At 39.2% G+C, this 72089-nt stretch overlaps 2 protein-coding genes, 3 long non-coding RNA genes and 1 pseudogene across 9 annotated transcripts; 3 read left to right on the top strand and 3 right to left on the bottom strand.

Annotated features, from left to right (window-relative positions):
- The first annotated feature begins 27859 nt into the window (after nucleotides 1-27859).
- Nucleotides 27860-34186, top strand: LOC149098841 (uncharacterized). Its single transcript, XM_089276732.1, has 3 exons — nucleotides 27860-27967; nucleotides 32676-32990; nucleotides 33713-34186. Exons 1-3 carry the CDS (start codon nucleotides 27860-27862, stop codon nucleotides 34166-34168), a joined length of 879 nt encoding a protein of 292 aa, XP_089132858.1. The 3' UTR covers nucleotides 34169-34186.
- A 473-nt stretch (nucleotides 34187-34659) lies between these two features.
- Nucleotides 34660-43181, bottom strand: LOC149098840 (uncharacterized). Of its 5 annotated transcripts, XR_016203486.1 has the most exons (6): nucleotides 42624-43139; nucleotides 38457-39755; nucleotides 36553-36669; nucleotides 36182-36215; nucleotides 35862-35988; nucleotides 34660-35038 (listed from the first exon to the last, which is right to left on the bottom strand). It is a non-coding gene; the product is annotated as an uncharacterized LOC149098840 (long non-coding RNA). The 5 variants fall into 5 exon arrangements; XR_016203488.1 differs by having other exon boundaries at nucleotides 36553-39755; nucleotides 42276-43181; XR_016203490.1 differs by having other exon boundaries at nucleotides 35865-35988; nucleotides 36553-39755; nucleotides 42276-43181.
- A 1497-nt stretch (nucleotides 43182-44678) lies between these two features.
- On the bottom strand, nucleotides 44679-59922 carry LOC149098837 (uncharacterized). The gene is made up of 4 exons (XR_016203485.1): nucleotides 59908-59922; nucleotides 57033-57154; nucleotides 45458-45643; nucleotides 44679-45172 (listed from the first exon to the last, which is right to left on the bottom strand). It is a non-coding gene; the product is annotated as an uncharacterized LOC149098837 (long non-coding RNA).
- LOC149098839 (uncharacterized) lies at nucleotides 49363-49722 on the top strand. The gene is made up of 2 exons (XR_016203502.1): nucleotides 49363-49590; nucleotides 49684-49722. It is a non-coding gene; the product is annotated as an uncharacterized LOC149098839 (long non-coding RNA).
- Nucleotides 49761-52864, top strand: LOC149098838 (uncharacterized; annotated as a pseudogene).
- A 9934-nt stretch (nucleotides 59923-69856) lies between the features above and the next one.
- Nucleotides 69857-71202, bottom strand: LOC149098836 (uncharacterized). Its single transcript, XM_089276731.1, has 2 exons — nucleotides 70779-71202; nucleotides 69857-70236 (listed from the first exon to the last, which is right to left on the bottom strand). The coding sequence occupies exons 1-2, from the start codon at nucleotides 71200-71202 to the stop codon at nucleotides 69857-69859; spliced, it is 804 nt and encodes a 267-aa protein (XP_089132857.1).
- Between the last annotated feature and the right edge of the window lie 887 nt (nucleotides 71203-72089).

The following is a 72089-nucleotide window of genomic DNA, read 5'->3' as shown; positions in this document are numbered from 1 at the left end:
GCATTAGTCACCTCGAAAGGCTGATACAGACCAGTTTTCAAAACAACAAACTTTGTTGTTTTTTCGGCCCGCCCGTCTCCGAGTACCGAATGCCTTTGTTCAACCAGCTGATTCAACTCCTGCTTGCCTTCGCATATTCCTTAGGTGGAGGCCCGGCAAAAAACTTTAGCTCGAAATTTGGTAGCTCACAGCAATAATATTGCTCATCTCCGGAAGAATTATTAGATTTTGTCATATTTTAGGAGAAGAAAACTAGGAATTATGTTTTACAGTGTCAATCAACATCGATTAAAAAAAATGTTAAAAAAAAGTACAAATAAACAAACTGTCGTCAGCGTGCAACTCACGGGCAAATGGATCGAGCGTATTAGCTAATCAGAAGGCGCACTTCGCAAAGGCTATGTTATAAAGATCAGTAACAGCAAATACAGATTTGCAAAATTTGCAATCAACGACCAATCGATGCAATCAATAACTAATCGATGACTGAAAATTTAGTGGCCTATTGATTACTCATCGATTACTCATTGCTCGTTGGCAATAATCAATAACTAATCAACTGATTACCCATCGATTATAATTACCTATCGATTACTCATTGATATCATTGATGTCATCGATTAGATAACCCTGGAAACCTATGCAATTATCTTTCGAGAATCAAGAACATCAGCGTTTTACCATGCTGTATCACAAGTCAAGCTTTGACATAGTCAAGATACACCCAGTACACGGTATAAAACGATGCAACCAGCGCGACATCTCATCGCATCCTTTCATATTCTGCAGACCGGACGTTTGCCTGCTAAGTGGCTCGAGCAAAAATAAAAACAAACGAGTTGAAAACCGGCAGCAGTAGCACTGGGGCAATGACAGTAAACTAATTCATCTAATAACTACTGTTCCCTGACCATTTCCAAACACCCTCCAATGAGTCGTCAGTTTGCACTTCTTTTTATGCTTCTTTGTAGAGTCATCTACAACCTTAGACTCGATTACCAGCCGCTGTTCGGGAAAGGAGCCCGCGCTCCTCCCCCGACTCGAGAAAGCGGCGGAAATCGAGTCTACTACAACCTTATCCCACTAAGTTTTGTTCTCCATAACATAACCTCCGATAACTCGAGTTGACCACAATGCTAGACGACTCGACTCGCATTGGGTATAATGGACAACGCTCGCCATTTTGACCAGAGGAAAGTCAGTCCCTCTTGCACTTTTTCCTAACAGTTTCCATCTTGATAGTTTTGGTGTTCATAGATCCACTCAGCCCTGCTAATTCGTCATGAAATCGAGCAAGGACGCATAAAAAGCTGGCCTGAGTTTCTTGAATAGAAGTATAAGTACAGCTTTTAGTGCGCGCTTTCTTACAGAGTATATTTAAAAAGGAATTACCATGGTGTTTTTTTGTTGTTGTTGTCGTTGCTTATTTATTTTATGGTTTTAAGCTCAGCAAAAGTGAATTTTCTTTAAAGTCTGGTCTCCCATTAATTGTTAGTCTGTCCACAAACTCTCTATTTTGTCTTGAGTTCGTCTAGATCCCAAGCAAAAGTATTAACCGCTCTGGATTTGAAAAAGCTCGAACACTAAACTCGGTCCTGAGAATGACGAAATTGCTTTGCGCCTGCTTCTTGGCTGCTATCGCGCGCTGTAAAAAATATAACTAGTAGGCAAAAAAAAGAAAAAAGAAAAAAAGAAAAAGAAAAAACTTCTGTTGACAGAAAAATTAATTGTAAGTCAGCTGCAGGCTATAAACCTTTGCATATCAATGTTATTTTTCCCAGTGTTGCTCTGATCTAAACAAAATGAACTAAAATCGGGCAAACGTAATATAATTAACAAGCAAACTCCCACCCCACTCCCACCCCACTCCCGCCCCCCTTCCCCCAAGACTGGTCAAGAGGATGGTGGTTGGAGGATGCTTAGGACATTAGGTACGGCTTCTGATTGGCAGATTGCTATTCTGGGTGCAGTAGATCATCAAATCGAAGACAGAAGAGTAAAAAACGGCCTGAATTTATTGAATATAATAAAAGTACGGCGATTATTTGCACACTTTCTTTCAGGGACAGAAATTATTACGCTTTTGCTCTTTGTTTATTTTACCGTTTTAAGGTGATTCCTCAGGAATAAAAGTTGTCAAACGATTTTTTTTAATCTTTCTCTGAATATTCCCTACCAAGAACTCTTTCAAGAAATGCAATTATAAAGAAGGTCAATAATCTCTGAAAAGATATATGATGGGCCAATCTTACCCCTTTTATGCCGAATCACGTGTGCCATTTTATCGATTCACGTTACATTTTGCGGTCGATAGTAGCGAAGTTTTTAATAATAATAATTTGCATCCTAGAGTAACGGTTTTGTACACTTGCTATATCTTTCTTCCTTCCGAACATATTTTTTTAAAATCTTTTAGTTATAGAGAATATATTACATACCAAACGCGGGTAGTAAAAAAAATATACCCCACGTGCTCGTTTAAGGGAAAACTGACTTGAAGGGCATCTCTTCATGCTGTGTATGTACACGCGCTCGTGAAGTGCGCGCAAATGACAGGAAAATCGTGCGCAGTAGACCCTTGCCTTCGTCTCTTTTTCACAGATGTTCCACTCGCAAAAGTGAATCTCTAGTGAGCCTGTTATGCTTGTAAAGTGAATCGATCAACATTTAAAATATAAAAGCGCCAATTGTGACATCTTAAAATTCTAACTTAGCTCTTAGGTTTAGGGGAATAAAACAAAACATATTGTCTGCTCATCCTTCAACTTCGACTTGATTTCTATTTTTTTCTCCTAAGCCGAGTTTGAATTTTAATATATTTATAAACCAATCGTGTTTTTTAACCAATTGAACCTACATTTTCACTTTGTTATTTTGTTTTCTTGGCGCACCTATAAACTAGCTGATGCGTAATGTAGACTCGGCTGCTAATCAAGTCAATGCGACGCACCATAACCATAGCTAAGTGTGTTGTCCGAGTAAAATAAACTGTCTATGTCTATGTCTAATATACAGAATACACTTGACAAAACGTTTTACAAGAAAAAAAATAAAACAAGCGAAGTGACGCAAATATTTTTTTTGATTTCAAGTTCAACTTTCTTTTAATATTATAATATTTTAACAATTTAATAATTTAATAATGTAAAAATCCTACACCTTTTCAGTTGTAAAACGTCGATCCACAACAATTTTGTTCAGCGTACTATCGAAATTGCAACATTGCCTAATTCTACTTAAATCGGTTTAACACCAAACCCTGATTTTTTTTTTTTAATTCGAAAAGGAACACGAAGCATTTGCCATAACAGGCCAAACCGTGGGTGGGAAATGAAATTTGTTTTTACTATTATTATTATATATTTATTCGTTCGTTTTGTTTTCTTTTGCTTGTTTGTTTGTTTGTTTTTTCGAAAAATAAGCCAGTTTGTGTGCTATGACTATCATGAGGAAAAAGACTTTTGAAAGAATACAACACGGCTCATAGTTATTTTAAAATATGAGTTTGAGATTTCTATCGCTTAAGGGGACAGTCTGAGTCAACTAGATCACGCATAGAGATCAAGAGAGAATAATCTAATTGTTTTAGCATATTACTTGTTCAAAATGTAATCTGAATCCTCTTTACACACACGTGGAGACGCAAAGAAGCGGCTGCTATTTTGTTAACAGACGCACACTTTTTAGCCTGCAGTACAGACGGATTACAGGGCTCTAGCGCGATACACACGAGGCGCGAGGCGAGAAAAATCCGCCTGTAGTCACACCATTGTTCATGCTCTACCGCCACCTTGAAATGATTGGCATGAAAGAATGAGAGAGAACAAAGCATGTCTCATGTAACCAATTTACAAATGTATACATGACGCAAAACAGTCAACGGACGTGAACATCTAAATTTAGCTAAATTTAAATCATGTTGTGCCAAAACGAACAAAGGAGGTATAAACCTAAACATCGAGCTCAAGAGACGAAAAGCTCGAACAAATTCAGGATGGAAGGAACATAACTTTGACGGCACAGAACGGCACTCTCTGGCGACGCCGGACAAAGCTAAATATGATCCGTGGTGAAAAGCCATATAGCTTAACACAGTTTTAATCTAACAACCGGGCACGGCATCACAATATAGAATGCAAGTAATCAACACTGATGCTCACCGACTTTGTCCCTTCAGAGCGAATAATTAAAGAGATACATTTCTGCAATAAACATACATTTCTGCAATAGAAATAAGGCAAGACAAACCACACTACGTGGCACATGGCAAATTACAGAGGTGTCAAACTCTACAAAGTCATAGATAACAGCTGAAACTATATGCAGAGCTCTGACCTCTAACAATCTATGGGCTCCACTCTACTTAAGAAAAAAAAAATCATCCTGATAACACAAGATACGGCAAATGTAGAAATGTCACGAGCCGTAGGAGTCTGTGTACGCCTGTCACCCGAGTTAAACACATTTTGTTTTTTCTCGCGTCTGACGTCACGTGGCTTAAAGCAACCAATCAACAAAAACCGTTCGCCAGGCGAACGGTTGGACGAGGATAAACAATGGTGTGACTACTGGCGAATTTTTCTCGCCTCGCGCTTCGCGCGCGCTCGTGCATCGCGCTAGAGCCCGCTGATCCGCCTGTACTGCAGACTACACACTTTTAGGCTCGCAATGTTCACTATCTACAACAGAATAGATAACGACTAGCGTAACCAGCTAGAGAACGGCATTTATGATAGACGTTAGTAGAACTATGCGAAAACTAGATAGAAACACTGAGAAAATGCTTTGATCATTTTTTTACTAAACTCTGCGGAAAAAAAAAAAAAAACAGGTTCACTTGCACTCCTACCTAGGATTTTCGTGTCTTTATACACAGCTACTTTGACAATGTTATGACGCAGTTTATCATCAAATCGAGGACAGACGCATACAAAGTTGGCCTTAGTTATTTAAGTAGAAGTTGGCTTTTAGCGTGCTTTCTTACAGGCTAGGGTGTTTTTCTAAAAGGAATTACCAAGGTCTTGTTCTTCGTTGGCCTGTGTTTATTTAATTGATTTAAGGATTGCGAATGTCTGGCAGCCCATTTGGGAGCTGATCAAGACGACACCGAAAAGTCAAAACGTTGTTACAAACCGCGTGGTGTGCAGCAAAAAGTGTTAATAGTAAAAAAAAACTAAAGGGAAACACATTGTTGCGCTGAGTTGACAAGACTCAAGGCTAACTAAACTCAAGGCTTTTGACTCAATATTTTGAGTAACCGTACTCAAAATATAAATACCATTTTCAACTCAAAATAAAGAGTATAAGGTACACATAATTTTGAGTGCGACTCATGTTGAGTAAAGTTTACTCCGATGTTAAGTAGTTGTTACTCAGATATGTGTCATTATTTCACTCGGTAAGTTGAGAACATTTATTGGTAAAACGTTAGCAATATGATGAGGAGTTTTGCTGGATCCGGGAGAAAAACAGAATAGTTTTCAAAACCAAGACCGTCTATAATCCCAAGCCAATTGTCTAAGAGTATATTTCATGTCTATTTCTGAATTGATATTAATTATTCACTGCCTTTCGAATTCTTTTACAAATATTTGTTATTTCTTGATTACTCCTCTTCAACGTAAGATTTTTAACAGCGAGTTTTCGCTAAGCACGGCAAAGACAATTTGGGCTTCAAGGACTTATGACATCCGGCCATAGCATTCATGATCAGCCTGAGCTAGCATGGAAATCTAGAGGCAGCAGTTTGACTCATCAAGTCTCTTGGTTTCTTGGGCAAATTTGTTTGAATAATGCCTGTGTGACTTGCCTGTGTGCAGGAATAGCACTAATACTACCATATGCATTGCCAGGCTTGATGGCGCTGTATTACTTTCAACTGAGAATGCCTTCGTGGTCTGACTGCCTGGCAAATATGTTGGACTGATAATGACTGGTAGTCTTATCTTCGTAGCGATACATACTGCCATCGAGGAACGCCAGTGTGAGGAATTTTTAAGTACCACGGTACGCTCTTCTCATACTTTTAATGCGGCTTTCTTCTGTGGTAAATTTGTCCTGATAATGTCTGTGGCGGCCGATCTTCAGCTAGGTGCTTTTCTTGCAACAAGTTTGGGCACTAACAAAGCTTTTGCCTTTATCGGCAATCCAGGAGACCGGAAAAAAAGAAAGATAGAGGCTTAGCAGCCTTAACTGCAGGGTTGCAGCAGCAACCTAAAGATGTGAAGTGGGGAAATGGAACGTACCAGGACGGTCGAACGATCAATGGGCCCTCTTTGTGCATCAGTAAGTAGTCACGGTGGGCTTAATTTTCGTCTTTAGTCCCAATTTTAGTTTTATATTTCCCGGGATTTACTAAGGAATTTGAATTTCAGTTGTTCTCGATCGGGTTGAGTGACTCCTTCTGGTATAAATCATATCCCGGTAGCCACCAGAAGTCCTGTGCTCACTTGTATTTGAGTTGACCTTTCCTGGTCGAAAAGCTTGGTACTAACAGACTTAATTGGTTTTGCTGTCATTTAGTTAGACTATAGGTAAAGCCACTATAGCTATATTCGAATCTCTTTACTATTCACATCGAAAAGTAAGGTAGTGATTACCTGATTAACACCGAAGAAATATGGCACGCTAGGAAATGACACCGTTAAGTGTACGAAAGTACATTGGATGTGGAATTCTTTTTTCTGGGTTATTTGCGCCCGAAATACGATCCAAAGAAAGAATTGTCTTTTCTTTTCTGACTTGTTTTCGTTTCGTCGCGTGGGTTACTTTAGAACTTTCTCCTGCGTCGTTGTCAGTAGTTGTCCAGAAAGTCAACCTCGTCGTATCGCGTATCCCGTGGTCCCCCTTCTCGTCAGGTGGTCTCTATATACCCCTTTAACTTCCTTTTTACTTCTATTCCTACAAGTCAGCTTTGTTTTTGTCGCCAGTCAGATTTCCAGCTACTGCCGTCGTATCGAGCCGTTCAACCCACATATTCATCACCTTGTGGTCGTTTCTAAGTCAACTGACCTGCTGTGCTCAGTTTAACTCCTTTTTTTTTTTTTAGAGTTCGAAACACTGTCTCGCATTTGCTCAAACTTCCAACAAAATTGTTCGCTGACGGTCTTGCTTTGTTTCCGGCGGGATTATTTTTCATGCATTTTAAGCCCTCATTCTTCATTTTAGCGTGTTAATGTGCTGTAAACCTCCTCGAAATTTAATCAGAGCATTTGTTTTTGCCTTGTTATTTCAAACATATAAGCAACGCTTTTGGAACTTTTTGAAACATTGGCACCATTTGGACAACTTTAATAAATAAAATGACCACTTTTAAAGTTGTTTTGGACAACTTTTGAGAAATCATGGGACAACTTGTGGCTGAGCCAAATCACAGGACCTTCAACACTGAGCGTCTGACCCAGACGACTAATGAAACTGCCATATTATAAATCTTAGACATATTAATGGTCTAAGTAGTAAAACCGACGAATTAAACTAAACTGTAGAAATCCCACGGTTCTACACGTTTTTAGAGGAATTCGTCTCTCTTTTTTGCTTGTTTAGCTGTAGATATATTTGGGTTGGCTTATCTACCGAAATGTTTTATACAACGGATTTAAGAAGAATCATAATGTCCAACTTCCTTTATCAGTTGTCAGTAAAGCCGACCTACAAAGGTCCCTGTCAGGTTTTGTAGGTTATTTGTTAGTTTTCAGGTAAAACTTTCGCATGTTGTCAATTCTCTTATTTTTAGCCAATTTTTATCTGAGCTTGTTATAACCAGCATAGGCTATAATCGGACAATATTTTCTCAGACCATAATATGTCAGGCAACTTGTGTGTTAGCCGGTTGTCACAACCGACTGGCTTGTTGAAGCCGTCCTTTTTTGTAGTTTTCTGGTTGGTGATGTATGAATAGTCTAGTTAGCAGTATTTAGTTCGCAGTATTTCTTCATTGAGTCTGTGGCTTCGTATGGATCAATTTTGCAATATATAGTTTCAAATTACTCAAACAATGAACTTTATCACCTTCTCAATTAGTGATCCATGGAATAATGGGCGGTTTGGATATTTCACAAAACTCACCAGAACTCTAAGCGCGAATGAACTTCTCTAATTAACGGGAAAGGAAATGTGATTGGGGTGGGGAGGGCGTGGGGTGGAGAGGGTAAAATTGTCGTCGTCGGGCCTTCAAAATTCGACACCTGTCGACTCAGAAGTCGAGACTAGTACTGTTACGCTCAATGCATGTGCAGAGAAAATAAAACTACACCTTATGCAAACAAATAAGGTGCCCATGCAATGTATACCTCCTTCTATGAAAGTGTATTGAAAAGTGAAACAAGTGTAGTGATTCAAGAATATCGCAACTGAAATTTACGAAAGTTTAGGAATGTCATGAGAATAAACCCGAGGCTAAGATGTTGAAAATATAATTTTGTGTTGAAAATTTGTAAGGTATATGTCTTATTAACCAAGCGCGAGTTCTGCACTGGGAGAATATCGCCCCGAGGTCTTGAAGATACAGACCGAGCGCAGCAAGGTCAGACCGAGGGCCAATATCCTCCAAGTACGGCCTGAGCAAGTAGGGTTAATACGATACTTATTACACGAGCGAAACAAAAAAAAAAACTGTTACGAACACGTACCGATCAAGGGCGCAACTGTGATTGGGAGGTGAGCAGAAGAACTTATTTCTTATGCAAAACAAAGCAAAAGGGAAAGCTGGAAAGAATGAAAAAGGGGATATCGAGAGGATATTGGACCGGCAATGGAGGAATATCTGATTGGTTGATTTTTGTTATTTGATCTTTGAACTAATTCAGTCGTGTAATAAAATACAAAATTATGTTTAAATTAAACCGAATAAAATTCAGGCCTTCCGCTAAACGCCAAAACTACCCAAAAAAGCCGACAAAAACAGCACTAGCCGTAATTTCGTGGCTAACAACATTTCAACACATTTACGTGTGTCATATCAATCTCTATTACCTGCAGTTTTGCTCCAAAACTACTCAACGACATGAAAGTCATGATAAGATAGATAATCTGACGTTGTTTCACCATATTCCATTTTATATCTAAGAATATATATAAAACAATAGAAGTAAAGAGCTAGATTAGTTGGTCCAAGAAATTTACTTGCCACTCAGAGTTTCATGCTTTTTCCGATGCAATCATCAGGCAACTTTGAGTAGCAAGTAAATGCCTTAGACCAACTAATCCAGCTCTTTACTTCTACTGTTATATATTGTTGTAGTCTAACTATTGAGCTCTCTAATAGCCGATGAGGACCTTTCTCTTTCTAAGAATATTCACAATAATATTTTCGGCATAAAATCGGCAGAAAAGTAAAAGTATTCAGCCTCGCTGTAAAAACAACATTTTTATATCAATAAAACTACGCACGCATGCCAAACACAAACATGCGAGTAAACCTCTAAAGTGTTAGCCAAGCCGGGAGAGAACCCGTGCTACATGCATCTTTAGCTGGCGCATACAAACGAAATCCATGCTATATACAGCTCCTTCTAGCAGCGTGTGCCTAAATTTAAAGAGATATACGCGTTTTTTAGGGAAATGCATATGCTAGCTATCTGTAGCAGAAGACAAGAAAACTCGACGTGCATGCTTGTGTATACCTTGTTCTAGAAATGATCTTTAGTATGGAATATGTCTATAGCAACAATCCTCCCGGGGGTGGCGGGTGGGGTCTGACTAGCATGTGAAAAAGGCGCGCGCGGCTTGTGCTTTATGCAGTGACCCCTAAACGACACAACTTACGACAGCGGTTTTTAATCATCATTTTGAGGTTGTGATTCTTTCAAACCAGCTGTCGATGTGCTTTAGAATGTTATTCGAAGTAAAAATAATTTCGTCGTAGTTAAAGCGAGTTGCGCAATAAAATAAAATGTTCCTCGCCGATTTTGATCACTAAATTCCCCCCCCCCCCCCCGAAAAAAAAAAGTGTCCTCAATTTTCGGCCTGTGGCCGTAGTCAATGCCTCCGGCAAGTTTTACTTGATACGGTCAAATTACTCTTTTAGTCTTATTATTTTATTCGTTTATGAAATAGGAAACAGTTCCTATTTTCTATCGTGTTGTAGACACACGAGTGGAACTGTGGGAGAACGAGAAATTGTTACACTTGCATCATGTCAGCGGTTCAAAATGCGACCAGGCAGAGAATACGAAAGGGCACGACACTGAAGGAAATTACATGGAAGCTGCTTTAATTCGGCTACCAAAATAAATGATCAGATTATTTTCTACTGTCCTATGCTTGGGTATAACCTTTTTATAACGTTTCTAATTTTTTAAGCAAACGGAACCAAGCCTTGTTGCCTGATCTAAAATATATATGAAAGCAATTTTGCGACATGCTATTGGTCACAGAAATTAATGTTGAACTTGATATTTTGACACGCTTGTTTCCATGTTAGCGCTTCATTAGGCTGTTTTAATTTACCAATCTTTTGAATTTAGCAGTTTTTGTATGTTACCATTCCAAGAGATTATTTACAGGGTTGAGACCATTTCGTTGTACAAAAAGAAAATAACTGAAATTGAATGTTTCCACGTTGCTAAATTTTCGTTAAAATTCGACGTCGGCGTTGATACTTGGCCACTACTGAGCTAACAAGCGAACAAACAACACTTGGTTTTCCTTTTTTTACATAACATACAATCTTCACCAGAGCACGCATGTTTGAAGTGGAAAGGAACGGAGGAGTTGACAAACACTGTCATCTTCTCTCTCCCTTTTCCAAACACAGGTCACAGCTATAAAATAGCACTGATAGGCTTGTAATTTACAAGGTCAGAATACCAAAGCAAGATCCAAGAAAATCGCATAAGCAGACCGGGGCGTAGCATAAACACGAACTCGACAGGAATCGCTGACAGTAACTTAACGTGAACAGAGTTTACTGGCGAGTGATATAGTTTGTAGTACAATGTTCCAAACTCAATTTGTCTCAAGACAGACAATTCACGTATTGAATGTCGCGTAAATCGGCTCGAACTGCAATACGATAATGAAAAAACAGAAATCTAAATTAACTAAAAGATATAAGATATAAGATACAAAACTACTAAACGATTACAAGCAATAATACGCGATATAAAGATATGTCTACTCGTGCTAAAAGCATAAAAATAACAAAGGCAATAAGGTATCTGGACACGCCCAACCTTCGAATAGTCGAATGGCCCTTAGTAGCAGTTAAAAAGAGAAAATAGAGGTAACTTGACAGGGTAAAAGTTACACGTTACGATCGACGTTCCAAGCATAAATCAAGTCCGTAACGTTACCTGCATTAGAATAGGAACTTTAAGATACGCTACGGTGAGCTACTACTACGGCTTCTTTAGCCGTGGGGGTCTAGACGGACATCGCCGTTTTCTCCCCAAAACTCAACCAGACTAACATTTAATTTCACTTTACGTGTACGGCAACTTCGGGTGCAGCCTTTACGTGTTCAGGGACTTTATTCTACTTTCATGCGACATAAGCTTGATAAATGGTGATGATATTTAACTTCCTCTGTATCCGTCTCACATCTCCCATGATCTTTTGAGGTCTCAGTTTTGCCCCTCAGAACCACCTGTAATTCCACACACAAAACAAAATAAGAATTATAAAAAGCTCGATTTCAGTACGAACAGGGTGTGCCTACAACGTGATAAGCCTGGAAATACAGAACTTTTGATTGTAATAAACACGTTTTGAACAGCAATGAACAGTTATAGCTCAGCTCAGTACAAACATGTACGAAGCTTTCTTATCCGTGGCTGTTGGACCCGCTACAAATATGACTGTTGCTTACGGTAGGTGTTTAAATCGTTCACATTCTCTGTACAAATGACAAAGAAACCATTATCTTAGAATGGATTTTAATGATTGAGTACTTTATCTTCGAACTGGGGTGTTCAAAGAGTGAAAAAAGCGTTAACATGAGAAGTAAACAGGAAGCTTATACTCACATAATGTAGAGTAAGTGAAACCAGGCGGGAAAGCCGTAATGGAACGCGCGTCATGACGTCACCGAAAGTGATGTTCACTATATCTGCGCCGTACTACGGTCTAGCCCTGTCATATCTGAAAGTCCCTAATATCTCGGTGTTGACCGTAAATACTTACTGAATTAAAAGAAAACGAAAGCGAAATAAAAGAAATAGATATGTTACTCACTTTGGTTGGCACACGTACGAAACGTAGATAAACAAAGGCTGAAGAGCCGAACATCTGTTTTCACGGTAGCGGCTACACTTGAACTGAACCTATTTGGATAACTCATGATCACTTTTATACCTTTCAAAAACGTGTTCGATAAAAGTAGCGGCTCCTTTACGTTAATTGTTAAAGAAAATACCAGCTTAGGACAAGCTTGACAACCATAAAGATCATCACCACACGATAATTTCGTGGCATAACATCGAACCTTAGAAAATTTTAGCAGTAATGACACGTCACGTAAAGGATATCACGCTTCAAAATAAACAAAGCGGCTTTACCAATGTATACTTCTTTTGTGGTCATCACAGCGTAATCTTACAAGCACACTTTGACACGGACCGCCATAGTTATAACCGTCAAGAAAGATGAAGGATAGGGGATTTAATCCCCCTTATAGGCCCTTGGCTTTCTTTTTTTTACTATTCCGCAAGTCCAGTCTTGTCAACTCGTTTAGACTCATCGGAGTCATCACTTTCACGTTTTATGCTACGCTTAACTTTTGACAACGCGTAACTTTTTATGTTACGTGCAACTTTTTTAAGGAAGTAAGATGGGGTGAGCATTTTATTGACAAGCTGATAAAATTTTTACTTGGTAATTACAGTGATGGTAAATATTCCCATACAATCTCTCGCATGTATATTGTCGCCATGACCCCTAGTACGTAAGATGATCATCTCACCGCTGGAGCTATTGTACTGTGAGAGGTGGCATTTTGGGGGGCTAACGAGAATGACTTTTGGTAAAGTACATCATCGTTACAGCTTACCCAGAGGGTTGGTCAAAAAAATTGGTTTTCATTTCTTTGCGCCCTGCTTATACTTACTTTGGGAGATGGTTCAAACCATTCCAGTAGGAGAAAACTTCACATAAAAGGTAAGAGCACTAATTGCATCTTCAAGTTGGATACAGTCTAACTCTCCAACTTTACACAAGGATATGCTATTAACTTTTGATAATTTTTGGGGAAGATATGGTAGAGATTTAGGGACTGAATATATTTAACTGCTGTATACTCATGCCCAACAACAAATGTGCTGAATTCTTCCATGTGGGAGTCCCAATGTTAACTAATAAAGGATAAAATGGTTTATTAAAATGCCGTCTTTCTGATCAAGGAGGTAGCAGAGAATAAGAATGTTTGTAAAAAGCACAGAAGACAGTTCTGTTACATATTAAAAATTTCCGTGATTTGCATTGAAAATGCATGCTCTAGAGGTGAATACAGAAAATTCAGAAAGTGGGAGCCGATTTTATTTATTTATTTTTTTTAGCAAGAAAACAACCTGTCCCATTTCATATGAATATCCTAATTAAAATGAGTGATGCTTAAGAATGTCTGAAATATTAACTACCCTGAAAATTGAAAAAGAAACAGATTAAAATGGAATGAAGTAAATGCTGCAGCTTGAAGTAGAAACAGCCCTATCCATTTAGAGCTTGCTTGGCAAGAGGAGAGGAGTGATACAGGAGTGAGCAAAATCTTTTACGTCATAATTTCTGGTTGTGACTCATGCAAGTCAAAACTTCACTGAAACAGAAATGCCAAAAATTAAACAGCTTACTGGTTAGGGGTTCAAGCAAAATTTCCAACTAATTTATTCTTAAAACACACGAAACAATATTTTGCAAAGGAATACCCAATTAAGGCTTATCAATAACTACATAGGTACCGTGCACTTCAATTGCACAATCTCATAGGCTTAGTGATTGGCCTTTTTGGGATTAAACATAATTGTACATTGTCCAAACACGAATAGTACAAAAAAGTCTAGAAAGTAAATTTAACAGAGCGTGCAATGATTTCAGACTGATTGAGGGTTTTTATTGTTTTATTCAATCAGCACATACTTACTATAGGCTTTTGCTAACAAAGATAGCACAAATCTGGAACGATATTCCCACAACTCCGGTTACCTTTGTACTATCTAGTGAAACCACAGCCTGCATGCCTCTTGTAAGATTTGTATCAAATAAAAACAATACATTGTAACTACTTTAGCATTCTGCAAGCAGTGTAGAATTATAAATAAATTAATTATAATTATTCAAAACTATTATCAGTTAAGGATAGTTCAAATTTAATCAGTCGAAGTTATCATAAGAGACCACCTTGGAAATTCGAAAAATTGGTCGTAAAGTTCTAGAGCTGGTCGCTTACAGGAATAAGCTTTCCTAAGCAACCGAATGGTAAAACAATAGCGGGTGGTCGTTCAAGAGAACTTCAGAAATTCATCAATAATTCATAAAGAGAAACAAAAGAAATTAATGTTTAATGAGTGTCTTTATGATTATCTGATATAGACACGGTTAAACTTAACGTTCAATTTTAACACGAAAATAAACCCGAATCTAAATACAAATACAATACTGCACTGTACAAGATCTTTATCACGAACCATTAGATTTGGTCGCTTAAAAGAGCATAAAAACAAAGGAAAAGTCATTTGGGTTATCTCAAAAGTGATCACAGTCGCTTACTGGAGTGGTCACTTACGAGATCTTTTTTTCATTACAACGTTTAAAGGTCAAATGAACCAAAATTCAGACTTTTTTTTTTCATTCGAGTTCACTGTTCATTAAGTATGAAATAAACATATTCTGAAAGTTACTGTTTCTTATCCTTCATAATCGTAGATCGGTAGGGAAAATTGTGGGATAATTGTCGGTGAGCTCATGAAATGCGGGAAATTTGAAAGTGTTTTAGTTTCAAGTTCACAGTGAACTTCAGAGGAAAACCACTCAAAATCAAAAATTGGCAAACTGCAATCGCATTTAATACAAATCTACTGAAATATTTACATCTTTCTTCAAAATTCGGCTATTACTACTAGCGTGGTCGAGTGGACTCGAACAAAGAAATAGATAAACTCGATAATGAAATTTCTGTGTGTGTCGTCTAGGCCTCCAGACTAGGTGAATTGTTAGATATCGGAAAGAGCGTGTTATCAAGGTAATGATTTGTCGTGACTGCCTTGCAAACTCCTTATGAAAGCTTCGTTTGACTCTCATCAGGCGAATTATACTTCAGAGGCTGAACACTAAAGTGCAACAGACAATATAGTTTAACTAGCAAGCCAAGTTACCTGATGTGAGTTTTGAGGATATTCCTAGTTTGCTTCACCTCGTTACTTATGTTCACACTTTTAATTGAAAATAAGTTTTCTTTTTTTTTTTTTTAGAGCTGATGGACTCCTTGACTTTTGTCAAGTGTTCCTTTTATTTTTAACAAAATTTAGTCAAATCATTAGGTCAGTCTTTTCTCCAGCATCATGTAGAACAAGCAAAAGCCCACTCTCCCTCCCTCACGCCTCCTTCCCAAAATAATAAGTTTCCAATAGATGGCCGGGAGGTTGGAGGGTGGTTCAGCTGATAAAATATAACTTGGGTTTTTCTTCTAAAAAAGACATACTAAAACTAATTGCCATCGAGAAAATAACCCTCAACTTGCCTCAAAGGACAAGACGGCTGGAACAGATTTGAATAATGGCGGAATGGATACAGTGAAAAATCTCGTAACGCGGAACCCTCGGTACGCAATAAAGGTGTCCGTAACTGAAGCTGGTCGCTTATGACAATGGTTCTCGTCAGCGGCCATTTGAGGTATAAGGGATAGATGGCGACTTGGCCTACAGGAGCTTGCCCAGTTAGCAATAATAAAAAAAAAAAAATGGAATGCACAGAGAGGGAGAAAAAAAAAAATGTACCATTATATTGATAGCCCTATGCAATGCCGCCATAATGGCGATAATTTCTATACAGCAGTGTATACTAAAGTATCAGGACTGGCCCTCTGGGATTTAGTGGAACTAATCATAATTGCTCTCAGCATTAACATTAACATACAGTTTTGATGGGATTAACTGACAACTGACAAACGGCCAAAAAAATATATATATATAAATAACTGGCAACTTACAAATAGCTGAAAAGTCAACTGACAACCGACATTTGTAGTCAGATTTACTGAAAACTGAAAAAAAAGGCTTTAGCCATTGTTATTCTTTAAAATTCAGAAAAAAATAACCTTTTTTGGCGAAAATACTATTACTTTAACCTTTGTTGCTTGATTGTAAAGTTACGTTGTTTAGACTGCCTTTAGATGGAAAACATCAGTTTTCTTTTAAGACAGTTTTCTTGTAAGTCTGTTACTATTAATCATTTCCAGTTTCACCGTCATACTATCTGGTGCATGTTCCTCAATTGAAGGCCACGCCCTTCAGGAGTCAGGGAAAATCAAAAAATTCCTTCTGTTAGGAAATTATGAACTAAAGCTCCACAGCATGTAAAACGGAACTGGGGATAATAAGAAAACCCTTTCATCCTGGTGTTGCTGAAAATGTCGTTGGTTAGGTTTTGTGTTTTGGTTTGTGTATTCTTTATTAACTTTGGAATCTTTTGTTTCTTTTGTTTCAAGTAATTGGTGATCACACCATCCACGACCATCCACAACCCCAATAAAGTAAATTTTCATAGTCTGTTTTTTCAGATCAACACGGACCGAATCAAAACAGAGGTTATAGAGAAGTGTAACTCAGTTGTACTTCTCACAGGATGGTCGAGCACACGTGCGAAACAAAAAGCGCTGGATATTGAATTAGTGCAAATGTGACGGGGTAGGGGTGGGAAAAAGAGAAAATCATTTAGGATTTTGCATTTAATTATATGCATGGCATACAGCGAAACCTCCACTATCGGCCACCTCTCTACAACGGCCAGTTGGTTTGGTCCAGGCGGACAGGCCATACATTTCTTTTTCAACCTTTCTACAACAGCCACCTCTGTACAACAGCAACTGCCGATGAAACGCGTCGACTCATCTTCCAAAATAACCTCTCTACAACTGTTAGTTAATTAAGACAATCAACGACTGACAAAGAGTGTATACAAGGCCCATTTTTCTAATTGTAAATGTTCGCAAATCTTGATCCGTACAGCCGTTCTTTGGTCTCCATCTGTTTAAGTTTACTTTCTGTTTCATGGATATATATTATAAAAATGTGTTACGTATTTATATTCTCTTTCTTTAAAAGAAATGTTGTATCCCGATAAAACGGGAGTCATATTACACCGGTACCTCCCCATAACGGCCACTTCTCTACACTTACCTTTTTTCTCTGTCCTCAAGATGGCCGTTTTAGAGGGTTTCGACTGTGTTGTTTACAAAAGGGGACAAATAGGAGAGATTTACGCCATTTTAAGTTAATAATTAAGAGCCACTTACCCGACAAATAACAAATGGCCCAAAATTAAACTGACAACTGAAAAATCATTTTACGAGTTAATTCTACTCAGATTGGATTTATCTGTAAGGCCAAAAAAATGCATTAGTCAAAGTTTGACGTAGAATTCGATGAAAAAATCTCTGTATTTCATCGTGTTCAGAGATATTTTCTGACGCAAGTGCACTGAATTTGGTAATAGAGAGGGTTTTCAAGACTTTCCAAATGGACAAAGGACGGTTTTGCGTTTTCATTTTTCGCTACCGTGCGTGACATTTAGAGTTTTCGAAATCACTTTCACTAATGTCGAATACATTCTAAGTGAGTGGAGTCGTGTCTATGTATAGTCGAGCCGTCTTCGCAGAAATCATGTCGTGAAAAACGTGAAGCTCACCTTACCTTTTTTTTCTTTTTCAAGGTTAGTCCGTGGCTCAGCCCATAGTCTGACCTCCCATTAATTATTAGTCTATCTACAAACCTTTTAGTTTGTTTTGAGTTCGTCTAAAGCCCAGGCAAAAGTATTAAACGCAGGGGATTTGAAAATGCTCGAACACTGGGGTCGGCCCTGAGAAAGACAAAATTGTATTGCGCCCTCTTCGCGGCCGCTATCGCGCGTTCGAAGAAAAATAGCTAGTAGCAAAAAGTAAACGTCTTTGGACAGACTAATGAATTGTAAGACGGCTGCAGGCTATATTAAGGCTTTGCATATCAAGATCATTTTTCCCAATGTTACTCTGATTCAAAAAAAAGGGACTAAAATCAGGATAAATAAGTAAAATCCCACTCCATCCCCCTCTGCTCCTCTTTTGTTGTTTCTTCTACGAGGACACGCCAAGATTATTTGTCATAACGAATATTGTATGTGGTTAATACCAAATGAGTTTCCTAGTAATCGCTCTGATGTAGCAGATGAGGGTTGAATTAGCAACACCTGTCGGCATGCGCTGTGTGTTGTGTACTGTGTAGTCAAGTGACTGGTAATCAGATTTCTTTAGAGCTGTCCAAGGCCGTCACCCGTTAGCCAGTTTTGGTCACTATTATTCCGCTTTGGTGGCATATCAGGTGAGTTTGGTCGACCCATGGTTCTTAGTCTCTCCAAAATACCCATGATGACCGAGGCCAAAGAAGCCTGATGTTCTGCCGAAGCGTTCCATAAAAGGTATGATTCGGTATTTACCGTACTCAAATTCGGCCAAGTGACTATAATAACTTGCCATATCGTGTCAATGACTTGATATCACACGGTGTCAGGACAGTAGGTACGGCTTGTGATTGGCTGATTACTAATCTGGGTAAGGCAGAACATCAAATCGAAGACAGAGGAATAAAATGCGGCCTGAGTTTATTGAATATATAGAAGTACAGAGATTAATGCATGCTTTCCCACTAATAAGTGACAAAGATAAGGAGCGCATTTTGCGCAGTTTCGTCGTTTAAGGCTTTCAAATACCATACGCGCAAACAGGAGACGGCAATTTGTAATGCAAACGACAGTACATTGCCTCTTAAACCGCGATATTCATTTCACTTCACGCATGTCAAACATGCAGACTTTGCTAAACGGAGAAGAACGAACCACCACTGCATACACCATTATCCTTAATAGCGCCATATTGCGTTCCTACTCGGCATTTCACTGAGCATAAAACTGTGGAGCTATTGGTAAAACATAATTACACATAATTTATGAATTAGATTGGAGACATTTTCAATAGGGCGTTTTATTAAAATAACTGTCAAACTGCAATCGCATTTAACACAAATCTGCAGAAATGCTTTCAACGTCACATTTTACTATTATTTTTTTCTAAACTCGGCAATTATTGCACTCAATTATTCCTCTGATTTTTTTTTTTTTTTTTTTGCTTTTCATTTCCCAGCCAGTATCAGCGATTTTTTCTCTCTTTGTACCTTTTCTCATGTTCCAAATAAATAATAATAATAATAATAATAATAAAAAACTGCGTTTAGAGTCACTATACCAGAAGGACAGCACCACGTCTCGTCCGCTCTACAAAGTTAAGCCCTGTTCGGCGGGCTTCGTACCTGGATGGGTGACCAAATACGAATACCCCGTGTTGTAATATCTTCTTTTTTGGGCAGAACTCCCAGCCTTGGGTGATGTCGTTTCTTCTATTTTTCAACTATTTGTTCCTCATTTCGCCATGTCCGCATTCACGTGTATTTATTTACAACGTGGTATAAATAGACAGCGGGACACGTCGTTCGAATTCTCCTCAACCCTCTTGACTTTTGATCGTCTGAAATAATGACTTCGATCTTACTGCTATCTAGCTCTGTTAAAACCTTGCTGTCGCCACTACAATCCACGCTATGACATTCCGCACTAAATTCCGCCAGTTTGTTTTGACCTGCGTCCCCCCAGATAATTCCATCAGCGCTTGCGGTGCGACTTCGTTCCCAGCCTATCACTGGAAAAGTGCGCTATAAAACCGCGCATTATTGAACCAAGACAAAAGACATGAAAAATAAAATGATGCAATGTATGTTTCGTTCTATGAACGAGAGCAGTCTTAAGTATACTTTTAGGCCAGTGATACATTTTAAGCGATACCCTCGTAGACACAAACAAAACTACGAACGCGTGCAATGTATATCTCGTTCTACAAACCAGTGCAGACAAATAATGTATGTTTAAGTGAAATGCCCATGTAAACAAACAAAATTACAAACGCATACAAGGTAAAAATAAAAATGAAATAATAATAAATAAATATTGAATAAACAGATAAATTCATAAATATATGGATAAATAAATAAATAAACAAACAAATAAATAAATAAATAAATAAATAAAAATACTTTTAACACTACTGTAAAGTGTAAACCAAGCCGAGAGAGAATTATGCTCCATGAATGTATAGCTGGCGCGTACAAAATGAACTTGCACTACGCATGCCTCGTTCTATCATCGTGTGCGGATTAAAAAGTGACAAGTTTTTTTTTTATGTAAATAAATATGCGTATGCAACCTCTAGCTCAACACAAGAAACCTTAGCATGTATGCATGTGTACTGATCGTGTTCCAAAAGTCTGCAACGCGGAATATAAACAGAGTGACTATCCAACAAGATCGTGGTGACCTCCACGTCTTAGAATGTTGCCGAAATAGTAAAGACATGGAGTTAGACTGAATGAAAGCACTCAGAGGGAAAGCGAATTGTACTATTTGGAAGCAAACATTATGCAGGAAAACAAAAGCATAATTGTTAACAAGCCTACCTTTGACTGGCTTTTTTTTACTCCTTGTCAATGAAATTTTGCGATTTTAAAATCTTAAGCCGTTAAATTTGGAAGATCTAGAGATCTTTTTTCCTGTCCTGTGTTTTTTCGCCATTTCAAAAATATTCAGTTTGCTATTAATTTTGGCAGTTGAATTTTATTGACAACAGAACAACATGAAAAAAGTTATTTGCTGGCTTTGGACGGTCCACCTCGAGAGAAATTTTGCGCTACGCTTTGAAACAACCTTCCGTCGGTTTCGGTCTCGGGCCGTGCTCAAGACCGCGCTCAGGTAAAGATACTTTCGATAGGGACCTCCCGCCGACAAATATCATATACATTTTTTTTCTCAAGAGGCGCACGGTAACAAATCTCGCAATCTGATTGGTTTTTAACGCGCTTTGGAATTTCCTATCTCTGACCATGGCATGCTATCAATACAGATGTGCCCGTAACCATACAAATAACGAAATTAAGAAGGCCAAGCGCAAATATTTCACTACAAATCTTCATCATCTTCTCGCAGTAAATCACAACCTAGAAAAAAGTAGCATTTAATTAACAATTTGTTCTCACGACATCCAAAAGGGTTAAGAATATTTCGGAAAATAAAATTAGAGAACAACCTATAACTGAATCTCCTGCGATGGCCGAAGTATTAAATCTCTATTTCTCTAGCATTGGTGAGAGACTAGCCTCAGAATTACCGTCGTTTAACATAGAACCTGAGTCCTATATCGAGCCAACTGAAACTACCTTTTCTATGAAAGCTCCAGCAGTGAACGTAGATTGCAAACTGTTACGAAAACTTAATTAAAGGAAAGCTATGGGCCTATATAACAATCCAAGGAAGTGTTTAAAAATGGCTGCCAACTTAGTCGCACCATCGCTCACACAAATAATTACAAAGTCGATTAGCACTGGTTTGTTTCCAAGTGAGTGGAAATCAACGAGGGCGACCCCTATTTTCAAGAATGGAAAAAGGGACGACCCAAACAACTTGCGGCCAATTCCTCTCATTCCGACAGTCGCAGAACTTTTGGAAATAAATTATATACGACCAGCTTTACGAATATTTTACTGTTAACAACTTACTAACTCACGGCTAATCTGGCTTTCGATCTCTACATAGTATACTTACTGCATTGATTGAAGCCACAAATAGCTGGTCGGTCAACATTGACAGTGGTCAACGGTGTTATCTTTATCGATCTCAAAAAGGCCTTTGATACCATTGACCATAGCTTCCACATACGGAAGCTGCATAAATATGGTGTTGCCACGAGTAGTCTCAAATGTTTGGTATCATATTTCTTCGACAGTAGCCAAAACTGCAGCATAAATGGCCATTTGGCGGGTGTTGCCCTAGTTTCTTGTGGTGTCTCAGAGGGTAGCAACCTTGGACCCCTGCTCCTCTTAGTTCACATTAATGATCTGCCTAATTACGTCAGTTCAGCCTCTGCGAGGATGTTCGCTGACGACACAAATATAACCTTAGCGGCCAGTGCAATAGCTGACCTTGAAATTGTCGTTAACTTAGAGCTAAGAAAACTTATTTGCTGGCTTGTAATCAACATGCTAAGCCTTAATGTTTTTAAGACTGAATTTGTGGTAATTGAGTCAAATCAACGAATACATGCTCTCTGGAATAACTAAATTAATATTGAAATCGACGGCAAATCGAACGAAAAAGTTAAAGAAGCCAAATCAGTTGGCTTGGTAATTGACGAACACCTTTCATGGACAAGGCATATAGACGAAATGAGCAAGGAGATGTCCTCAGCCATAGGCGCCCTTAAAAGTGTAAGACCTTTCATCTCTGAAAGTACCGCTCTCCAAGTTCTACCAAGCGTTGAATTTACCCCACTTTGGCTATTGTAGCTCTGTTTGGGATAAACTCAACGTTACCTTAAGAAAGTTCGCGCGAAAATTTTCCAGTCGACGGATTCTTTTAATTCCTTTACTGCACTCAGATAATGAGATACTTGTGTTAGAAATGCGAAAAAAAACAAACAAAACAAAACAAAACAAAAAAAACAAAATTGGGGTCACCGACTTCGTTTCAGAGATATAAAGCGTGTGGAAAACTACCCTAATTTTGAAACAATTGGCACACGTAATTTAGCATGATCTACACGGGTTTATAGTTTAAAATATCGAAGGTAAATCAATGAAGGTAAACGATCTTATTATATCTTATTTTATAGAAGTGGATCTGTTGCGTAAATAGTTCCAAATGATACCAACGTTTTCACAAAACTTAACTCCGCCCCACAGATAAACGAAGAGCTAAAAAGAAAGGAATTCGGCAGTGCATTTTTCACTCCAAAATAGGCTGCCAGGGTCATTACCAAGTCCAGTTATGACACAAGTGCCAGTTTGTTTTGTTAAATGGACTCCGCTTGAAAAATCTTTCCACACGCGGGAAAAAAAAAAAAGATTAAGGCAATGTAGATGTTTAAACTGAACAATTGGGTGAGAGGGGTCGGGGGTGGAGGGGGGAGGGGGGGGGGAGCTTACTCCGGCGTTCCTGCAAAACTTACTTAGCATCCGCAGTACACCGTATAATCTAAGAAATTCTGAGCTCAAACTAGACTTGCCCAAGCCGCGCACAGACTACTGCAAGCGTGGCTTTGGCTAAAGCGGGGGCGTTATTATGGAATACTGCCCGCTTATTTACAGAAATCAGACTCTCTCCGACGCTTCAAAACGGAAATTGACCAACTTTATAACAATTGTCAATCAGGCTTCCACACGGCAATCTTGTAAAACAATGTACTTATAATTGATCTCCTATTTTATACTATTATAATAATTCACTGAAAATTTTACCGTGTTGAAATAAATAAAAGTATGTAACTATGTGAGGTATTAAACGAGGAGAAAAAAGGGGGTGAAATTTGTCGCGTTGATCAATTTTCGTGTGTAGAATAGCGGCAATCCCCCACCTTTTCCCTTTTCATACTTCCATCGACGATTAATCTACACAAGTTTATCTCTGTTCACTATAAGTCACTATAAGTAAAGTCAGACGAATGTTGGTTGTGCGTTGTAATTGGGCGTAATCTTGTGTTTCTCACGACGTACAATTTTAAATTATAAAAACTAAGTCAATTTCGGTCGAGTTTACCTCTTTGATCGTTGGTTGGTTAGAGGTGAACTGAAAGCAATAAATGTTAATTTGTAAGATATGTATCTCTTCTTTAACGCATGCTTCTGTGTCTAGTATGTAAGTTAGTCGTTGCGAAGATTTTTTAGGAATGGTTTGTAGACGGCACGTAAGGACACAGTGGCAAAAACAAACCCACTTACAGTATGAGCCAATTTACCGTAGGAGAGAGAAGAAAAAATTGTTATTTGCTGGCACAGGGTCGTCTGTATAGTGAAAAACTGTGTCCTCGAGCTTGAAATTGCTAACCCCGCCCTGCTGCCAAGGGACAAAATTAAGCTTAAAAGTGAACATATTAGTTCGTTGGTTACTCATATCCACTGTCTAGTTCAAAGTCTGGCCTCCCGTTAATTATTATTCTGTCCAAAAGATATCTATTTTGTCGTGACTTCGTCTATATCCCCCAAAAAAGTGCTAACCGCAGGGGATTTGAAAAAGCTCGAACGCATGGAGATGGTCCTGGGAAACACAAAATTGTTTCGTGCACACTTCGCAGCACCCTCGAGCGTAGAAGAAAAATAACTAGAAGACAAGAACGAAACGCCTGTAGACGGACCAATAGTTATTTATTTATTTATTTATTTGTTTATTTTATACCTGTAAGTATATCGATTTATATTTTAAATATTAAGTGCTGAATTCCAATTACATCGTTCAACTTGAAATATAACTCCCTATTTTCATAATCATATTGTAGCCAGCAGTAACTTTGACAGTCTCAGTGCAAGAAAATGGAGGACCATAGCTTGCGAATGTTTATGAGTATCTTTCATATTCAGGCCCAATTCCTTTCGAGAGCTTAAAAACAAATGTGAAATTGAAATTACAAGGTCTCAAAGTGTCCCTGGTTGCTTACAAGAACGAGTAAGCACTGAGTTTGTACGGCAGTTCACACGGGTTTTGTGAAGACGGTCGTAAGTTGACCTGTCGGCTTACGAGAGTGTCCGTTCAGGGACGTTCCATTGTATTTGGTTAGACGTATGGTGTATAGGATCAATTCTAATAAAAGTAAACTTTATTTTCATATTAAAAAGTGTATCCATAATCTCACCACTATTGCTAGATATATTTAACAATTAGACCCGTAGCCCTTGAGGGCGAAGGGTCTAATTGTTTTAGTATCACCCAACTAGTCGGACAGAAAAGGCAATGATAAAGTTAGCAAATACAAGTTGAAGAAATATTTATTGGCGAAACCTAAGAAGCCTGCTATGCTGACGAAGCTTTACAAACAAGGCATGATTCGGTATTTACTCTTCCCAAATTCGACCAAGTGACCATGAAGGTCAGTGACTTGATATCACACCGTGTCAGCAGAGTAGGCACGGTTTCTGATTTGCTGATTGCTAATTTGGGTGCGGTAGATCATCAAATCGAAGACAGGCAAAAAAAGAGCGGTCTGAGTTTATTCAATAGAAGTACGGCGTTTATTGCGCGTTTTATTCCAAGATGTTTTTTTTAGAAGAATTACCACGATGTTGTTGTGTGTTATTCATTTATTCATTTATTTATTTATTTACATATTTATTCATTTATTTATTTATTTTTTGATTCAATGACAGCAAAAGCTTTCTTGCAATCATTATGATGGACTCACTCCAAAGTCTGACTTCCCATGAATTGTAAATTGGCCTCAGGTTTTAGTGGAACTTCGCATATCCATGTCCTCAGTGTTATTCTAATCTAAACAAAACCTTCCAACATAGCGATAAACAAGCAAATGCCACTCCACCCCATCTAAAGACATGAAAACTATTTTCCATCCAGAAATTAGCCCTGAACCAAGAGAAGATCAAGGTACAAGGTACTTACCTTGGTCTTGCCCCAGAGGACAAGACGGTTGGAACTGTTTAAGTAATGATGTGTACCTTAAGAAATAATAAAATAAAAGTTAGCTTTATTATTTAGCCGTTACAATATTATTTTGCACTGTGTACTCTTAAACTCGATATTGATGCTACGTATTTCTTTTTTTGGTACAAATTTTGTTTCGGTCTACCGCAGATACCTACAAGGAAATAATATTCAGAATTTACCAGAAAATGTTTTCTCCGGTTTGGGAAGCTTGTGGGACCTGTAAGTATATCATCAGTGTTTTAAATTCTAATGGTGAATTGCAATTACATCATCCCAACTCAGCCTTGACTTCTGTTTTTTGTTTGTTTTTTTTTTTTACACATTTTCCTCTCGGAAAAGTGAGGCTTTAGTGAGCTTGCAATGCCTGTACAGTATATTGAACAACGTTTTAAATACTGGTAGGCCAACGATATCCTTAAATTCTAGTTTGACTCCGAAAACTTAGGGGAATAAAACAAAACACGTTATTTACTCATTCGTCAACCTCGATCTGATTTATTATTTCTTACCCCTCGCACCCCTGTTAAAGGTAATAACTAAGGTACAAAACTAGCCCCTCTACCCCGCCTTTTATTTCCGGCTAACTTCAAACATGGCTATTCCCCGCATTGACTTCATGTTAAAAAATGTTCAAAAAATGTTCGATGTTGTTGTGTATAGTGGTCAATGGACACAGGATATATAGGCCAGAAGTTAAAAGGATATGGCTTACTATTATTAATTACTCGTTGATGACCTATTGATTACTCATCGATTACCATCATTGCTCATAAACTGTCTTTGTGCACTAATATTACAAATTTCTTGCTTTTTGGTGCCGATATTTTGTAGATTCTTTTAGTGTTTGTCTTTTATAACAGACATTCTTGTTTACGTAATTACGCCTACACTTAAGGTCAAACGACGTACCAGTACGTCGAGACATGTCTAAGAAATGGTAAGCGTGCAGCATGCAGCGTGCAAGTATCGAGTTATGGATGCACGCGGGAGGTTGTTAAGCACGAAAGAAGCGTAAGAGCCACACAGGGCGATAGCTAAGTGTGACTCTAGCTTCTTGAGTGGTTAACCAACCACCCAAGTGCATCCATAACTGGATAGTTGCATGCTACACGGTTACCATTTCTCTGATAACATTGAGACTTTTGAGATAAACCGCGATAAACCGCGCGAAAATGTGCATTCAACAATCTGACAAGGTGACATATCAAAATTTTTCTTGAATAGCGGCGAGTTAATAGTTTCTCAGACAAACAAACAATTTAAAAGTGCTCAGTTAACCTAAACATCAAGCTGACAACAAACGGAAATGGCAGTCGGTAAAGGCGTTACTCAAGAATTCGTTAAGCTAAATTTGGATCAGTTTACCGAAGAATTGAAAACAAACTGCACATGGTTGAAGTTTTTGGTGGTTGAGCTTTCTGTCCTTCATGGCCTTTTCGATGAGAGAAAAGAACAAAATGGAACCAGACATTTCTTAAAAGCGACAGTGGAGAAGAAAGCGAACAAAACACCCCTGGCTTTGAGCTGTTTTAGATGTCAGTTATTCAATAGCCGGTTTGTGGGATATGTTTTCTTTTCCACTTCCTTTTAAACGTTTGATGAGTTGCGCGTCTAAGGCTGAACTTGAACACATAAATGGCCTTTAAAAATGATCTCTGTCAGTTTCGTTTTTTGGTAAAATAAGCTTAAATGTACGGCGGCCCATTAGGGACAACTTTACAAACCAGAAAAACACAAAATAACAAAAAATATCACTGCAAACTAAATCAAAGATACTACGAATGAAGTCAAACCAGCACTGCCAATGAAAGATCGACTGCACTCCTATAATTAACACATGCACACCGCCAAAAAATCAAAAGCACACTGCAAATGAAAGCAAAACGCACACTGCTAAGAAAAGTGGATTGCAGACTGGAAGTGAAAGCAAAATCAATCCCCAAATAAAGTAAAAAAATATATATATCACAGCAAAAAAACTGAACGCACACTGAAAATGAAAGCAAAATCAACACTGCAAACAAAAGTTAACCGCACGCCACAAATGAAAGGGAAATAAACTATGCGCACGCATTTCAACGACAAGGCCTGAGACCTAGTAGTAAGCTCTAAGATTCGCGCCCTTTTTCGAAGACAGAGTTTAATAAATATGGCGTCCAGTGGAAACTCGAGCAGCTCCAGGGAAGACGAATCGGCTGAGACAACTCAACATGGCGAATTACCTCGTGGGTCAGTATTACTTTTACAGAGGTCTTACGTATAGGCATATTACTCTGATGTTGGAGAAGCAACATAATATTACAATGAATCAGCGAACTCTTAAGCGAAGGCTGAAAGAGTACGGACTTAAGAGCTTCTGCCTGAGAGACCGGGGCAGACCTGGAAATGAAGGTCGGCCGATTTCGCTTAAAATTGGTACACAAAGTCGTTATGTGGACTTATGTAATATGCCAAAGTTTCAGGTTCAACGACCTTCTTTTAGCCGATTTCTGGATATCAGCCCTTCAGGGGTCCCCAGAGGCAGATTTTTAGTGTAATTTGGGCCACTTTTCAATCTCTCGTTTAGCAACGTACAATTAATTTCAGACAAAACCAAAACCATAATTGTAATGCCCTATCCTTAGGCTTCTATGGGTAAAAGTATTAGCTCACGGTAGATTTTTTGTTAGCCTGTGGCTGTGATCACGACTTGGTCCTATTTAAAGCATGTGGGAAGCAACCGGAAATGGCCTGTTTTTCAGACCGCATATTTTCCATGCCCATGTTTTATATTGTGAAGTCTTAGTATCCCTGCAAAGTTCAGCCTTTAGTTTAGTAACACCAAGAAAAAAATACTGAGGTTGAGGCTTTTTTACTGAGAAAAAACTTACGAGAAAACGACCAACCAGGCCACTTCCGGTTGAAGTTTCAACAAAGCGTGTCTATAAAAATGAGCCATTTGATTTCGATTAATACCTTTCTTTTCTTCTAATTCGTGAATTAGAGACTGTGATCATGAAGTTAATTTTAACCGAAAAGACTTACCGTTAATCAGATATTTTCATGTGATTTTTTTTAGGGCCGATCAGATTTTGGTCTGGCAGCGGTTATAAATTTTGTGGAAGAAGTCTTGAAAATTACGGATAATGGAGTCGCTGGACTTCTTTTCTGAAGAAAAACAACTTATCAGTCATTCTAAATGCAATCACAACGTCTCTCATGACACTACTTGAGAATCGCTTTGAACCTTAAGGAAATTTCGAATATATTGAAAGCTGATTGTAAAATTAAATGCAGTCTCACTATTCCAGTCTATATGCAAGGTGTCTGGATAAATTCACGTACTATGAATGCTTCCCTGGCTACAGATTTAGAGACATGCCCCTTTCTTATAATCCCTTAAAAGTGCAACAACATTAAAAACCTTAGCCCCGGCGATAAATTGATCGTGAGTGCGTCGTTGCGAGTAATGAAAATTCAGGTTGATTCATACCGTAGGTGACGAGTTCATGACACGCCAACTTATCTGAAGTTTTCTGGCTATGATTGTCTTGAAGTTCAGTTTTTTCTCGTCTAGATTTGTCTCCTTGATACTACAGAGAATGATTAAGTATAGAACTTGCATGACAACCTGAAGAACGAATGGATATGTTACAGAATATTTATTCATACCCAGTCCCCCGGTGGAAACGGCCTAGGTATTATAAATTGAGGAAGTCCAAGATGGTCCATTTTCCCGCCAAGTCGCTGAATGTCTGACTAAATTACCAGAAAATTACTCATTGGCACACTTTCCCTTTCTCTATCGGGATTTTCCTTTTGTTGCTTTCTCAGTGCGCACAGATCCAGACTAAGTCGGTGTACTGCATATATCCAAAGATAGGGCAGGGGAGAAGTGGATTTTCCTTCAAAGACTACTGCTTATAGCACCCTAGTTGTAGGATTGCTGGCCCTTAACTCCGATTTCCATAATAAGAAGCGATAATCCCAAGGACGACCAGTATGCTTGGTGTAGGTAGTATGGTAAGTCGTCACAAAGTCCAGTGCGTCATGCTTGCTGGAGCTTAAATTGGTTATTGCTCTTCTTCCCTGGACAGGATGATAATCACCGGCTTTCATTTATACATCTGGGTGGAGAGAGACACTGTGAAAGAAAATTGCCTTTTCCAAGACGACATGACAACGCCCTAGTAACCAGGAGCGCTCGATCCGGAGTCCAGCCCGCTAACCATTAGAACGCTACCGTGCTATGTGCTAGGCAGTTGCCAGTTTTGTATAGAATCTGAACGCGTTACTACGTTACATGTTTACTTCAGTCTGTCGTAAAATGTACGAAATGCAACCGTGAAATGAATATATGGCCAGCACGTGGACATCTTGCCGGCTGGATTGTCTATTTAAAAGGAAAGAAACTATCATTTGAGTGTACTTGAAAGGCAGAGGAGCGAAAAAGTCTGGCTATTGCAATTTAGTCTCCTGGAAAACTGAAAACATGATTATACAGTGTCCTGTTTGGAAAGAAGATGACATATGCGGGGCATGAGATAACAAGACATCAGAGCCTGCTGTGACTCTCCCATTAGCGACGTTAGATCGAGATGTTACCCACCTGTTGGTCAAATTAAAGTGGGCACTGGTACTAATAAACTGGCCACGTCCTATAGAGTTGACAATTTCCCTAAATGGAAGTTGAAGTGTAAATTAAAGAAGATTGCCCACGTCACCGCCGAAAATTCACCCGTTTGCGTGACCAAAGTGGGCCATGTCAGCACCCTTTCCATCAAGGAGAATAAAGAAATTGAAGAAATCAAAGAAGGTTACTGCTGACGTTTCAGATAGCATATTTCAGGCGCTCGGCATTGTAATACCTATTGCATCCATAAGTATCCAAGGGTAGAGTGACTGCATGCATGTTCATTAGACATTAATTTATTTTGCACGTTCAAAGATTTTTTTACACGCTTTAATGTCTTTAATTCGTTCCTTTAGTTCAAGGATCGTTGTTCCATCATCATCTGCATACACACTTAGACAAAATATCTCTAACTTAAATTGTCTACCCACCCACAAATCAATTTCTAACATTTTCGAAGCCATATTGGATGTTGTTTCACTTGAAAAGTCGAAAGGGCTTGGAGATGAATTAAGTAGTTTCACATGCCCAATATTAAATCACAGCGGAGACGCTTCGTGTATCATGCTAAAACAATGTAATCTCCTGGCAAAAATAGGAAGTAATTTGACCCTCTATTGTATGACGAGGTTTACTTACTTTCAATCTCTATGGTAACGCTGGTATTCTTATTTAGAATCGATACCAAAGAGGAGGTGGACGGAAGCCTGAAGGAAAGCATCTCTGGGTGCGTCACAATTAAGTCGGAAATTAGGGTACCACTACTCACTCAGGGTATTTGTGATCTTCTGACAGGGGAGAGGAGAAAAAAACTCACGGCTTAAAATTCTAACCATGGTGAATAGTCAGCTATGAAGGCACGTGACGTTAGAATGTCATAAATTTCAAAACATCCGTAATATTGAATCCACCGGTCTGGATTTCATGACTATTCCACGAAATCAAAATATCGTTTATGCCAGGTATAAAAAAATTAAAAGAGAAGAGAAAGGGCACTAAAGGAATTAAAAGGTGCAAAAAAAACTATGTTTTTACCAAGAAACCTTGAAAACGTCAATAAAAAACAGAGAATTAGATGAGAAAAGTCAAACTTAGGGTAATTAAGCCTGACAAAGCAAGGTTGCCATGGAAACAAAGCAGAGCCCCATCAATAAGGCTTTTTTTCTGAGCTTTTGCCACCTAACTTATACACTCAGTAAACAACTTGTTTCATTGTATTTTGATTACTTTTCTTGTTATCAACGTATAAAGATTCCCCTCACCTTCTAGTCCCCTGGGTACAGGGTACAAATGGTACATAAAATTTAGTTTCAAATCCGTCAGTAGGAAAATTAATTTCTAGTTTATGATTTGAAAATATATATTTCCTTTAAATAATTTACTTTGGGATCATTGATTGTTTGTTAATTGTGCAGCTTGTGTCTAAAAATCTCTCCTAAAAAGTAATTAAGAGTTTGACAGGAGGTGCGTAGTAGATAATTTCTTTAAAAGTGTCTCGTAGTAAAAAAGCCTCAACCTTAATATTTTTTTCTTGCTATTACTAAACTAAGGGCTGAACTTTGCAGGGATACTAAGACTTCACAATATAAAACATGGGCATGGAAAATATGCGGTCTGAAAAACAGGCCATTTCCGGTTGCTTCCCATATGCTTCAAATAGGACCAAGTCGGGATCACAGCCACAGGCTAACAAAAAATTCCCTTGAGCGAATGTTTTTCCCATAGAAGCCTAAGGATAGGGCATTACAGTTATGGTTTTGGTTTTGTCTGAAATTAATTGTACGTTGCTAAAAGAGATATTGAAAAGTGGCCCAAATTACATTAAAAATCTGCCTCTGGGGACCCCTGAAGGGCTGATATCCAGAAATCGGCTAAAAGAAGGTCGTTGAACCTGAAACTTTGGCATATTGCATAAGTCCACATAACGACTTTGTGTACCAATTTTAAGCGAAATCGGCGGACCTTCATTTCCAAGTCTGCCCCGGTCTCCCAGGCAGAAGCTCTTCAGAGACGTGAAAAAGTAGACGAGGAGCTCAAGGAACGCGTCAGGGATCTCATTTTACAAGAAATATGTACTGGTCCTGATAGCCTTAATGGGTATAGGACTATGTGGCATGTCTTGCGTCTCAGACACCGGATTAATGTTCCTCGGCGATTAGTAGAGTCATTATTAAGGGAGGTCGATCCTAGGGGAGTGGAACACAGAAGGAGCCGTTGCCTTCAGCGCAGGATGTATGTGTCACCTGGATCCAACTTCTGCTGGCACATGGACGGGTACGATAAACTAAAGCCGTTTGGCTTTTCCATTCACGGCTGTGTCGACGGCTTTAGCCGAAGAATTATTTGACTCGAGGTTCAACGATCGAACAAAAATCCAAAGTGTGTAGCAAGCTACTTCATCAAGCATGTGAAAGCAGCACACGGATGCCCAATGCGCATCTATACTGACCCCGGCACTGAAAACGGTCTGGTTGCTGGAATACAGTGCTATTCGAGGGCTGAAGGATTGGATGAATATGCAGGATCGAAGTCTCACAAGTATGTATCGAGAACTAGGAATCAACGTATTGAATGTCAATGGTCACATTACAGGAAACAACGTTCAAGTTGGTGGATCGACTTCTTTCAAGACCTTCATGAATCGGATATTCTCGATCTGACCAGACTTGCATAAAGAGGCTATTTGGTTTTATAACATAACTAAAGCAAAGCGCGCGCTCTGATTGGTTAATTTAGCGTCTACTGTTTGCCTATGGGTGTACGCTGCTGACGTGTGTGCTAATGTTTACAAAGCAAATCTTTTGACAGGCATTGTTTCCAAATGGTCGACGTCCTTCTCCCAGAAATGCGAAACTGTCTTCACAGTTGTGTGAATATGAAACTTTATCGAGTTACTGGTGTGCAGTCGGTTGTCATGAATGAATTTTCGCGCGCTTGTTTTCTCTTGTCATGTAAGACTACACGAACATTTTTTTGTGATGTAGCTCAATAAAAGGACTTCTGTTGTTCCAATGTCTCAATGTTATGTTATAAAACAAATGGTAAACGCAATAGCGTACACTATTGAGTTATGGATGCACCTAGGAGGTTTGCTAAGCACTCAAGAAGCTAGAGTCGCATTCGGCTATCGCCTCGTGCGACTCTTAGGCTTCTTTCGTGCTTAGCAACCTCCCGCGTGCATCCATAACTCAATAGTACACGCTATGGCGTTTGCTATCCTATCCTATATCTCTTTATGCGATAAGGCACATAAGGCTTTGACATTCTCTTTCCAACCACTACGGTTTGCTGCGAGGTTTCTGACATTCGCCCATGACTGCCACCCAGCTGTTTTCCTTTCATCTTCAAGTCCTTCAACCATTCTCCTCCATGTTGTTTTGGGTCGACCAGGCCTTCTTTTCCCTTCTGGCCTCCATTCCAGAGCTGTGTCGCAATGTTCCTCTTTGTCTTTCCTCATTATATGTCCAATCCAATTCCATCTTCACGCTATGGCTTTTACCATTTGTTAATTGTTTTGCTGATCTGGATAAGGTAAAGGAATATTGGAACAGTAACCAGATCAGGAAGTCAAAGCATGCCACTGTTTCCGGTGTTCCCGACATGATGTACTTCCTGACTGAGGATTTTGGACACAGCGACTGCTTGGTTCCAGTATCCCCACACGAGATCACAGAAATGGAAAATAGGTTTGAAGGATTCGATAATGAATATGATGAAACCAACCTAGTTTTCTGCGAGTATTTTCAATACGTCATGGAAAAACATAGCTTATCCCACCCCACAAGCATTCTGGAAGCAGGAATTCTTTTTGAGAAGCTAATCAAGTTCGCAAAAGGTGAACCCTAAATTTCTCATGTTCTGTGACCGGGGAAAATACTTTGCTAAGGACTCCTGTGGAAAGAGGAAGGAGGCAAGAACATAATAGTTCATGCACTGCTACCAGCCAAATAACATATTGTGGGGTACCAGAAAATATCCCTACTCACCCCAAGGCCTTGGAAAGTCCATGGGGGAGGGGACTTTCCAAATCCAAAATCTTCGAAGAAAAATGTTTCAACCAAAACTGGAATATCCGGAAGGCTGGGGTCAAACCAACAACAAACCTCTGCGGGAGGAGTATGGATATTATCTGGAACAACACAATCACTTCTCACCATAAAATGGTGAGGGGCATCCTCTTCAGTGGGATATGGCTATCATTTCACCTTCCTACTGTAATTTGCATGTTCATTTACTATGTTTCATTTCTGCATCTATGTCTGAGATACACTGAGAATTTTGAACAACCCATCTTCAATGACAAATGCATGTAATCCCAACAACAGGCTGCTTGCAAGTTACAGAATTTTAACAAATTTATTGAAACCATATTACTAATTAACACTCTACATTCTGTCGGAAATGGCTTTGGCCAACACTTGGAGACAATAAAAGGTCATCTAAACTCTGCCAAAGGTCTTTTCGTGTGTTATTGCAGTGTCCATGTTAAACGTAAAATCACTGTATGTGGTCATGTGAGCCACCGGTAACTGTACCCAAAGGACACAAGTAGAAACCGTTGGAAAACAAATTGGTGGTCAGTGCTGCAATGAATGAATTTTAGTGTTATGCCAAAACTGTTCCTCTCCAAGGGTAAAATTGGCCTCGTGGTTTTTCCAGTAAGAAACTGGAAAATATCTTTCACACTCACAGGGCTGTCGGTAGACTCATTGTCCCCTGTACAATAAGACAAAATATAAAAAGCTATCAGTACTAGTTTATACTGACAATTAGCAACAAATCTATCAGTACTGGTTTATGATAGGTCTCTTTTCACTCTCTAGATTATGAGTGAAACACAAAATGAGATATACTAACTCCAGGAAAGAGAAGTTACCCCCCTATAAATATTGCAGGTGTGGTTGTTGAAAATTTTAAAAACACCCCTAAAACAACAAGAACAACAACAGCAACTTCATTTCACCTCAAAGGTACCAGACTCTCATTTAGTGGGTGTTGCCTCCTAAGAGGTACAAATTAAAAAAAACACTGGCATTACTGTTTAAAAGGGAATAATTCAGAAACAAAAGCTATTTGCAAAACAAAAAACGTTTACAGTTACTTTCATTTTTTACATCCATAAACTTAAAGGCCCCTAAAAGGTACCAGGACAGCTCTAGCAGCAGTCATTTAGGGTTGAAGAACCCTCAGTGGTAACAATCCGCATAAAATTGGTACCCATGAGATCCCTGGCCTTTTTGGGGGGAGTATTAGCTGTTAGCTCTTAGAGAATGATGGCCACGTCCTGGCAGCATGTCCCCATATATGGTATTTTCTTAAAAAAAAAATTGATAACATTTATCACCTTCTCCAAAAGTGAACTTTTATAGGAAACCCTGACTCACTTTGGCATCCTAAAGATTTGGAGATAGTCTAAGCACCACTCTTGGAAGAATTGCTGTTCAGATTAAAATCGCTATTACATGTAAGGAATATACACTCATTTTGACAATTGCAATTTTTGCATTAACTGGCCGATTTGAGATAATAAGGTACTCACTACCGTCTTCTGTTTCTTCAACATATCGATTGAAATGAGCCGTTACAGCTGTTTCTTGTACTTTCTTTGTGGACCCTGACTGCGAGTATTCAGCATTTAATGCGTTTATCAAGTATGTAGATGTGACCTGCATTCAAACCAAAAATTTAATCACAATGGTGTTCTGAAGTGTTATAACCCTAAAAACAAATTCTCTCTGTTACATATGCAAAGTCAACCATGACATGCAATATCACTGTTAAATTCGAAGTGAACAAATGCGGAAAAGTTTCTGATCCCTAGGTAGTTTCTTTAAAAACTGTTAGATAATCAGTACTTACATCTATTTCACATTTCAGATTCCAGGGTGTTTTCCTGAAGTTATAGAAACAAAGGTAGAGGTTAGGGAGAACAGTGCAAAACTGAACCACTCTCAGCTGTTTCCATTCCTGTTTGACAATCTCCCAAACTAACTACATGTCTTTCCTTGATCTTTTAAACACACAGAGAAAATGTTCTGTTTATTTGTAATTGTTTAATCCATGAAAAAGCTGCAACATTTCAATGGAGTTACAGAGAATCGCTGCCCTTAGCCAAAGTAGTCCACAATAGCTGACAAAGGACATGGATGTAGCATTTCAAATGAAGTAATTACATGCAAAAAGGCAACAGTTAAATACATCTTGGGATACTGTAAATGCTTGTTCCTTACAATACTGTCCTTTTTCTCCCAAGAAATTTTGGATGTAAAGCCAGTATTCATTAAAACATCCATATCTGCATCATCTTGGAAAATGACTTGTATTTCTTCATGGCAGTTCACTTCTCACTGGAAAAGTTGAAAATTTACAGAGTATGTAAATAACATGTAATTAACATGTAAATAATCAAAAAGAGACTGTAAAGATTAATTTACATGATTTTTCCCCTTTTACATGTTTTGGAGGTTTCATGTAAAAAACATGTAAATATTTCAAGTGAAACATGTAAATGATGAAGAAAACACTGTAAATGTTTCAAAGCAAAGGGCTAAGATCATGTAAATAACATGTAAACTGTTCCTGCAAATACTGTAAATAGCCTGTAAATTTCTCGTGATTCAACCTGGAAACCTGTAAATAACATGTAAATTTAATACAGGGAGGCTGTCATAATACTGTAAATAACATGTAAATAAAAAGGGGAGGCTGTAAACAACATGTAAATAAAAAAAATGGAGGCTGTAAATAACATGGAAAATGAAAACAGGAGCCTGTAAATAACGTGTAAATCAAAAAAGGGAGCCTGTAAATAACGTGTAAATCGAAAAAGGGAGTCTGTAAATAACATGGAAATCAAAAAAGGAACCCATAAAAAACATGTAAATCGAAAAAGGGAACCTGTAAATAACATGTAACTCGTAAAAGGGAGCCTGTAAATAACATGTAAATGGAAAAAAGGAGCCTGTAAATAACATGGAAATCGAAAAAGGGAGCCTGTAAATAACATGTAAATCGAAAAAGGGAGCCTGTAAATAACATGTAAATCGAAAAAGGGAGCCTGTAAATAACATGTAAATGCAAAAAGAGAGCCTGTAAATAACATGGAAATTGAAAAAGTGAGCCTGTAAATAATGTGTAAATCGAAAAAGGGAGCCTGTAAATAGCATGTAAACGGAAAAAGAGAGCCTGTAAATAACATGGAAATCGAAAAAGGGAACCTGCAAATAACATGGAAATTGAAAAGGGGAGCCTGTAAATAACCTGTAAATTGAAAAAGAGAGCCTGCAAAGAACATGTAAATCGAAAAAGGGAGCCTGTAAATAACCTGTAAATTGAAAAAGTGAGCCTGTAAATAACATGTAAATCAAAAAAGGGAGCCTGGAAATAACCTGGAAATGTAAAAAGGGAGCCTGTAAATAACATGTAAATCGAAAAAGGGAGGGAGAAACCCTGTGCGATTAATAACTTGTAAATAATAACTTGAAGAAAAATGCATGGAATGTACTGTTTTATTGTAATCAAATCTGTGGACCTTAATAATAATAGTAGAAAACATGCAAATTTGTACAGAATCAGAAATTTATTGCAATCAGAACAAACTCAGTAAAATTCAAATAGTTTTTATATGCCATGAATAAGGTTTACAATGTACTCATTGCAACAAATAAAACATGTTTTCTTTTCTTTCTATCTATAACAAGACGACTTAAATGTAATTTTGTGCATGGCCAAAATATTTTAAAATACCATGACTGAGCTCCTTTAACCGAATTCAAGCACTTTTCAAGAAGACTACTAAAATTCAAGACCTTTTCAAGATTGTGCAAAACCATGTCATATTCAACTCTATTTAATTCATAAATAATAAAATGATTAAGAACTATACTGTTGTCAGTTACAACTAATGAAAATTTTGCAATTTAGGCATATTACTAAATTAAATTCTTTGCAAATGGATACCTGTCTTAAATATATACTAAATTCACAAAGTCAAATGTAACATAATGATAATACCTTTGTCATAAAATGAATGAATAAACTGTTTTTTTTTTCTTACTAAGTAATTAATGCAGGATTAAATTAGCCTTAATAATTATTATGAAAAATGTGGGAGGCATGATGGCCTCGTAGTTACATGTAGTGCGCTCAACTCCTGATCGAGCGGTCCGGGTTCAAGCCCTAGGCAGGTACATTCTGTTGTGTTGTTGGGCAACACACTTTACTCTCAGTGCCTCTCCACCCAGGTGAATAAGTGGGTACCAGCGAGTTTAATGGTGGGGTAACCCTGCAATGGACTGGCATCTCATCCAGGGGGAGTAGAAATAGTCCTAGTCGCTTCCTGCTACAGAAAGCAGGATAAGCTCCAGTCTGTTGGGCCATGTGACTCATATGCAGTCTTTACCTTTACCTTATTATGAAAATTACTGCAATGTAAGTGTGAAATATTGATCAACTTTTTTCATAGAGTGAATTGTTCTTTTGAAATAACAGAAAATAGGGAGAAAAAACATTTACCACAAGATAGAGATTGACATTTTAAATTCATCATAAAAACATTCATGCCAAAGGAATACTACATTGCATAACATAAAACAAGGCTTCTGACATCTTTTAGGCTATGTTTACAAAGTCACAGTTTCCTTCTTTTTCCAAAACTGTATGGAATCCAAACAGGACAAACATTTTGGACCCCTGACAAAACATTCACTGTAAACAATATTCAAAATTTTACTTTTCCTTTTTGTGATAAAAAAAAAACTGTACTGTAAAAAAAAAAATTCATAAGGACCTGTTGAAATTGAAAGGCCTATCTAGTACCATAGTTCCCATAACACATCATAAGTTAATAAATTATTGTTCTGGTACTACATGTATGTAAACATAGCCTTCGCTTTTTATGATGAAATCTTATAGCTGCTGTATTGAACAATAAGTATCAACCTAGCAATCTAAGATATTCAAATTTAATGCTAATTCACTAACACAGGTACAGTGTAGGTGATACTTCAAAGCATTAAAAATAATGTTTAAAGTGGTTGAATTTATGCCAGAAAGTGTTGAAGATCACCATGTTAGACTGTAATGCACCAGGGGCCCATTTCTCGAAGGTCCCAAAAAGTTTTCGCACCCAGAAAGCCATACCAAAATCTGAAATCTTATGCTTACAGAGCTGTTTTATTCGCTTATTCTCAATATGAACAGAGGTTTCCTTCACACAAGAAGTTTCAGGCATACACAGCTCTTAGTCTTTAGACACAGCTCAATTAAAGATGGATTTGTGGGCCCGAAAAGTTTCCAGGGCCTTCAAGAAATGGACCTTGGACCCCTTATAGAGTCATAGGTACGGTAGACTTCTCAGTGGCTGATTTTTTCCTGATCAAGCATCAATGCCAAGGAGTATGCATGTATTGACCACTCTCAATTTTACTTCATCCTACAAGTAACATAAAACATTTCGTTAAATAAGATAAGTTCTGGCTGAGTATGAATCAGCAAATTCTATGTATGATATCAATCAGTGAATTTTACACTGGAGTTATTATTTTGTTTCTTATCATTCCAATTTATACTGTGACATTTGAAATCGGACTGTAGCCGGTCATGTTGACCGGCCAAAGTAATTTTAGCTCGGTCATGTCTCTTTTCTGACTGGTCAAGATATTTACGAAAAAATCAAGTACACATAATGTGAGCCAAATTAAACCCACAAATATAGTTTGTTTGTTCCAGTCACTGCTAGACCGTTTAAAGATTGGCTTAATATTTTTCTGAACAGATTTAACCCCAGTCACTCGAATGGCATTCCTATCGATCTTGAATGCATGACAAACAGCAAGTGAATGGTCTTTAGCCGTTCAAACAGATACATGTATGCATTGGTGTGTGTTTTCGTTAGAGGTCATAATAAAAAAGAGATAAAAACTCTCAGATTTACAGTTGGGGATTTGATTGTTTATTCAAGAATGAACAACGTGACCGTCTCAACATGACATGACTGGTCAACATGACCGGCGAGTGAAGTTTTTGGCCGGTCAAGTCACCATTCTGGCCAGACATTGCCCGTTGACCGGCCATTGTTTTGAGCCCTGAATATTCATCAATCAAACAGATCTTACATCTACATCTGTAGCTACTGTGTGACAAAAAATTTGCATCTCTGATTGGAAGGCACTGAATGTCAGAGGATGTAGAAGAACTAAACTCAAAATCTGTGGCAGTAACTATTCAATGTTCACTATCTCCTACATTGTAATATTCATGCACAATAAATCAAACTCCTATCAAACAATGTTTAAATAATAAGTCGAGTTATTTGCAGGCACAATTTGATTGTTTCTTACATACACTTATGCTCTATTGGTGGACAAAGGTACAGATGATGTCATAAAAGTTTGTTTTTGTTTCTTTGTTATGTATTACAAAGCAGACAGATTCTATGTTGTCGTGCATCTGTTCAGTAATAGATCACAGAAGACATCAAAATGTGGTAAAAACATCAGTGACACATGCCTGAAAAATTCACAAATTCTGTGACACACTCTGGTAATGGCTTATGTGACTATTTTTTGTTTTTACCACATTTTGATGTTATCTGTGATCTACTCAAGGCAAGAAAAAACCCAGGTCTGATTTCCTCAGCCAAGTAAATTTTGCTCTTGGGCAAGCGAAAATAGAAGTTCAGTGGCCCAGTGGGCAAGTGGAATTACAATGTAGCGTCAGTAGCCTTGTGAGTCTGACTAAAAATGCCAGCTTGATAAATGATAATTTCCAGTCATTCCATTTCAAAACTTAAGACCTAAAGATTAGTTAATTATTAGGTTGAAAGCAAGAAATAGTTTGGAGTCCGAGTGTACTTCATTCGCATTTGTCCTCTGATTTCCTTACTGGCCACCACACTGGCAGCTAATATTTAAGTGGGGCAAGTGAAAACTGAAATTGACTGGCCCACTGGGCAAGTGACTTACAATTTTTTTCCTGCCCTGCTACAGATGCATGAACAGATGCATGACACATGAAACCTACATGTATTTGGTAAGAGCCCAATTTCATACAAGTAAAATGTACAGCTGTGACAGGGCTCTAAAGTGCTGTCTGGTCATCCCAGGGTAAGGCAATCGATTGAAATAGATCCATAAATTGATATAAATCAATAAATTGAAATTAATGTAAGTGTTATCAGTGCTATTGATCAATGAAATGAAATTTATACTCACATGCTAGAAAAGTTTTAAGTTATCAGTTTGACTTTACCAAATCTATCAGTCATTAGAGAATCAATTGAAAGTTGGTCTCTCTTTGTTAGTTCACCTAAACTGTAGAAAAATTGTGTCCCTCAACACAATGTTTGATTGTAACTTTTTTATGTAGATTTCAAAGGCACTACCAAAAACCCCCAAAACATGGTCCCTGATACATGTATGCCAGCAAAATATTCTGTTTACGAGATACAATGTTATGTTTTTATGCAATTGTATTCATGATTTCATATTTCACTTTAAATCTTTTGTTCATTTCTTTCTTATTAAATGTTGCTTAAAAGATAAGCTAGTATCAGCAAAATTGATAATGGTTATTGAAAATTTGATCACAATCGATGACTCATGACGAATCCTTTTATTGATTTCTGATATCATTGACTAATTTCTATTGATTGTTATGAAATAATCGATTGACTATACTGTGTCGTCCAAGACAAGTAGATATTCCTGCCTGGGCAAGTTACTCTTCCTTTTTTTCAAGTCCTGTGTAGTTTTCACAACAGTTTGAGGTACATGTATACCTCTTTATAAAGTATCATAGTGTTTTTTTTTGTGAAAGAAAATACCACAACATTTAACTTACTACAGTATCAGCACCAGTGGGTGTAATGTCCATGTACAGTTGTGTATAACAGCATATTGTAACTTGCATGTAGGTACAACTGTAGACACTTGAGTAACTTCAGAATACTTACTCTAGCATAAGAGAAATTTCTCTGCTGAAGATGGCACATTACATTTTAGCTTACTAGCATTCACATCAGAGGGCAACATAACCTTACAAGAGCATGCATCAGAAAGAATCATGAGGTGCATATAAGCCAATAACAAATGTCGCATGCTCATGCTCAGTTATCGAGAACAGATAATAACAGATAATAAAGCTCTTTATGCACGGCAGGTAAACATCAACAAAGTCGATTCCACAAGCAATGTAACTTCTCCTTGATAATGGCACATTCACAACCAAAGGCAAAACGAAATGTATACGTATCTTGACGTTACTTTACTCTGCTCGTTCAATTTATGCAAAACTTGCTTACCTGTCGTTTTTGTTGCCTGTAATCGCTATCTTCAACTTCTGGGTAACGGTAAACTTTGCCTTGAAACCGTGCACGGTGACGAAGCGAAGGTAGAGTGGATTTTGGCCCGCTAAAAGAGAGCTCGAGTTCGATGTAAGTTCCAACGAACTGCCAAACATGGCGGGAGAACCGAGAGAACCTGGTACCTAACATGAAGACCGCTGATTCCCGCCTGTTGGAGATCGGGCACTCACAAAGCTGGTATGCTCTTATAAAGGGACTGGGATAACAGTGATGGCAATGAAAGCACAAAACGGTAGAAATCACCAAAAAAAAAAACAAAAAAACAAAAAAACAAAGAAACAGTGAACATGCAAGGGCAGACTTAGTTGTATTAATCTTACTTGTAGAATGTTCATGTTTCGGAATATTTAACGCTCTAAATCGATGATATTTCGTTCATTCTCAGCGGTTCAGGGGCACAACTGTGACCTCGAACTTTCGCGATATGAGAAGTTTAATGTTTGTTGTTTTCGGATTGTTAAAAATGTCATTTTGGGTACCGAAAAAAAGTCAACTATCATTTTCGGAAAGGCGATAAGACCTAACGTTTTCGGGAAATGGACAAAAAAGCCCTAATAAGTTCGAGAATACTCAAGCTCCTCTAGAATAACCGAACAGATAAATTTTTTTTTGCGCAACCTAAAATTAACCTACAGAGCTTTGAAAGTACACCAGATAACCTAAAACAGCGTTGAAAAGCATTCGAGAGGGAGCGGTCGTTGGGTGTCCCTTATGGTTCCCTGCCTAACCTAACTCCGCGTCAGTTCAAATTCGGTCACCAGGGCTCTTTCCGTCTTGAACTCACACAACACGTGACGCTTTCATGGTCCTTCATGAATAAATACGTACGTCCGAGAATTAATTTTTCTCTTTTCTAGAGACGTAAGCTTGGGACGCCTGCATGTGCAGTAACAATTCTAGTTTTATTTTGTCGTTGTGGATGCGCGGAAAGTTCACAAGAAGACAGCTTAATTAGTGCGGTGTCGCACCCGTGCAACTTCTAGATTTTCCATTTACATGGTTTTTACATGTTTCTTACAGGCTCCCTTTCTTTCATTTACATTGTTTTTACATGTTTCTTACAGGCCCCCTTTTTTCATTTACATGCTTTTTACATGTTTCTTACAGGCCCCCTTTTTTCATTTACATGCTTTTTACATGTTTCTTACAGGCCCCCTTTTTTCATTTACATGCTTTTTACATGTTTCTTACAGCCCCCCTTTTTTCATTTACATGCTTTTTACATGTTTCTTACAGGCCCCCTTTTTTCATTTACATGCTTTTTACATGTTTCTTACAGCCCCCCTTTTTTAATTTACATGCTTTTTACATGTTTCTTACAGCCCCCCTTTTTTCATTTACATGGTTTTTACATGTTTCTTACAGGCCCCCTTTTTTCATTTACATGGTTTTTACAGGGTTACAAACATAACATTTCCAGACTTTTTACAGCATTCGCTTGAATTATTTACACGTTCCTCACATGGTTTAGCAAAGCAATTTACATGTTTTTTACAAAGGCAGATACTGTAAAAGTGCGTAAAATATTTTACAGGTTTTTACATGTTCTTCAAATGATCATTGTCGACAAAGACAATGTAAATCACTATTTACAGAACATTTACACGCTGTACTAAAAGCTGTAAATTTCCTGTAATTTTATTTTACAAAACCCTAACATGTAAATTGTAATTTACAAAGAATGTAAATCAAGATTTACATACTGTAAATTAAAATTGACATGTCCATGTAAATTTTCAACTTTTCCAGTGTCTTTAACCTGGTGACATATCATTGTCAGAGGTGGTTTAATACCTAAGACTTATTACGTGTATAAATTATAACTTACTTCTATGATCTCTCTCTGCAGTTTGTTAGCATTTTAAAATAAAGAATAAAATGGCCTTTTTTCTGATGTAAACGAACATTCTGTAGAGAGAGTTTTGGGAGAATTTTAAAATACTGCCATCAATTTTTGCTTTGTTTTTGCCAACTACCTTTGTACAGTGTATGAACTTTGGAAAGTCGTGCTAAATATATGCGGGTTTTGTATTACTCTAATCTGTTAAATTTAAATCACAGAAATAAAATGAGGATGATATACAAGACATTTTCAATGAATATACAGCACAAAAGTAATCCATGTAAGAAAGTGAGAATGTTGTGCAAATCAGTAGCAAAACGAGCTGAGATATACAAATGTAAAGCTTTATGTCAAGCCATTGTACAAGGGAATATTATTACCCTTTTCACTCAAGTCCTGACATCTGGATTAACAATATCATCATCTGCTAGTGATATGTCTGTGATTTCTGGAGCACACAGATAGTTGTAAACCCAGTTAGCTAAGAAGGCAGGTGGTGGACCCTCCTGGAGAACTGACATTGCCATGACTTGTCCAATGGCTTTGAAAGAGCCATTACCCACAGCCTCAACATGGGGTCCAGGTGACAGACCGCTGTGTTCTGTGCCCTCAAATAAGTTGGTCTGGACAGCTGCAACAAATGCTGTAGAAAATAATATTTAAAGAAAAAGTCTTCAAATGTATGCTAATCAAACAGACTTAGTTACAAGACACATCTTACTTCTATGTATGTTCTCGATATTTATGGAGGAAAATAAATTATTTTGTCCAGCTCAATTAAAGCTCAACAAAGGGACATATTTATCTCCATTAAATAACTGAGTTACAGCCATCCACACAGTGAAAAAAATTCCTGAGGTTTCCCTGCATTCTAATAATTATTTTGGCAAAAACAGATTACTGAAATTAATATCACTGTCTAAATTACCAGATAAAAACTCCTTCTGCAGTCCCCCAGTGTCTATCCCAGACTCTCCAAAGAACTGTACTTTCAACACATCCTCTAAACTTGATGATGATGCCATCCCACAAAAGATCTTGTCTGTTAACTTTTACATCGATTCGTTCCTGTTGTTTAACTTTTCTGTAGAGGATGCTTAAGATATCATCAAGGCTGTGGAAAAATAATTTTATTTTTTGAGACCAAATTAGGTTAATGTACTCAGTAATCACTAAAAAGCTAATCGGGTTGAGTAAAGGATACTAATTTTGACATATAGGAGGCTAAGGAGAAAAAAGCACTTAATTAGTCAATAAAAAAAGAACAAGAAAAATAAGCAAACAAGCAAGTAAAGAAAAAAAAAAAAAAAACTGGCAATATGCTTAGCCGAAAAGAAAAAAAATGAAACAGACTTTGAGTGAGATGTGATAAGTATTTTACAGGTTATTTGTGATGGACTTTTTCCATCCCAGTAATGGTTCCCAGAGCAAAAAGAAAAGTAAACCAGCACTTGACAAGAAAGTATTATTGAATGCTTCAAAATTTATAACAACATTGTTGAGAACCAAGTTTAAAGTCAGATGGATTTAATGGATTCTCACAATTGAAATTAAAGGAAAACCTGTTGTAGCTTCTATGAAGAAGCACGGATGCAAAACATCCACTTTTCAATTCATGCCTAAACCACACAGTGAATATGAGCAAGTGATAGGAGTAGAGTTTTGTAACACTACTGATCAAAATGTTGTTCAAGTCCTGAAGTTCAAGAGGAAAGTACATTCTGGCATGAAACAAACACATTTAAAAGAAAGACATCCATCCATAATTCTAAAAATGCAATAATTAATTTATGTTTGAGCTGAAAATAACTGTTCTCACCTTTCTCACAAGTTAGTTGGTGTATCAACTCCCCTCCCTCTCCCCCCTTTGGACTACATACCTAACATATAGATTTAGCCAAGCCTAAAAGCGGAGCTCGTCAGTTATTTTTTGGAATGTTGTTACTGATGAAAATAATCCAACATGTACATGTATGCGAAGTAAACTGCGAGCGATTTTATAGTTTCAGCTCGAACTAGGATTACATCAGCAGATCGAGGTGTAAGATGGTGTGATGATGAAAACAGAGCCATGATTTCAAGCATTTCAGGGGAGCCACCAAAAATGTTGATCACATAACAGAACTGTCTTCTGTGCTTTTTGGTGGCATTTCCTGTTCTTTCTTATTGAGAAAGACAAGACATTGTTATTACATGTAATCATTATATTCTTTCTTAGTTAACAATTGGGACTTCCGCACAAAAGAAGTTTACACATTTTTTTTGTTGTGGGGTATGACTGAAATGCAGTGGTTACAATATACTCAGTCCCCAAATTTCTACCAAATGAAATCTCACAAAAATACCAAGGTAGTATACACATGTAAAAAGTTAAAAAGTTTTGTTTTCTAACTTGATCCCCAAAGATAGTTAGCTATCCTCATTTCTGTATGGAGTCTCCTCTTGCTGAAAGGGTTTGCACCATCTCTCAAAGTATAAGTATAAGCAAAATCACTCTGGCATGAACAATAAATATGATGTTTTGTTGCTGATCATGAATACTTGCATAGGCTTCTGATAACAATTTTATTATTCAATTCCAATGTGATTTGTTCTTTTTCTCAACTGAGATTGTGGACTACAGGAGCTGTTATTGGGTTCCATTAATTAATTTTGCTCTGATTAAATTATACCAAGAATTGTAAGCTATAAGTAAGTTATATTATGTACCTGTATTTTGTCTGCAATGCACAACTAAACGCACTCAAAGATTATGAGGCATAGGTACATTTGTCAGAAAAAGCCAGCATATCAAAGATATGTTTTGATTGACACATCAATTATAGATAATTTACAGCAAAATGGATAAACAATACATCAATATCCTGCATGCACCAAAGCTGGACATGGGTTTATAAGGCAATCATTTAAACAACAGATTAAAATGATTTATAAATTAGAGAACACTATTTGTACAACACTAGGGAACAAATCAACCTTATTTGACGTTGCGAATGGCAAGGCTGTCGGTAGAATGTCACAAATTTCTCAAATCTTTCTTTCTACAAAAATACTAATCCTGCAACTTTGCTTAAGACCCAGTTCTCCGTTTCGTGTTGGCAAAATATTAATTTATGCCATGCCCAATGCAGGTTATCACAAAATTGATTTAAGAGCAAACATAAACCAAGCACAATAAATACCATTTTTAAGCCAAAAAAGCAATTATTTAAATAAACCATGACATGATGAGTAAATTATCTCTAGGAAAAACTGATTAATTTAACAGACACTTTAAATAATTCGTTAATACATGTATCATAGGTGTTTCTCAATAATGTAATACAGTTTATCTGTCACAATGTTGCAGTTACAGCATTATGATATTACTACACACAGTATGGGTTGCAGAACTCAACTTCTAAGTCAGTTTGTTCATTGAACTAATTGAGTGTAGAAATTATTATGGCATCAAGTTGTCTGTAAATATAGAGAAACCAAACAAAGCATTACAATCTTAAGTAATAAATTATTGCACTCTTTCACATGTATGTACAATGTATGTTCCATTAATATTGGGGATCTCTCAGAAGCTGCATCTATGATGATTTAATTTGCTCCCAGTGCATTTTTTTATGGAACTTTTCACACATTAATTTCTCTGTCATGACAGTGGTCTCTGTGTTCTACAACAATTAGTACACAAGACAAATACACTCAGTAACTAAGATATTGTTTACAATAAAATTAATCCCTATGAGCAATCATAAGGACCTTGAATTTATATTTCTTTAGAAATATCTCACCTCGCCAAGGTTGCTTTAAATATCTTTGATATTTTAATCCAGGCTGCCCATGTGTACACTGTTCATATATTGACTGACAGGAACAGGGATGTAATCATACTGTATTAATAGCTGCTACTTGAACACCACTGAACATACAAAGACATATCAATTATAATTTATAACCAACAGATGACATTCCTTTAATTGATATATAGTGTACTCCATTGCTAGTTGTTTACTGAGTGTCTACAGTAGTGAGTCAAATGCTAGGCAGATGGTACCAAAACTTTCCTCAGTAGCAGGCTCTGCCCTGAGATGCAAAGCAAACATATATAACTGTTATGAAGTTGCTTTTGAGCGCACATGCAATTTGCTTTAAACAAGAAACTGGAACATTGCAGTACAACAATGTGCACAGTCTCAATCAAAGGACCATCCAGGCTGAAAATCAGACTTTGTCAGGATAAATACTGATGTTCTTGCTGACTTAATCTGAGTGTGCAGTTCCAGAAGATATTCACATCCAACACCCATTCATGGCCAGTCATTAAAAATTCCAAAGTAACAGGAGGAGGGAGCTCTTAAAGAAAAAAACCTCCACGTGGGGTATGAATCTTTTCTTGAAGAAAACAATGTCTGAGAAATCATTAATTACAAAATATGCTTTAAGAAATACATGAATCTTAAGTACCTTAGGTAAGGCCAACTTTCAGAAAGTTTTGTAATCTAGACTGGCTGGCCAGTTCATACATTTGACAAGTTGACACCGGGCATGTTTGTAAATTTGTGCGCTTCAACATCACAATACAATGTACATGTAGCAGTGTTGGTCAACTGAAAACAGCATAATTTGGTTAATTAATTTACACTGTACATTATTTGGTTAAATATTGGTGTATATCATTGCACACCATCAGATGACTATTAAAATTAATTTACAGAACATATTGGCAGCTAAATCATAACAAGTGAAAAATCGAGCATGAGCCATTTATGTACATGTACATGTAACAGCCCTCACCCCAGAACTGTCATAGATATAATATATTTTCAAACTCGCTGTAACGACTTGGTCTTGTTTTAGGAATGATTCGAATAGAGACATTTAAGAAGTGGACATTTCAGTGTTTCATTTATGACGCGTGCCGCTGATCATGCATTCTGCAGTCGCGGTAAATATCAAGTTTCAAAAGCACATGGTCTGCTTTTGAGTTCGTTTTAGTGTGTTCGAAGTTCATTGTTAGTGTCGAGCAGGATTTCATTTCTTATTAGCGGAACAAGGCACGAAAAACTTGTAAGTATCGATCGGTTTTCATTTAGCTTTCTTATCCTTTGTGATTCAGTTGTTATTTGGGTTTACTTAGCGGATTTACGCATTTGATTTCAGTGAATCGTTGTTCATGTAATAAAAGACGTTTGCAGTTCAGCGCATCTCTAGTTTTACTTGTTGCCGCTCTCCTGTAGTGAACATTGGGTTCCTACATTATTCAAAGTTTTTCTATGGCGTCGCAAGATCACGAGATGCCAGATGGAGCGAAAGGTACGTCGCTCCGACAAGTTCAAGAGGAAATATCGTCGAGCGAAGATCCTCGCGTGGAAACAACAGCTAATTATGTTCCACCATCCGAAACTGCGGGTTTAGAAAGTAATCTTACCTCGAGGCAGAGGGTTCCGTCGAAAGTTATGGATTCGGAGGAAGTTCGAATCGAAAGAGCTATTGATTTAAAGGCAAAAAGAGCGGGACATTTGGGGTACGTGAGAAGAAGGTTGAAATTTGTACAAGGACTTCTGTCTGAACATGCGAGCGAACACGAAGTGATGAAAGGTGTCGAAGATTACGAGCGTGCATTCCACAAGTTTGTAGACTCCCACGAAGATAATGAAGATAATGAACGAATGAGAACTATGGCGAACGAAAGTTACGAGAATGAAAAAGAGTGCAAATTCCGCCTCGAGGTAGAGCTCAGCGCGTGGAAATATAAGGCTAAAAACGACACGAAAGGAAGGTCCAAGTCTGATCGCAAATCACATCGGTCGAGTAAAACCGGGAAGAGTTCCCGTACCAGTTCGAGTAGCGTAAGAGAGAAGCGAAGATTGCTTGAAGAAGCACGGCTGAAGGTGGAAGCACTTGAACAAAGGCAGAGCCTGGAGCGTCGCTTGGAAGAGGAAGAAGCTGAGTTTCAGAAGAGAGAGCTTGAAATCGCTAAGGAAAGGGAACGAAACAAGGCTGAGATGGCAAGGAAAATTGAAAGGATGCAGGTGGAAATGGAACTAAAGAAGGCTACTGTGGACCTCGAGATTGAGAAAGAGGAATTGCAGACCGAGCGCTCGGACGACGAAACTGTAAGTGAGATAATTCCACCATTAAATCCAGAGTTGATCCCTCACACACCACTAAGGCCTTTCAGTTTACCACAAGACACACACCTTATCCCGCAACCCCCATCTGATGTACAAGCAACCAGAACTAAGGCTTTGGAAGTTGAGCATGAGGTGTCGTCGGTATCGACGTTTTCTCAGAGTGACATGGATCCCCCATACGTACCACTTCCCAACCCTGCTTCTCAGCCGAAAGAGACCAGGCAAAAGTCTTCAGTAAGAGTAGATGTAGATGAATTCAAACCGTTTGTGACCAAGGATGAGAAGAGTTCGCCCAGCGATAAATTTAAAAGTGAGCTTCAAACCCCTCAGCCAAGTCACACTCAGCTTGAGCAAGTGTTGTTACAAACACTTCAGCACCTTACACAGCAACCAGCCAGCCAAGTGCCACACTCCCCTCAGTAGAACTTGCAGATAAAGCGCCATGGCAAGCAATCGCAGAGGCACTTAAACAAGGTCCCACTCTACCGAAAATTGAGTTGATGAAGTTTGGGGGAGACCCTTCCGAGTATGGAGAATTTGTTGCCAATTTCTGCGACCACATTGAGAGTCAGGTGCCCGATGATTCGCAAAGATTGACCCGTCTACTCGCGCAGTGTGTTGGAAAGGCGCGAGAGGCTATAAAAAGCTGCGTCAACCTTCCTACTGGTCAGAGGTATGGTGAAGCGTGGAAAACTCTGTCAAAGAATTTTGGACAGCCTCACATGGTGGCTGATGCACACATGAAAAGGTTAAGAGAATACAACCTTAGAAGAGTTGATGCCGCAAGTCTGATGGATTTTGCGAGAAAACTTGAAGATACCAAACGAGTGTTAACGAGTATGGGACCACTTTACGTAAGCCGCCTCGACAATGAAGATACGATTCTTATGCTGATGAAAAAGTTACCTGATGAGGGCTTGAAGCGGAAATGGACAGACGTTGCTGGAGACCTAATTTGTTCTAAGGGACAAGTTTACTTTTCTGATTTTGTGAATTTCATACAGAAACGAGCAGATCGCTTAAACAACCGTTTTGGCCAGGAACTGAAGTCGTCACTGCCTCAGCATGAAAAGGAAAGAAGACATGGAAACAAAGACAAACAAGATCTGCCATTTAAGGCTACAACCCTAGCTACCCAGAGCAGAGGAAACAGAGGGTCTGCTGGTACTGGCTTAGCCACCTTGAAGTGTTATCAATGTTCCGGACCGCATGCAATTTGGCAGTGTGAGACCTTTAAGAATGCATCTTACGAAGATCGGTCGCGAACTGTACGACAGAAGAAGCTGTGTGGAAGTTGCCTTTCGTATGGACACTTCTCAAGATCTTGTTCGAAGGGATTTTCTTGTCGGAAATCGGGTTGTGGAAAGAAGCACCATTTCCTTCTTCACCCGCCAGACCGCGAAGAGACTGACGACCGTGTAGTAGAACAAGAAAGTGCAAATCAGCAACCAGTCATTCGTGGCCAAAGTTCAGTTGGTAGAACAGCTGCGACACTCACTGAATCCAACCATCCCCCGGTTATCGAATCCAGTACCTTTGCCGTATCCAGAGATTCTGCTCCAAGGGAAGCCTCAACCAGCAGTCGACCGAGGGTCTGCTTCAAGGTCGTCCCAGTAAGAGTCAGTGGGCCAGGTGGGAACAAGCAGCTAACAACATACGCCTTCCTAGACAGCGGATCAGACACTACACTCTGCTTAGAAAGTCTTGTAGAAGAATTAAGCCTTGGACGTGAGCCTACTGATTTTACCCTTTCAACAGTCAATTATGAAGGGAAGGAACGTGGTCACCAAGCCCGCTTGGATATAGAAGCACTTGACGGGAAAACGAAGTTCACACTTGATCGGGTTCTGACAATGGAGAGCCTACCCATTGGAGAGAGACATTTCGCCAACAATAGAGAATTGACAAAATGGTCACACCTTGATGGCGTCAGTCTTCCCGAAATAGAAGGGCATCGAGTCTCCATCCTTATTGGCAGCGACCGACCGGATATTATCGATGATAATTCTGAAATCAGAAGAGGAGCTCGGGGCCAGCCCTATGCCGTAAATACTCCCTTAGGTTGGACGGTGTATGGCCCAATGGGTGAACCCAACAGCAATGGCATCCATGTCAATTTCGTAAGGAGTGATCATGAAGAGATGTTAAGTCAGCAATTGGAACGTTTTGTACAATACCGAGTTCAAAGATACCCTTGTGGATGTTGAAGAGAGTTTGTCGTTGGAAGACCAAAGAGCGAAGCAGATTATGGATCAATCAGCGGTCCTTGTTAATGGACATTATCAGCTCAAGCTGCCATTCCGGCATAGTCCTCCCTGCTTACCTGATAGTCTACCAGTGGCAAAGAAGAGATTGTATTGGCTGAAAAAGAGAATGGAAAGAGACCCTGAGTTCCACAAGCAATATGCAAGCGTTATCCAGAAATACCAAGAAGAAGGATCTTCACGTCAAGTCCCTGATGAAGAAATTTCTTCCCTCAAACCCATTTGGTACCTACCGCATCACGCTGTTTGGCACCCGAGAAAACCTGAAGAGCCGAGAGTGGTATTCGATTGTGCCTGCAAGTCCAGCGGTGTCTCGTTGAACAATCAGTTGTTGCAGGGACCAGAGAACACAAGCTCACTTATAGGAGTCATTCTGCGATTCAGAGTTAACAGTGTAGCCGTGGCAGCTGACATTAAGCGGATGTTCCATCAGGTGTTTGTGTCTCCTGAAGACCGGGGCGCTCTTTGCTATCTGTGGTGGCCGGATGGAGATTTGACGAAGGACCCGAAAACCTTTCAGATGCTAGTCCATATCTTTGGGGCTACCTCATCACCCAGCATTTGTGGTTACGCATTACGGCGAAAAGCTGCCGATTACAGCGAAGGTTTCTCCTCTCAGACCATTGACGCAGTCATGAGAGACTTTTATGTCGATGACCTGCTCAAGTCCTTCGAAACGACCGGCCAGGCAGTGGAAACTACAAAGGAGCTACAGGAACTGCTAGCGAAAGGAGGATTCCAGCTGACCAAAGTTATGTCCAATGAGCGCGAAGTCCTAAATGCATTCCCACCTGAACATCGAGCACCAGCTGTCAAGGACTTAGATATCAATCTCAACAGTCTACCCATGGACCGAGCCCTAGGAATCCATTGGGACATGGAGGCAGACACCTTCAACCTAGTTGTTAGTGATAAATCCCATCCAGGGACCCGGAAAGGCGTCCTGTCGTCGATTGCAACAATTTATGATCCCCTTGGTTTGGTTGGTCCCCTAATCCTGCTTGGAAGAGAGATCAACCAAGAGCTCTGCAGATTAAAGTATGACTGGAATGACAGGCTCCCTGATGAACTAGCAGTGAAGTGGAGAGATTGGAAGGAAGGACTCGCAAGCCTCACCGGTTACAGTATCCCTCGATCCTTTACTCCGCGAGACTTTGGAGAAGTAGAAAGAGCTGAACTCCATCACTTCGCAGACGCTTCTGAAGGACATGGATATGGGACAGTAACTTACCTGCGTTTCGTTAACAATGAAGGGAGCATCCACAACAGTTTCCTCATGGGCAAGTCGCGAGTGAGGCCTCTAAGGAGTGGTATCAGCGTGCCTAAGATGGAGTTGACCGCTGCCACCTTGTTGATCAAGATGGACAAGCTCATTATGCGAGAATTGGAAGGTCGCATCAAGATCCACAGCGTCACCTTCTGGACCGATTCAATGATTGTCCTAAGGTACATATTCAATGAGACGAAAAGATTTGTCACCTTCGTCGCCAATCGTGTTGCTGTCATCAGAGAAGGATCAAGGCCCTCACAATGGCGTCACGTTAGGTCAGAAGCTATCCGGCTGATTTGGCCTCGAGAGGAATAAAGGCCTCCGAAACCAAGAAGTTAGAAGTGTGGAAACATGGCCCAGATTTTCTGTGGAAAGATCAAAAGGAGTGGCCGCAGCAACCCGCTGATCTCCATCAAGAACTATCAGACCAAGATGAGGGAGTCAAGAAAGAGAAGATCACCGTTAATGCATGTGCCGAGAAAGAGGACTTCTGGGGCACTTTATTTGAAAGATTCTCAACATGGGAGAAGTTAAGAAGAGTGGTGGCTTGGATCATTCGAGGAGCCCGTAAGCTGTTGCAGTTGCGAACGAAGCCAGTGGCAGCCACTGTTTCGCTTGTGAACCCAGAGGAGAAGGTTCCCCACCTCCTATTGTTAGATGTAGAAAAGGCAGAGAGAATTATCGTAAGGAACGTCCAGATTCAGACCTTTCCTGAAGAGTTGTCCAACCCAAATCCGTGCAAAGGTCCTCTCGCCAAGTTGAAACCATTCGTGAATCAAGGAGTCTTGCGAGTTGGAGGAAGACTAGACCGTGCAGACCTCAGCTATGATGTAAAACACCCAATGATATTACCTGGGAAGCACCGTGTAACAGAGATGATCATCCTCCATTACCACCATGCTAATGGTCATGTAGGTCCACACCAAGTACTAGCGGAGATAAGACAGCGTTTCTGGATTGTGAGTGGTGTTTCGTCCATCCGACGTGTCCTGCGGCAATGCCATGAATGTAAGCGCCAGAATGCTACAGTGGGAGAGCAGATTACAGCACCACTCCCAGTGGTGAGAGTTTCTTCAGACAGCTACCAGTTAATCTACCCGTTTGCTGCTGTTGGAATAGATTATTTTGGACCACTCTACGTCCATGCAGGACCACTTACCAGATCTGTGAGAAAGAATCCCAAACTCCACAAGCGCTATGGTTGCATCTTTACCTGCCTTAGGTATAGAGCCGTCCACATCGAGCTTGCGAATGATTTAACGACGGACAGCTTCATTCAAGCAGTAACAAGATTTGTCGGGAGACGAGGTCCACCCAGGGTTATTTACAGTGACAATGGCACAAACTTCAGGGGAGCAGAAACCGATGTTTTGAATGCGTTGAAGACCTGGGACCAAGAAAGAGTAGGACGTGAGCTGCTTCAGGAGAATATACAGTGGTATTTCAATCCCCCGGCGGCAAGCCACCAAGGAGGTGTTTGGGAGCGGCTCATTCGCTCCGTTCGAAGGATTCTCCACGCCATGATTGGTGAGCACCTTGTCAATGAGCAGACCCTAACGACATTCCTGACAGAAGTCGAGAAGATCCTGAATAGTCGACCGATCACTCGTGTGTCTAGCGACCCCGACGATTTAGAGGCCTTGACCCCTAACCACATACTGCTGTTGCGCCCGAATCCGTGTTCAGCTCCTCGTAAATTGGAATACTCCGACAAGTTTCAAGCAAGATGGAAACATGTGCACATTTTGGCGAATGAGTTTTGGGCCCGCTGGGTTAAAGAATATCTTCCCTTGTTGCAGGAACGTCAAAAGTGGCTGAAGCAGAGGCGAAACTTCAAGGTCGGAGACTTGGTCATCATGAAGGATGCAAACCTCTCCCGAGGACAGTGGCCCAAAGCGCTAGTTCAAGAGACCTTCCCAGATTCTGATGGTGTGGTGCGACAAGTTCTGGTGAAAAGTGCAAGAGGTGTCTTCAGGAGAGATATCCGCAAACTCTGCCTTCTGGAAGAGGAGCTATTGAAGTCCATTGAGGAGTCCATGGAGAAGAAAAAAAACCTGAACTTGTGCGATTAGTTATTGAACTGTCGATTGACCTTTTTCTTAAGATCCAGGAATTTGGAATCAATGACATTCTTTCTGTTATCAAACGAGTCAAATACCTAAAGACTACGAGAGTCTTTGGGGGGGAGCATGTAACGACTTGGTCTTGTTTTAGGAATGATTCGAATAGAGACATTTAAGAAGTGGACATTTCAGTGTTTCATTTATGACGCGTGCCGCTGATCATGCATTCTGCAGTCGCGGTAAATATCAAGTTTCAAAAGCACATGGTCTGCTTTTGAGTTCGTTTTAGTGTGTTCGAAGTTCATTGTTAGTGTCGAGCAGGATTTCATTTCTTATTAGCGGAACAAGGCACGAAAAACTTGTAAGTATCGATCGGTTTTCATTTAGCTTTCTTATCCTTTGTGATTCAGTTGTTATTTTGGTTTACTTAGCGGATTTACGCATTTGATTTCAGTGAATCGTTGTTCATGTAATAAAAGACGTTTGCAGTTCAGCGCATCTCTAGTTTTACTTGTTGCCGCTTTCCTGTAGTGAACATTGGGTTCCTACACTCGCTGAAATTTCAGATTATTTAATATTAACATGCACATACATCTTTAACACTGTGTTTGCTTTACATTCACATTACACACAACCGGTATCCACCATAGGCAGACTTTTAAGTTTGCCTTTGAAAATAAATTGCGTCAACTAATGCATCTTTCATTACGTATTCTTGTGACAAAATGACACAAAATCCAAGTACAAGAAGTCATAAGCATAAAACTAACTTAATTACCTGGTAATGCTTACAGCACCTCTTACTGTCTGCATATGCCGTCCATAAATTGGTACAGCCTGGAGAATACTCATTATTTTTCTGATCACATCTTTTAAAATGTCACTGTTATATAATTTGTCCTGAAAAGGCAAATGCATGAAATGTTATGCCTTTGGCACTCACCACATACCTTTATATGATGTACAATGTACACCAAGTCATGATCGACATTCACAATTCTTTTTACTTTCATTGTAACTTTTTTTTGTAACTTTTTGCAGTGTCATTTTCCCTCACTTGAAGAGAGGACTTCCACATTAGGTGGTAATTCTCTATGAATTCACAGGGAGTGATAACAGTTAAATGGTGACTTAACTTTAGCAAAGGAGGCATTCAAATGTCAGATTTTAATGTTAAGTTCATAACTTTATATTTCTCTGTGTGTGTGTGTATATATATATATATATATATATATATATATATATATATATATATATATATATATATATATATATATATATAACGACACAATGATTGCACCTGTAGAATGCAAGTGTGCTGGTGGAAGAGACATTCTGAACTTCCTGAACTTTTTCCCCTTACCTGTAATAGGATGACTAATATGAATTACAATTCACAACCAATACCACCATCAGGTTATACTGTATACACATGTACATGTACATTTTGTTGTCTTCTGTTACCATAAAAAAAAAAAATAATAATAAACCTTTAAAACCCTCCATAAAGTTCACACTCATTATAACACTGCTACATGTAGTGCTATTTAACTGGAAATCATTTTAACTGAAACTGTTGAAACAGCTCTGTCAAAATTGTTTCTAGCAGTTATTAGGCAGGATAACAGAATATACAATCATGTAGTACAAAGTAAAGGCCACCCAAAGAACACCCATGTTAGTTATTAATTTTGTTAGGATTTGGTGAGCTTCTGTGTCAGGTATGGTGAAAAATAATGGACTCTAGGTTGCAAAAATGAAGGTTCCTGAGACATTTTGACAGGGCTGAGAGGAATTAATATACATGTATTTACAAAAGAAGGAGAAGTTCTTGCCCTGTCCAGTTCTCAGTCATAAAAATATCTTTTACATACATTTGTTATATATGGCTTGCATTTTGAGCCAATGTAATGAACACTCTGATTGTCTAGTGCATTATTTCCATTTACATGGTACATGTATATGTCGGTAAAATCGTAAAACATCACGTGTGACAAAAATAAAAATAAAATGTCCAATTTATAATAATTTAAAAATACTTAACACTAAAATGAATCTAATTCTTTACTTGAAAATTATTCTCCCATAATGCCCATGGGCCAATTACCGGCCTGCTAAAAGGTCCTAAAACAAAACAAAAGGAAATTAAGGAAATCACTGCTTTTTTCCTGAAAATTGTAGCAACTGAAAACGATGATTGAACACTCTGAGAGTGCATTCTATTACCCTGACGAGATAAAATTTTATGAGAATAGAGAATTCACAAAGTTTTACGAAACGAATTGGTACTGGACAGGACAAAGGAAACAGTCAGGAAGAAACTGAAACTTTCTTTGATGAGCAAAAAAGTAAAGCACAACAAAGAAAACAGTCAGTGACATTTGGTTAATAAGTTAGTCAATCAAAAAATTAGTGTGAAGAAGAGAGCAGAGAGAGTGCGGAGCGAGGAATGCACTCTCACCAACTAAATTTTGAATGTATATATGTAAAAGTTATTTTTATTACCGAGAAATGGTCAGGGCACTGGTTAGGACTTCTACGACCTACACTGTAAATGTTTTCTAAGTATGTAAATGCCATTTCACTGTTCATTACCGAGTAAAGCTCTAAGCATTTTTTTTTTTTTTAATTAGTACTATCTCACTTTTATGGAATATTTCCATAAGTGTAAACAACACACTGGGGAATAACATTTCATTAGGAAAATAGGGGCCATGTACCCCCAACCAAAAGCAGTGGCATTAATAAAATGAAATAGCAAATCAAAATCGAAGTAGAGCTTTATTTGCCGACAGGGTTTACATGCATAATCGTCTACTCGACATTTCGACTACAAGCATTTCACCAAACCGAACTAACTGGACAACAACAAAATAAAACGAGGAAATCTACATTATAAACACAATATGCATATCATTACATCTGAGTATCAAACAGCAAATCCCTTCTCAATGAAGATTGACCGAATGAAAGAAAAGATGAAAAAAAATTCGTTTAAGCTTGCAGTGTTAGAGTGTAACAATTTATTTTCACGCTGAAGCATAGATTTGAATATCACAGTGTGTATTTTTGCCGACGGCTTAATTTACCTTTGCAGTCATTTTATCGGCGGTAGCTTTACCAGTCTTCAACCAAATTAACCTGGAAATTCCCCCTAAGCATTTGCCAAACCGAATAAATTGAACTAACAAAACGAGGAAATACTTTGTAATCACAAGATGTAAATATTTACATAGGAACGTCAAAAGTAAATTTAGCACATCCTGTTCGCTTCGGCTTAAAATGGTTTGTTGACCTATCTTGGTTTAACAAATTTTTGTAGTCTAGGAAGCGGTAATGTGCCAACGAACACAGAGAAAACCTCAAAACTCGCCCGGCAGTGTTTACAAATACATTTTTTTTTTTTTTTAACGTGACGACGAAACTCGAGACAAAACTTGATTTGTTTACAACAAGCAACTTACAACAACCTCCACAAAGCCACTCACGTGTTATTGTTATGAGCGAAATTAAACCTATGTAATTTGTAAAATGCCCCACAGCATGGCTTCAAATAAGGAAGACTTTAAAAAGGATTTCTATTGAAAATAACCTTACCTCGCCGAGGCAACTTCATAATTTCCATAGCAAACGCCACAACAAACGTCACTTACCTCAAGTTGGCAATTCGATCACTTCGGCCAGTGTACAATGTAAATCTTCCAGGCAGGAACTTGCAGCAAAAGCAGATAGTACGCAGCTCTTACAAGGTCTCTCCTGATTGGCTCGATCAAACAATGGGAAACAATAGGGTACTTAAAATTCAAAATGGCGGACGATAATCGCGAAGCGCGAAAGTGAACAGAATGAGTTGTTTTGGAACCGTATGCTTTCCTCTTCAGTTTTTAAAAGCCTGGCAACGGTTAATCTATATACAAAGAATTATAACAGGTTTGCATCGCGTTTTCATTTTGGCGTCTTTGCGTTTTAAGCGCAGATTTTCTCTAAGCATTACGCGTTAAGAATTATTGAAGCAGATTATTTTCCACGAATTATCAAACAACACTAAATATTAAACTTATTTGCAGATGATTCTTGCAAATGTTACCAGAAGTATTATTTTAGTTTAAGTAAGCTTACATTGTCAGTAGAAACATAGTAGAATTTTAAGCTATTATTTACCCCATGTAACTAAATGAATAATATTCGATCGCATGTGGTGTTTGGAGGTTTTTATAAAATAATACACTTCATCAAGAATTAAACGCTACAAAATGTAAAGAGAATTTCCGACACAATTCTAGTTTAAACCCCGCTTGTTTAAAAATTTATGGCATTTTCTCTGCAGAGGGTGGAACACCAACTTCATTAAAGTTGATGATTAATTTTTCATCAAAGTGTAAAGCCTTGCTCAATCCTCAGGAATTACTGATCACTTCAAAGAACATCATAACAAAATAAATGCAAACAAATAATATTAAATCAAGATGGGGATCTTTTATAAAGTAGTCAGCCAAGTTTTTGTAAGGCTTTTAATTTACAAGATCAGTAATTTTTTGTCATTTATGGTGCTGTCTTGTTGGAGAGTTACATCAAAATCATTGAAAATCAGCTTAACTTTTCACAGGGTTGTAACACCAGATACAGCTTTCTGTTCATGAAATCATTCTTTTGGACACCTGCATAATAAAGACGCCTTCCTTTTATGGATAATTTACAGAGGCAGGTCCAGAGATCTTCAGGGAGGATGGGTGAGGGAATTTTTTCAGCCAGAAGGGGGGACCTACCCTTGGTAAATATAGGCAAACTCATTGCTGTGGACACCTCTATGATAAAGACACCTCGTTTTCATAGATAATTTATAAAGGCAGGTCCAGAGATGTTCGGGGGGGGGGGGGGGGTGGAGAGGGTGGTTGAGGGAATTTGTTCAGCCATAAGGGGAAACCTACCCCAAATATTGCTCTGATTAGCTCTAATTGTAAGGATGTTGAATACCTTCTTCCACTGATGGGTCTGTTTGATCAGAGTGACCTTATTAATTTTGTTCAGATTTGACTGTCTATTTTATTTGTTATTTAATTTGTTTAAAGCAGTTTTCGATTGAGTGTTGTCAGACCAAAACCAAACAGTTACTTACTAGTGAGACTAATCAGCCAATCTAAAACCATTGCAAAACCAAAACCAAAGTTATTGCCTGATTACTTTTGCCACTCAATTGAAAACCACTCTATTATATTTCATATTTAATTTGTTTTCTGGTTCGGTCTCCTTTTTGTGATCAAATGCCCTTGTCCCTATGTACTAAGCTGGGTGTTAACCAAGGCATTTTCTCATGAATACTGAAATTAGGTCAAGTAAATTTGGAGTAACTTTGTACTGTTAAGTTTGATGCAATGAATTAATTTTAAAAAAATTTAATGTGAAAAGAAACCAAGGTTATATAAACAAATCCGCTTAAACTTAGCTTTCAAACTGTTTATTCTAAAAAGAAACCTGATGCAATTTTAGCAATTCATAGACATAATATCTCAGCAAAACAAAACCTAAGGTGAGCAGTAACATGATAATATTCAGTGAGGGATGTTCCACAAGTATTTTGATGCCCATTATTTCCAATATTTTGTATAGCAAATTCCCTTACATTTTCATTTGGCGGGATTTTTTTCCACCAAGTTCTGTTTCAAATTTAGTTTCTAAGGTTTCTGACATGGACAAACTAGTTTCATGTCTCCCAGTTGACTCTGGTGCTCTGGGGCTTAAGGGATTGGATATGAGGACTTTGCAGATGAGCTCCCAGTTGAGGATCTTGGAGGATCCTCTTTCCTTACTATCACAACAACTCCATCCTCAGGACTATCTTAATTTTTTTTCTCACTGTATCGTCATCATCTGCTCTCATCACGTTAATAGGCACATAAGGCTGCCATGGTCTCAATCCAACACTGTCCTTTTTGCGCACCCAGCCTTGTTACTTCATTTCTACGCAGTCTTTTTCCAAGTGGTCTCGGTTCTCCCTCTCGCCCTTCTTCCTTCTGGTACCTATCCCAGTGCTGTGAAGTAGTCAGTCATTTACGCTCTGTCTCCTTAGTACTTGTCCTAACGAATTCTACCTTCTACGTCACACCTTGTAATTTACGTCGTTTTCCTTTCTCAATTTTAGTGGATGTTTTTAAAATTATTTGAGGGAGGGGGTGTATACACTGTTCATCAGTCGTTGATTAACTGGTGGTTGTCGAGAAGTTATTTTCAATTGGCAGCTGTAATGCGTTTACGTGGCCGTCCCCGTTGTGGACAGGTGGCTGTTGTGAATGTATGGACTGTCCGCTGGGACAACAAAAAGTGAATTTTGTTAGAGAGGGGGCCGTTAGAGGAGGTTCAACTGTAATCATGCTGTTGATGCGCCCTGAACACCTCACTGACTGACAAACAGTGTTAGGTACTTTTCCATGTCGATGTCGGTTAACGTATTTCAGTAATAGCTCTACAAATTAAATTCATTAAATTGCAGTCCAACCTTTTCCAGCAATTCTATCTTGGATTGTATCATTTAGTTTCCTGAGAATTTCATCCTTTCTGAGAATTGGATTGACTCCAATTACCTTTAACCTTTTTCAGTGTTTCCACCCACTTGTTTCTTAAACTGTCCTGTGTTTCTTTTTGGCTTATCCAAATGATTCGACAATACCAGATGAAAGTTTTCCAAAAGCATGCATGCTCCCTTTTTAAAAAGTAAACCAAGGGCATCAGATAATCTCTGAAAAGAGAGCTATACTCCATTTCGAGAAACCATTCACAAGAGATTCTGAGTGCCTCGGTTAGAGAGAGATTTTCGTTTGCTTCGCTATGACGGCAGGCAATTTAAAGCCAATTTTAGCAGCCAGACAACACAAAGTTTAGAAATATTTAAATGCCTAGGGTTGTCCAGGTGCGTCAAAAAGCCCACAAAGTGCTTGATGGAAGTCGAGTCAAAATGAATATAATATAAAACCGGCATAAATCACGACAAACATGAAAGACAAAAAACACAGTATCTTTAAGACTTAAGAATAAAAAGCAGCGATATCAAAGAATGACATTTCGACGGCTCCATGCCATCATTCTCAAATTCAAATAAGATACGTTATGTGAGTTCGTTATATAGTGAATGTACGTGTGAAGGTCTCAGTGCATGTGATTAAGAGATAAAAATAATCGATGAATAAAAATAAAAATACCAAGTGTGGTGCGCTTGAACTATCAAATAATTGTCATTGTTCGTTAACGAACAATGCGTTGTTTATGAATACAAATGTGATCTGTGCGGCGCAGATTATGTGGGCTATACATGCCGACACCTATTTCAGCCCGTTAATGAGCATAAGCATTCTGTCATTGGTAAACACCTGAGGGACGTACACAATCTGAGGAACAAAAAAAAAAATCTCTGTGATCAATTTGCAATCCTTAAGAAATGCCGTCGGAAACTGGATTGTTTCATTTCTGAAATGCTCTTCATCAAAAACAAAAAAAACAACAGTTAACACTCAATCTGACTCCGTTAAAGCAAAACCTTTTATTTGACAGTTCAAGCGCACCACACTTGGTATTTTTACTTTTATTCATTGATTATTTTTATCTCTTAATCATATGCACTGGGACCTTCACACGTACATTCACTATATAACGAACTCACATAACGTATCTTATTTGAATTTGAAAATGATAGCATGGAGCCGTCGAAACGTCATTCTTTAATATCGCTGCTTTTTATTCTTAATTGTTTCTCGAAAACCTTAGTTATTAGAATGTTTAACACTGTTTGAAAAATACAGTAAACACAGTCAACTATTAAGCGACCACCCCTTATCAAGCGGCCAGTGTAATTTATCAAAGTCCCGAAGTTATTGTTAGTAAACGACTAGAGCGAGCGGCGAAGAGCAAAGCGATCCGACGAGAAGGAGTCTGGTGAAGAGGAGCCAAGCGCGGCTTCGCCGCTCGATTTCGCGCTCGCGGCTAGGCCGCGCACGCTTGTCCCTCCCGCTGGATCGCTTTGCTCTTCTCCGCTCACGCGCGACTCAAAGTGAGCCTGCTCGCAGGTTAGTAAAAGACTGCAAAAAAGCCGTTTTAACCGGCCACCCCTATTAAGCAGCCACGGCCACCTTTTGGTCATCCTGATGCCGAAAGCCGGAGAGCGGCCATTCAAAATTTAATACATGTATGCAGTTTGACGAAAAGGCGAAGAAAGATGCTCGTCTGGGATAGAAAGTGATGACTAATAACATCATCTAAGCACACATTTAGCTTGATTGTCTTGACGTGATTCCATGTCCATTAAACAATTAACAGTATACGAACCCCTATTAAGGTCATTCCCCAGTATTGCATTGCGCATCCCTACTGCGCATAATTTCACGCGTGATTAGCGCGCGCGCATTAAAAAATGGCGCTTTTTCTTTACGGGTGGACTTCGGCATAGAGGTAAATCGTCATTTTCTCGCAAACGAGTATGGTGACCTATCATTTTTTCTGTTGTTTTGAATTGAGTAATAAATTTCTCTGTGTAAAATAAATATGGACCAATTCTCAGTGTAGAACAAAAACAATTGTCGGAAACGTGAATTTAACAAGCAATCGTGACTACAATCATAGTGCTATTGTAAGTATTTATTGGGTATAAACAAGGTGCTGTTGCTTCTAAACGAACATGGGGACCCCACATTTTTATTTCAAAATTTAAGTTCCTATAATATAAACAATCAATAGGCAAAGTTTCACGAAAATCTCAGTGCAGGTTCTATTTCAGTGGAATTCCATTAAGCTACCTTAAATTCACAAATAAACATGAAGTAGTCGAAGTAATTCTCTCACCCACTAGCCACAAGTCTCCCAGAACAGATGTCTGCGAAGTATTAGGGGAAATGTGGACTGAAATAGCATAAAAGTTGGATTTTTAACGTTTTAGGAGTTATCTTTGAATGGAAACCTGTAGAAATAGTGCACTAAATAATTTACCTTCAGCAAACTTATAGTAATTTTTGACAGTATATAACAACAAATAACCATTTTCATTTGCCGTTAGCCCTTTGAATATCAACTACGCATATATGCGTAATTAATGGTCGTGCTCTCTGTACCACTTGTGACGTCATCAATTTAAATGTCATCAGATCTTCTTGATAAGCAGATAGTAGTACTAGGCTAGGCCTTTCCGCACAATGGTCAGGTTTAGATATCGACGACATTCCGACGTCGCAAATCGAAAAACAACGTTATCAGTTTTGGTGCAAAAACGGTGGTAAAATGGTCCACTACGTCTATAATTGATCAAGGTCCATTTCTAGACTTCGTCCGTAATTAACATCCAACTTTTCACGGCAGCCAGAAAGAACATACAATGCAAAAGGTAGCCAGTGTAAAAGGGCCGAGAAAAACAGAAAGGAAAGGGGCAACAAATAAAATTGAGAACGATTAGTGGCAAAAAAAAAGTCCAAATTTTGGTTTATGCGCATGCCCGGAATGGAAATTTTGCTCAATTTTGTACCTAATCTTCGAAAAATCTCTCCTTTTAGTAAAAAAAAAAAAAGCTTTCTTAACAAAACTTAGGCTTATTTAGCGTCATGGCAGCTAAAAAACCTGACAAAACGGTTAAAAACGGTATTTTTGGGCGAAAGTTTGGCATTCAAAGGGTTAATAGAATGAATGTATTTTACCCTAAACAAACTGAAATGATTAAGCGAAAAAACTCTCAATTTTCAATTTATGTTGTAAATTAAAGTTGGCTTTACACAGCTTTCTAAGCTGGGCGTACATTCTCTAGATGGACATTGCAAAACACCTCTCTGGAGACCACTGAATCAGCTGTATTTATCGAGGTTTCAAATTGACTTCAGTCAACATGCAGTTGAGTTTAATCAGGCTCTTTCAGGTTTCGAGCTGACTTTATTCAACCTTCTTCAAAATTGTATCTCGAATGATGCAACCACGAATTTTGTTAGTATAAATAGAGTGCTCTTATCCATGCAAGACGATTTACATCGAAGATTTATGTTGAAGATGGAGAAAAAAGAATAGTAAACATCTGCAATCCAATTTCAATAGGTGTCCTTATTTCAGTTCAAACAGATCCAGTTGGTACCTTGGAACCCAGAATCAAGCGCACAAGTTTCCAGCCTGTAGGCCTCTCAACGTCCATTTAAATCGTAATTTAGAATTTAGCGACAAAACCTATTCTTACATATTTTGGTCGAACAATATCTAAAAACTAATTAGGGCAACAAGGCAACAGGGGCAACGAGGCAACAAGGGCAACATGGCCAACAAGGCAACAAGGGCAACAAGGGCAACATGGGCAACAAGGGCGACAAGAGCAACAAGGTCAACAAGGGCAACAGGGCAACAAGGGCAACAAGGGCAACAAGGGCAACATGGGAAACATGGGCAACAAGGGCAACAAGGGTAACAAGGGCAACAAGGGCAACAAGGGTAACAAGGGCAACAAGGCAACAAGGGCAACAAGGGCAACAAGGGCAACAAGGGCAACAAGGGCAACAAGGGCAACAAGGGCAACAAGGGCAACAAGGGCAACAAGGGCAACAAGGGCAACAAGGCAACAAGGGCAACAAGGGCAACAAGGGCAACAAGGGCAACAAGGGCAACAAGGGCAACAAGGGCAACAAGGGCAACAAGGGCAACAAGGGCAACAAGGGCAACAAGGGCAACAAGGGCAACAAGGGCAACAAGGGCAACAAGGGCAACAAGGGCAACAAGGGCAACAAGGGCAACAAGGGCAACAAGGGCAACAAGGGCAACAGGGCAACAAGGGCAACAAGGCAACAAGGGCAACAACGGCAACAACGGCAACAAGGGCAACAACGGCAACAACGGCAACAAGGGCAACAAGGGCAACAAGGGCAACAGGGCAACAAGGGCAACAAGGGCAACAAGGCAACAAGGGCAACAACGGCAACAAGGGCAACAAGGGCAACAAGGGCAACAAGGGCAACAAGGGCAACAAGGGCAACAAGGGCAACAAGGGCAACAAGGCAACAAGGGCAACAAGGGCAACAAGGGCAACAAGGGCAACAAGGGCAACAAGGGCAACAAGGGCAACAAGGGCAACAAGGGCAACAAGGGCAACAAGGGCAACAAGGGCAACAGGGCAACAAGGGCAACAAGGGCAACAAGGCAACAAGGGCAACAACGGCAACATGGGCAACAGGGGCAACAGGGGCAACAGGGCAACAAGGGCAACAGGGCAACAAGGGCAACAAGGGCAACAAGGGCAACAAGGGCAACAAGGGCAATAAGGCAACAAGGGCAACAAGGCAACAAGGGCAACAAGGCCAACAGGGCAACAAGGGCAACAAGGGCAACAGGGCAACAAGGACAACATGGGCAACATGGGCAACATGGGCAACAGGGCAACAAGGGTAACAGGGCGACAAGGCAACAAGGGCAACAAGGGCAACATGGGCAACATGGGCAACAGGGCAACAGGGCAACAGGGCAACATGGGCAACAGGGCAACATGGGCAACAAGGGCAACATGGCTACAGGGCAACAGGACAACATAGCTACAGGGCTACAGGGCAACATGGGCAACAAGGGCAACAGGGCGACAAGGCAACAAGGGCAACAGGGCGACAAGGGCAACAAGGGCAACAGGGCAACAGGGCAACAAGGGCAACATGGGCTACAGGGCTAAAGGTCTACAGGGCTTCAGGGCTTCAGGGCTTCAGGGCTTCAGGGCTTCAGGGCTTCAGGGCTTTACGGCTTCAGGGCTTCAGGGCTTCAGGGCTTCAGGGCTTCAAGGTTAACATGGGCAAGAGGGCAACAGCGGCAACCGCGCAACAAGGTTAACATGGCATGGGCAACAGGGCGGCAAAGAGTGCAACAGGGCAACAAGAGCAACAAGGGTAAGACGGAAACATGGCCAACTGGGCAGCAAGGGCAACTGGGCAAATCCTGATCCTTACTTTATACCTTTGCATGAAGCATTTTTTATTTCAAGAAAGAAACAAAGAACTTCAAGGCTAAACTAACTTAAATCAACCTATTCATTCGATGTACGTTCTTAATATCCTTTCCCATCACAATTTTTTTTATGTTTCCTTCTATATTTATTTCTTGATATTCATTTCTTAATATATTTTTAATTAATCCACTTCTTGTTGATTATTTTTCATCCTAAAACTACGTCGACCAATCAGAGCGAACCTTGTAAGAGCTGCGTACCGCCTCAGCAAAAGTTGTGAAGACTGAACCGAACTGATCTAATCTTTTCGATAGATCAACGAATCAACCACTTTTTTCCACTGTGTTTTCTGTTTTGCAATTACTCTAAACACAGAGTTCTCTAGTTCGTCACCTGATTTTAATCATGTGACTTTTCTTGCTCGGCTGCACGGCATCTCGAAGCGACGCGCGAATTAACTTGAGTAGTTCTGTAGTCGTCGGGTATTTCGTCTCTTTCTATAGTCCTCGTTAGCTTTGCTTCACGGCATTGTTCCGTATTATTTCATCCCCTTTCTCTGGTCCTTGACTCGCTATAATTCACAGCAGTGTTCAGTACTGTTTCGCCTCCTTCCCCAGCGCTGGCCTGCTCTCTTTCTGCTCTCTGCTACTTCAATTTTTCAACATTTTCTAAGGGGCTGGGGGCATGCTGGGGGGCATAGTGGGGACATACTTTCTAAGGGCTTGGGCATGCTTTCGAGCGCTGAAGTTGCTAACCTCCTAAAGGATGTGGGGGCATGCTTCCCCGCGAAATTTTGAAATTTAGACGCTTGGAATTGCTATTTTCAGCCATTTTCCAGTCAGTATTTGGACCTAAAGTACAATCGAACCTATGACTATTTTTACCATGTTTATGTTTAACAACCGTTCTTTAACTCAAAATCTCAACGGCCTCAATCAGATAATCTCTCCTGTCTATAATCTTTCTTTGAATTTGGCGTAACCCTTACTTTCTGCTGAAGACGAGAAGACCTTAGCAGCTTTCCCCTGTCTCTCTTTTCCTTCCATAATGCCATTTGTTGATAATACAACTTCATATTATTTTACTGGTGACCCACTGATAAAAACATGAAGCAGACTTTCGAAGATCTCTTTCCTTTTTCCTTAAGCGTGTTTTTAGGCGTTTTAGGCCACTGCTGTCTTAGCTGAGAGTGAGAAAAAATACTCAGCAATGACGCACTCGATTTATTCGACGTGGACGTTTTAGCACATATATAAGAAAGCCTGTGTTTCACGACCCGTCGACATCGCGCGTGAGAGAGGAAGACACATTTAAAACTCTGGAAACGCGTCTTCACTTCGACTCAGACGTTTAAAACAATCACTGCATTCTCAGTTCCGAAATTCGTTGTCGGTCTATCTTGCCATTGGTGTCGCGTTCTCTATTTTGCTAGAGTAGCCTGTCGTTCGTCGCCAATTCATAGCTCTCATGTCGCCGTTTCAAGGCCATGTCGCTTGTCGGAATTTACCCCTAACAGGGCCTCTTTCACGATCTTCTTCGCTACTTTTTTGCCTGTTAATTCTTGCTTTCTGTTTCTGTTTTATGCTTCAGTGCAACCCCATCTTAAAAACGTTAGATCAACCTCCGCTATCATTTGTTGATATGACAAATAGAAATGAGTTTTCTTTTCTTTAAAAATCCCGCCAAAACAAGATAGCATTCCTCGGTTCCCCAGTTTGCGTTACCGCGAGGCTCCTCTCCGCCTCCCCCACAGTCTGTACGGACGGCGTTCGTTCGCTCGCTCGCTCGCTCGCTCGTACGGTGACGTCATAACTAAATTTTCTCGGCTTGATGGGTTTACCAAAATTTCTAAGGAATGGGACTCTGCTCGCGCGCCGAAGGCGCGCGGTAGCTCCGCTACAAATGGGATCAATTGGTTCACTGCTCAGTTCAGTCGCTAGGAGTTTCTCAGCAGCTCCATCTCTTGAACCAGCATTTTCAAGGGCCTGAATGATTTCTTCTTCTGTGTTTGTTGGAAAAGTTTCTTTCAAAACTTGTACATCACTTCCTTCTGTAATGAAATGTAATCAGAATTATCATTTTGTTGTCACTTTGTGTCACATCAAGGCTACATTCTTTGGAGACACTAAATGAGAAAAATGCAGAAATTGGATACCTCAGTCAGTTACGTGACTCTTTTTTGTGACAATAACTTGTAAACATTAAGTCTTGTCCACACTTGTGGATAACAACAAGGCCGAAGCCTGTGGAACAAACATAAGTGAACAAGACAAGTGCAGTGGCATCAGAGGAGATCTGGTGACAACAGATCATATGCTTGTGCTTATTTTGTTTCATGCTGTATGACTTATTTGAAATTAAAGCTCAAGTACAAGAAAAGAACAAAATTTCTATGTATTATGCTTGTGCTTATCCCACACCGGTCACACACATTATGCTTAAGACTGTGATTATTGCACAATTGGGTATCAGCCTTTGACCTTCATATCAAGTTTCACATGAGTTTTGACTACCACCTTGACTTGTTTGGATTAAATGTTACCGAGTTTCTTCAACTACTCTTCGAGGACGAGAAAAAGTAGAGAAACCTACCAGTTCGTTGACCCGTGATTAAAGGCTCAGCGGCAGATCCAGTGGAAGCCCAAGGGCACCGATCCATTTCATTGTCGTCATTTATATCATCGACAACCAGAACTGTGCTCTCAGTTGCCTTTCCTTTCCGACATGCCCCAGAGAAACCATATGTAAACAAATGCGATTCTTTAGCAGCACCTTCGAAAGTTTCGCTGTCACTTTTATCTGACTTGTTAGTATAAAATTCTTCAAGAGGTATAACGTCAAATGTTAATCGCGTGAATTCCTTGCCGATTGCTTCCTTGTAAGCTGCAAGTGAGAACTTGTCATTTGTTCCAGGAACATGAATCACTTCCCGAAAGTCAGGATATAGCAAAGCATAAGCAACGGTCTCGTCAAACGTCTGATCAAAGCTGGCATGTTTTGCCACTGCCCTCTGCATGATCTCTTCTTTGCTGGCTAGCGAATTTCCTGTAATGACCTACGTCTTCCCACGACGAAGCTTTATCACTCCATCTGTTTGGGCTGCCAAACCAACCTTTATTTCTACATTTGCTGATTTCTGTGAAGTAGTGCCCATGGAATGGTGGGACTGTTTTTTTTTTCTTTTTTTTTTTTCTTTTTGGGGAGTTTAAAACCGTGTTGACGTTCCTCTTCACGCTTTCCATAGAACTCTTCGAACGATTGAGTACGTTCTGACGACGACGAGTGGTCAGGGGAATCCGAGTTCACTAGACTTGTAGAACGACTGGCACCTTCCCTTATCTCGCGTCCCGTTCCTGATGTATAAGGAGAACCAAGCATTCGGAAAACCTCCTCACGGATTGCTGCACGAATTTCGTCTCGTACATAATGAGACGCTATCTTGGTTGTCACCTCAAGGAAAAAGCGCGCGAATTAGAGCTTACTACGTAGGTCTCAGGCCATTCTCGTCTCCAGAGCCTCCGTTTCTTTTGGTCACGTGGTCGGAGAAACGGAGGTCGGAGAAACTCGTCAACGACATTTTAAGACGAGTAGCACTGGGGACGAGAATGGTCTCAGGCCTTCTCGTTGAAATGCGCGCGCATAGTTTATTTCCCTTTCATTTGCGGCATGCGGTTAACTTTTGTTTGCAGTGATGATTTTGCTTTCATTTGCAGTGTGCGTTCAGTTTTTTTGCTGTGCGATTTTTTGTTTACTTAATTTGGGGTTTCATTTTGCTTTCATTTGTAGTGTGCAATCCACTTTTCTTTGCAGTGTGTGTTTTGCTTTTATTTGCAGTGTGCGTTTAATTTTTTGGCGGTGTGCATGCGTTAATTATAGGAGTGCATTCCATCTTTCATTGGCAGT

Source organism: Orbicella faveolata, unplaced genomic scaffold, assembly GCF_042242905.1.
Source record: "Orbicella faveolata isolate gen_17 unplaced genomic scaffold, um_ofav_v1 contig_46, whole genome shotgun sequence".
In the NCBI taxonomy this organism is placed as follows: domain Eukaryota; kingdom Metazoa; phylum Cnidaria; class Anthozoa; order Scleractinia; family Merulinidae; genus Orbicella; species Orbicella faveolata.
Note: the sequence above shows the minus strand (reverse complement) of the source record. Positions and strands in the feature narration are given on the sequence as shown.

Excerpts from the sequence above, each read along its gene's own strand:
- LOC149098841 (XM_089276732.1), top strand. The coding sequence starts at position 27,860 with ATGGCGTCCAGTGGAAACTCGAGCAGCTCCAGGGAAGACGAATCGGCT. Across the intron at positions 27,968-32,675 it reads TACTTTTACAGAGGTCTTAC|GTTCAACGATCGAACAAAAA; the intron begins GTATAGGCATAT and ends ATTTGACTCGAG. Across the intron at positions 32,991-33,712 it reads TTCTCGATCTGACCAGACTT|GCCTTCTTTTCCCTTCTGGC; the intron begins GCATAAAGAGGC and ends TGGGTCGACCAG.
- LOC149098836 (XM_089276731.1), bottom strand. The coding sequence starts at position 71,202 with ATGCAGAGGGCAGTGGCAAAACATGCCAGCTTTGATCAGACGTTTGAC. Across the intron at positions 70,237-70,778 it reads AATCACGGGTCAACGAACTG|AAGGAAGTGATGTACAAGTT; the intron begins GTAGGTTTCTCT and ends ATTTCATTACAG.